A 72089-nucleotide genomic window follows, 5' to 3' on the forward strand; every position below is an offset into this window, starting at 1 on the left:
CCTAGAGAAGAATTGAACTCAGGATGTATGAAGAAATTCAACTGACATGTACACTGTCACCATCCTCTCAGATCCCTGTTGCAATGGATTCTTTTTTTCCTTCCTGTGATCACTTAGGTAAAAACTGCAAAAAAGGAAATAATTGCTGTGTTGTGCTAAAATATCCTTGTATAAGCTAAGTGGCATAGGAAAAAAATGAATTGTTTATACAGGAATAACTTTATTTAAAATCTCTTTATTAAAAGGAATCAGAAATAAATAAGGGAACCTCAGGGCACTAGATCATTCGCTTGAGATTCATCAAACAGCTGACCCTTCTCTGAAGTTTTTAATCATCACCGCAGAAGCAAAACCAAGTGTCGTTCCATCCTGCTGTGGATCCTGGGTAGCAGTGTTGTTCTTTCACATTCTTCAGAACACATACCAGTTACCTGAAGTTTTTAATAACAAATCTCACTTGGAGTGTGAACCGAAGCAGATGTGCGAATATAGAGGTCACGATGTTTCTTTGCTCTGCAGCTTTTTTTTCTCTGGACGTAATTTACCTTTCTACACAGAACAAAAACTAGCATATTGGGAAAGTTCAAGAACAATCCTTTCAGCTCAGCCTTGTGAACAGCTGCCAGAGATCTGAGGAGGTACGTTGTGGTATTGAGGTGGGATGGAGCAGCTGGAGCTGGCAGAGTAGCTGGAGGCGTTGCTGCTGAATTCCTCTATCAGTAAGCACCAGTGCCAGATTTTGTCTCAAGATCTCAGAGCTGGTCTGAAAAGACATTGTTTTGTGCCATGTTTTCATAAATACAGATGACTCTGTAGGAAACTAAGTGATGGAGAGTAAGGTCTTCAGTTAGAAATTTACTGGTAAAACAAGTTTAATGGGAAACAGCACATTTGCTAGGACTGAAATATTTTGATTGGAAGTTTTCCAACTTGGTGAGTTCTTTCCAAATTGAGGTCCCCTGGCTCCTGGAGCATTTCTGGTCTGTCATCTTGGGAGCTGAAGCCTCTCATGTCTGCCCAGAGACACCAAGGCTAGAGGGCTTGAAACTCTAGCCTATGCTGTTAGGCTAGCACTTCCAAAATCCTGGGAGTTGATCTCCACTTTGATTTCCATGCCTGGAAGTGCTAGGAGGCTTGGCCAGAGGCAGGCCTGTTGAGGAGCTGTGACTTTGGGCAGGCTTCCCTGGGCAGATCTCAGTGACAGGGCTGCGCTGAGTCCTGGGTGCTCTCACTGCTGCTGTGCCGAGCTGCTGCTGTCAGAGACAGTGCCACTGATCAGCTTGGACTCGGGAACTTTGGGATCTGTGTTTTGGAAGTGTTTTGGTATTTCTGAAGTGGCCTTTCTGGGAATTTCCAGTTTGTGGGCATTTTCAGAGGAGTTTCTTTCCTGCCTGATTTGGAGCAATGCCACCAGTTCAGATAAAACCACATTTCCTGCAAACTGGAGGCTTGGCTCGCCAGGCAGCTCTACTACTTGTGCCCCATCTGCTCTGGTGTTGAGATGAATCAGATTCTGCTGCCCTAACAGCAGTGATTCTGCAATCCTATGGCCTGTGAGGCTATAACTTGGCCATCACCAAGGCTAATCGTATTTCACTGCTATTTCCTTCCATGAAAAGATTTCAGCTCTTGAGAAAAGTTGAGAGCAGGATGTGAAGCTTCAACTATGGCCAGATTTCGGGAAAGAATAAGGTGACCTTTGTGTTCACTGAACATTTATACCCGTAAATGTCTTTGTCTTTAGGGCCCTTGCTGGTAGTCGATGTTCGTGTTTTAACTTCAAAACATGTAATACCACTTTCCATGGCCTCTGACTAAAGAATAGCCTTCAGCAGACAATTCAATTCTATTCTTTGGGGGAAGAAGGGGACTTAAAGCAAATTTTGTGCAGAAGTGACATTTTATGTATGTGTGCAGTAGATCCTGAAATATAAAACCAAACAGGATACAACCTTGATTTATAGCTCCTGTAAATAACACTCAGTGACAGGTTTGTGTATTATGTATATTTTCATTGCATAAGCACTTATATAACTGTGATGATAGAAATTTGCATAAAAATTGAAGAGACCATACTGCAATGAGTGTAGCATAATAGCATTTCCAGCAAATGGAAGTAGCAGATGAACCTACCATGTTAAGTATATGAAGGCCACAGTGAATTTTAACAAATGTTTATGGGAAGCTCTTCTGTTGTCAGTGACAGCATCACAGACATCTGATGGGGAAAAAAAATATATACATTTGAAAGTTTTTCTGCTTGCCTTGTAGCTAGTGAAAATGGAGGTGCTGCAGCTTCATTTGTTAGAGGAAAAAAATATGGAGGCTGTAAATTAAATGGGAGTATGCCTAGATGCAGAGATAGGAGGAAAACCTCTTGGAAGATGCTGTGTACTTGAACTTCCTGTTGTCTGTGGCACCTTTTAGGTCAGACTGTATTGCATCTTCTGCACAGTATGCACAGGGGCCTATCAGTGAGAGATTCTCTACTTCTTGCTCTAAACTGTAGGCTCACATGTGTCTCAGCTGAGAGATTTTGTTGAATTCTAAATGTTGCTGGGCTGAGTAAGAAATGTCTGATTACTGTAGTATTACTGGAGATCATGACAAGAGTGTGTTCATGCATGAAATTTATTGCATACAGGTTCATTAAGGCACTGATCCGTGGTTCCTTTCCTCCAGAATCTTTGCAAACTCTTGTATTTTGAAATGAATACTTAATTAACATAGCATTTTTTTTCCTGTTCTGCTCTATGCTTATTTTCTTGTTCCCAGTGAATGTATGAAAGAAAGTCAGCATTGCTGATGGAATTCTGCATAATGGATGATCTCCATAGCAAAAGCTACAAGTAGTTAAACCCAACTTGAAATACCTGTGATCACTTTTTACACCCTTTCATATTTAAAATCTATTGAATTACAGGGTAAAAATTCTTGACTGTGATGCTAATTTGTCCAGGAAGGATCTCCCAAGGAAAAGAATGCACATGAACTTCTCACTTCAATCTGTCAGCCCAGACTGAGCAGAACAATGGGGACATGAAATGAGGAGCAGCTTAGAGCATGGCTGGGCACTGAGACTTGCCCTGTTATAACCTCATCAGGTCTACTTGGGATTTCAGTTAATACGGTAAGATTGCTTTCCCTGTTGATGTGCTCTAAATGTTACTTTCTATCACAGTGTGGTGTTATCTAGAGGAGAACTTGGATGTGAATTTGTAACTGCATAGGTTTCTTAAGTCACATGACTCAAATCGGAGCTCAGTTTGCCTTAAGCTGTCTCCTGAATGCCTCCTCAAGCTCCTCTTGAGCTCTCTTGAGTGCTCTTTCGGATTCATTTTGAAATGAATTGATGGGAATGTCTGAGAGACAAACCCGATCTTTCATTGGAAGAGCCCGACGTGGCTGGTGTTCTAGCATTGCTCTGCCTCCGCAGCTCTGGTTTCCTGAGACTGTCTTCATGGTGAGCCTTCAAGTTTTGCAGTTTCTCAACTCAAGAATTTCAGCCGGTCCATCTATTTTCAGATACTTCCATTGAGTGCCTAACACCACTTTTTCAGTGTTTGAAAGCAGATAAAAACAATATTACCTGCAATAATTTACAAGAACGCTGCAAGGAAAGTGCATAGTGTGAAGGAAATATATCTGAAGAAGAGAGGTAATGACCATAAGATTTTCACAGATCATGGAGCAAATACGGAAAATAATGTTCATGAGCATCGAAGAGCAGTTGATTTCTATGTTCAGAATTGGGGAGGCTGACATTTTGTTTACAGGTCGCAGAATTCTTGAATACAGTGAGAAGTTCTCAAACCTTGCTGCAAATACTCTGCCTCTTAAAGACAGACAATAATCCTCGGTGTAAACTGGTAATGAAAGCATTAATTCCACTTTGATTTGTTTAACTGAAAATAGAAAATACATCACGGGAGTCTTATTAAAATAATCAAGAGAAGCATATATTTTTGTTGACAGAAGGCATGTGGTTTTTATTCCTCTGGAGCCTCATGTTGCTCATACTGCTGCTTTGTCTTATTGCCATCACTGATTTGCTCTGTGTGGGTGGAAATGTCAGACTCTGTGTTCGTTCCATAAGAGCGAATTCACTTGTCGTGTTCACTTGGGTTTACATTCGTGCTGTCTGTAGAGAATGTTCTCTTCTAGGATCTTGCTAGCAACTTTAAGCGCGCGTAGTTTTCCATAAAGCACCCTGCTTTTACTTACTGCTGGAAGTTGTGTCTCCCTGTGAAGCTGGCATTTGGCAAAGAGGTATTTTCAAATTGAAATCGAGCGTATGACCTGAAGTAATTACAGGGATGGTTCAGCCTCACAGAGAAAAAAAAAAAAGGCAGTTGAGGATATCATGCAAGGGACAGCTTTGAGGGATATGGTGTCTCCCTGCACACCTCCCTCTGCTACTTTGCCAGCATTCTCACTTGGTGCCACCAAAAGACACTGCCTGAAATCTGCTCCTATTCTGAAAAGTTGTAAGGTAGAAACTGCATCTGCTCACTTATCACAGGTTCTCCTGCTGGGATTCTCCTAGTGATAACCTGGCTCTAACTGCCAGTGCTAGAGTGCTGGCAGATTGATCTGCATTCTCGGGGTTATACAGAGTATCCCCAGCAGAACTGAGTTCTGTTTAGCTATCAGATTTGCAGCTACATGGAAAGTATTTAGCAGTGGAAGAAATGCAATGGAGGTATGGGATTCACCTCATTGCTGCTTAGCTATGTTATGCAGAAGAGTACTCAGGTATAACCAACTGAAGGTAATGCATTAAATTCTGCAAGCATATCACTGCATACATGGGAGTAGACAAGCTAAACAAGCAGGTGCCTTACTGGCAACTTCATTTTTCATGGTGCAACCACAATTCCCATGGGTTTGCACAAGTGATTCTGGAGATATGAAGTGACTGTTTTTGCAAAAGTTGTTGCTTAAGACATTTTTAAGTAAGAGGATCTATCTACTTGTTGCTAGGACAGTATTTGGACAGTAGAACATTCATTACTGATGTTGACATGCATAAAAATAGTTTGGCTTTCAGGTCATGGTTCACATTTTCACACTATGAAAGGCATCGTTTTGCTTTTCAACAAAGCACTCTCATGCCCCTTTGTAATTGCCAGATAAAGATAGAAAACCACCGTGCCATTTCTGTGCAGTTACAATGCAATTGTTTCCTTTGCATTTTTTTAGTAGTATTTCCCAATCCCTCAATTGAAAACAGCTCTTTTGCTGAGAGAGGAGCCAGAGTAGTTCAAATGTATGCATTCAGTAGAAGGTAACTGCAGAGTCTGTGACTCTTTGGATAGTCAAATCACTTCACGTGGTGTAATCTGTAATGTAATGAATGTTAGGGAAAAAGCTGCTGTCTTTTTTTTTTGTTTTTTTTTTTTTGTTTTTTTTTTTTTTGTTTGTTTTTTGTTTGTTTGTTTGTTTATCTGTCATATGGGAAAAGGCTGAGAGTGTTGGGAGGATCAGCTCTTCTAGCTGAAGTGGGCACTCCGCAGATGTTTCCACTAGCCTGAGAGATGGGATGCATGAATGATATGGGGTGCTCTGATAGGAGCCTATTCCAGTGCACCTGCAAAGCTCTTTAAGGGTTGGTGTAGAATCTGGAGTGCTGATAATGTCTAGGACAAGACTGGGCTCCTGTCATCATCTGCTTTTTGTGCTTTTAGATTTTCTTACAGCCTCCACATGTTGAAGGCCCTAAAGATCATCCTGAGCCAAATGGCAACATGACATTCATCTCTGCACAGAGCCGTGAGCAAAGGGCTTTTCAGGGTTTATAACATGTTGGTTCTGACAAGGTGCTGGCACAGGTTGCCCAGGGAGGTGTTGAAGTCACTGCCCTGTAGGCGTTCAAGAACCGTGCGTGTGTGGCACAGTGGGCAGTATTGTTGGGGATGGGTTGGGGCTGGATGAGATGATTTTGGTGGACTTTTCCAATGATTTATTGTTTTCTATGCTGTATTTTCACAGATCCCATCCCTGATGAGTAATGATTGGGTGATTTCTGGTATCAGTGCAATCATAAGTTATTGATTAAATTGGTACAATCTAATAATCCTTATTAGTGAGTGGGTTTGAATTGCCTCTTCAGACTCACAGAGCATAATCCATGGAGAATTATGATTGGATCCATAGATGGACTGTTGGACTGGATGACCTCTTCCCGCCTTACTGATTCTATGACTGTACGACAGACTCTACGATCCCACATTTTCCTGCCTCTTTGGGATGCGCACTGCCGCCTTTATATGTACGTATCTTTTCTTGGCGGGTCTGCAGGAGGTGTAATCTCTAATCTCAGTGAAAACCTTGCTGGGTCTCGGGTTGACCCCAAAGGCCACCTCGCAGCCCCCGGCTCCCTCTGGTGCCTGCAGGGGGCGCCGAGGCGCGCGGCCGTGCGCGGCGGGAACGCCAGGGGGTGCCCGAGGCCGCGCGGGGGCGCGCTCGCGGCGGGCGGCGGCGGCGGCGAGAGGAGGGAGGTGGGAGCAGCCGCCCGCGCCCGCCCTCAGTCGCGCTTGCGGAGCCGCAGCCGCGCGCAGCGCTGTCCCTTCAGCACCGCCGGCACGCGGCGGCCGCCCGCTCCCCTTCGCATTCATTTCGTTGCGGCGAGTGAAAATTAAGAGGAGCCTTCCCGCCCCCGCGCCGAGCCGCCGCCAGTGACCGCGTGGTTTGCAGTAAGTAGGGGCTGGGGGAGGCGGGAGGGGCGACCCCTGGGGCTGCGGGAAATCGGGGAGCGTGTGGGAGCACGGAATGCACATGGGTGCGGGTGCGCAGCGGGAGGGGGGCATCGGTCAGAGGGATGGGGCAGCATTTGGGGCGGTCGGTGCTGCTTGAGGGATGGTGTTGGCAATGGCGGGGCATTGGGAGCGGCCGTGTTGCACAGAGATGTGTTTGCGGGGCGGCTGCGTGAGGCGCTGCGAAATCCATGGGTGAGGTCAGCCTCGGTGGGGCATGTCGTGTGCCTGCAAAGCCAGGAAAGCAATATGCCAAGGCAGAGCGAGCTGGGCAAGGCAGAAATCCTCTTCCCGCTGCCCCTCTGACGTTGATCGTCTCAATGGATTTAGGTCTGGAAAGAAAGGTCCAAGCATGGTGAAGCTGGGGAGTAATTTGAACGACAAGAACAGCAAACCACCATCCAGCGAAGATGGGTTTCAGACAGTTCCTTTGATCACACCTTTGGAAGTAAATCACCTGCAGTTCCCGGCTCCGGAAAAGGTAAAGCAGAACCCAACAGCACTCCTGCGTGGCCATACACACAGACACTGGGTTTACTGCCCCATGGGTTCCACTGCCCTGTGTCCATCAGTGGTCTCTGATGAGAAAGGCTGTGGCATAGTGTCTATACAGTAAATAAGAGGGTGTCTTTCATGCCGTGTTTATCTGCTTTAAAGTGGCAAATGAACACACAGCTGTCCCCTACTCCTTCCCTCCTCAGAAAATATCCAAATATTCCTTCATATGTATAAGTGGATAATGCTTAGTGTGTTTCTATTATGAACACTGGAGAAATCGAGGAGCAGTTTACAGTGCGTAACTGTTATCAGTAAGATTAATTGCCTGCACTGGCAGTAATGTGATGACTCTTTCAAAATAAGAAGCTATTTTAATTATCTCACTCAAGCTTTGTTTTCTTCTCTGTAGCTGTGCAAAGCTCTTTTGGGCATCTGTGATGCTGCTTTTTACCCATGAATTCCCCCATCCATAGGGTGGTGATGGAGCTATCCCACGTTTGGTATCCCCAACTGGTCCCACCTGCCAGGGAACAGCTTTCTCCCCTGCCCACTCCACATTCTCAGCGCTGAATGCAGCACTAAAATGTCCAGAAAGGTCCCCCAGTGATTGGCTGAGGTTTGGAGGCTGGGGTTTCTTAGGTGCAATGCATATGCTGGGAAGTCTTTTGTCAATATTGATGCAGCGCTGGTGCATATCAATACAACCTGGTGAGGACGTGATGAGATCATAAAAATCTGTATGCCCCAACAGTGCTTATAAAAACAAAGCCTGTCTGCAGTGTAGCTCCCAGATACCACAGAGATGGAGCCAACTCACTCGAAAGTACATGACAGAATGATTAGATCTCACAGGATAATGGAATAATAGTAAAATTAACACTGATTACTATTGAATATACATCATCTTTTTACTGTAGTGCACAATGAAATTTCTCTAAATACATGATGATGGTGTGATAAAACTGTCTCGATAGACAAACTTAGTTTATTTTATGATGGAACTGAGTCAAATGCCTTGACATCCTGGGAACCAGAGGCAAACCAGAGAAAGGAGTTAACTTCATTCCCCATGGGCCTCATGGCAACTGGGAGAAATTTTACTGCATTCAGGAGAGTTGTGCTCCCATGAATTGTTGTGAATGAGAGGATAAACTGGCCTTTGTCTATGACTCTCATCATAACAATTAGGCAAAATAACTTAGGCAAAGCAATATGGTTTATGACAAATGTCTGGGAAGGTCAGAGGAAAGTATTGGTGTGTAACAGTAACTCATCTGATGCTGGTGCAAGTGGCTTATTGATATCACACACACTGTTGCATGATGTGAAATATAATGACTAGTGTATCAGGCGAGACATGGACAACCTAACAAAAATCCTTTCAAGCTAATAAAGTGGTAATGACTGTTCTCACGACCATCACATTCCAATTGCCTGTTGGTGCTCAAATATTGGAGCATATTGGTCCGGTGTGATTCTGTGCTGATTTTCCTGTTCCAACATGCCTACATCGATAATTCACATGTTGTTAGGTTACATTACCTTCATTAGCATACATTAGTGTCAGTGCATCTACTGACATCTGTATTTTTCTTTGCTGGGAGAGTGGGATGTATCTCCAGGAGAGCTAAGCATGATTCAGAAATCATTAGAGTCAATGGTATTGATTCCTGCAGGCTGTGGTTCAGCTCTTGTGTGCAGTAGACCCAGAGTTGACAGTAACTGAAGATCTGTTACCAAAAGGAGAGATTATTTGTGATAAAAGCAAAATAATTCACTGCCTGTTTCCTTTGCACTTTGTAGAACAGATTCTGTGAGAGTGAGTTCACCCTGGGGCAAAGGGTTCACATAAAGACTTGATAATAAGGAGTGGGGCCTTAGGTGAAAAGCTTGGCTGAAGGTTAAGTGGTGGGGGAAACTTAAGCTTTGTACTTGGAAAAGCAAAGCTGCTACTGAATTCAGTAAGACTGTGAGCCCGGGGTAGAGCAAACATGGATTTCAAGTCCTTCAGAATGAATTTTTGTTTGGACTTGCCCTGCAGTCAGTAGGCAGATTTAATTATTAAAAAAAAAAAAAAGAATAGAAAAAAAAAAAAAAGAAAAAGCCAACACAATACAGAAATCAATTTGACGTTTTTCTGTGCGTTTGCCAAACCTGCCAGCAGTTGATTTTAACTTGTGAGACAGGCAGCACAAACCAGGGTGCTTCCTGTGCCTCTTGCATGGAATGTTGCAGAAATCACTGGAGGTAAAAGCGGTTTGGTGCTGGGATCTGTGTGTATGAACTCAGACGGGTTTTACTGTCGTTTTCCTAAATGCAAATCCACTGCTGCTCGCTTTTATCCACCAGGAGGCAATGCTCCTGGCCTCCAAGCTTCTTTCAAGGAACATCTCCTGTGCCACTGCAACAAAGGGCTGTACCCCCTGACATTTTCCTGTAGCTGAAATCTAGAGGGGGAAAAATACCCAAGCACCTGCTTCGCATTCCCTTTTCTGGGCTTATCTTGGCCGTTAGAGGATATCTTCATTTATGATGCTGCAAGCTCTCAACCCAGATCTAGCCTGTTTTGTTTTGCAATTTAGGGTGCATCAAAACCAGAACAAGGGGGTTTGGCAGTAGCTTGGGTCTGTGTGTTTGCTCTAGCTCCATTCTAGTGAAGTGAGGAAGGCTCTGATCCAAGATATATTGGGTCTGTGCTGGGCAGCCCACTGCTATTACTGTGTGCAGTAACGCCTTCGCTTTGTGTGTGTATGATGCACGGCAAAGATTTTCAAGCACTTTTAATACGTAGACCACTGCTTTTTTCCCAGCTCAGTCTTAGACACATGCAAGCATGTCAAAGAAAAACAAACCTGTGGTTTGTCAGCATACTAATCTGTGTATCTCCTGAAAAGCAACCCACAAAGCCCATGGCATCTACAGACTGAAAATCATTCTTCTGGGCTTTAGATATCTGAATTTTTCCTTGCTTTAAGAATATTTTTGTAAGTGGAGTTGGTCTCTGTAGTTGTTTCACTGTAGCTTGACCTCTTTCCAAATGATTTTTTTGTATCTGTTTCCACTTTCAGAGAAAGGATACAGAGAAAGGCCATCAAAATGAGACTTGCTCATGTGATGTAATTCCTGAAACCCATCTCTTTTCAGACAGTTCTTGATTAGAATAAATCACGTGGTATAGGGGAGAAATACTTAAAGCTATGCATTAACTTGCTGGCTGTCCTTTCGGGCACGCTTCCTTAAGTAGTTTGTGTTCTGATGTGCTGTGAGCTTGTCAGCTCCCCCTGATTCCCACCTTGATGCTGTTGGTGTTGATGCACCAAGCAAGGATGTCTCCTGCAAAGGCTCACATTCTTCCTTCTGCAGCATCAACATTCTGTCTGCAGCTGTATGGCTGAAAAGGGAAAAATATCCCCAGGATGGTAATTTTTCCCCCTAGGGTGCTAAGCCTCGTATGCATTTATATTTATTAACTATCACCAAGCTTTTCCCTTGCTCCTCCCTACTCTTGCTGGTGAGCATTTGCAGAAGGCAGGGACAGACACTCTTGAATCATTTTTGCTGGAATAATAGCTGTCACTGGTGTCAAGCCTTTGACCTAGCTTTTTGTGTTTCCGAATGTAATTTCTTTTGTATTCAAAAAAGCAAAACAAAGAAGTCTTTTTCTTTTAGGAGCAGAGGGCAGAAGGGTTGCTGTTCACTTGTTTTCCTAGGCGTAGGCAAAATGCTTTGGCTGTAATTGTGACATGTCCCTACAATGATAATCCTAACTGATCTGCGGCTTTTCACAGCCCACACTGCTTCACTGAAATCTTAAATGAGACCAACAACCGGGGACTTCTTGGTCACAGCGGCTTCAGTGGTAATCCTGCAGGAAATGCCTCTGTTCTGGCAGTAAAAATCCTAATTTTACATAATACCGAAGTTCATGAAAGCTATTGTCAGGGCTGAAAAAAACATCCAGCGTGTCTTTTGTGGGGAAGGCTGCAGAAGGCTTATCATGTGGTCCATTGTTCTTCATTCTGAATGCATCTGGAGGCTTGAGAAATCATTTTTCTGGTGACAAATTCCTGCCATCAGCACAAGAAAGAAACAAAATTGATGGAACTGCTCTCTTCAAATGTGCTTCCCACCCTATGGTCCATCGCTTATCCTCTGTGGCTGCAGCCCATGCTGTGCTTTTATATGGTGTAATCAAGAATTCCTGAAAATCAGGAGGGTCCCTTGAGCTCGTAGCCTGTCCCTATCGGCTTAGCAGAAAATAATGTTTTGTCCTGGCCAGCTGAGCAGGCATAATTAATAGTAGGCTTAATAGTAGGCTCCTGTGCCCTAGGGAATACATGCAGCTCTGTCCTGAAGCCCTGATGTCTGCTTGCCTTCTGCAGAGCCCTGAGAGCAGCTAGGGCAACGTGGGGCTGGTTTGAGGTGCTGCTGCTCATTGTATGGGCAGAGCTCAGCACTCCCTGCCGCTGGCTGGGGGCTCTGGGTGGTGGGTTCCTGCTCGCCCTGCTGGAGAGCTTTGGAGTTCAGTGGGAGGGAGCAAACGGTAAAAGAAGTGATGGGGCAGGGTTAGTGATGGGGGCATTTGAAAGAAGGAAGAGTAAAAGGAAGGAGGAGGGAACAAAGGGAAAGAAAGCGTGAAAAAATTTTTTATATCTTTTATTGCAAATCTGAAGGAATGGGCGGGCTGTCCTGCCTCATTTTTCCCTTCCTGCATCTGGGGAATGATGCCTAATCTCCACAAATACCAAGCCTGAGCCTTCCTCCCCGCTGACATTTGTCCCCCTTCTGCACTGTGCAAATCCATTTGTCCTCTAAATGTGTGTTTGGATGTAAACACCGCCTCTGCTCATTAAGCTATAATAAATATTTGCAGCAACGCTCAGCGCTGGCAGTGCTGTGTTTCTGGGGTAACCTTTCTGATTTCATCTGCTCAGCTCGGGCAGCCCTTATTGTCGCTTCGTGCTCTTCTTCTCTGGACGTGCTGCTGTTGGCTGCCCTCCCCTAACACACCAACCACCTCTGGTTTCTGTGTCCACTCCGGGCAACACTGTGCTGCAATCGCAGTGTGCTCGAAGCCTGCGCAGGCACTGGCAGCATGCAGCTACCTTGCTTGCATACAGATAACGTATTGCTGCTGCAGCTCTGGAGGATGGAGACTGTGGATTTGTGTAGCCCATGCAGAAATGTCTCTCCTTAACAGCATTGCTGTCGGTCAGTGTCTGAGTTAGGCAAGTTAAGGCCAGCTCATGCCTGTTTACGTGAGCTCCTTTGCTTCTTTTAAACCCCGTTATGTCTGCACTGCATTTCTCAGAGCTGTGTTCTGCAGAGGCAGCAGAAACGGGCACAGGAAAAATGTGTTGGGGTATGGGTGTTTGGTTAAGCCTGTTGCAATCCATTCTTTATTCTAAAGATGCAATGCCTTTGCTGGAGGTGTAAGTTATTTCAGCAAGGCTGTCGGTTGAACCCAACTGACCAGTTGCTTACTGGTGTACGAAGTAAGACTGGGAAGGATTCTTGACTGGTGTAAATCTGTGGTGTTTAAATGAAATCAATGGAGCTCTGCTAATTTATCCTGGACAATTTTATTGTCACTACTGCTGAGCGATTGGTTCTTTTGTCTGCTTTGCTGCACCCTTCCTCATCTGAACCTATAGAAATCAATTTTTGTCGCCCCTTCACAGCCTCCCATGGGTTCCTGCTGGTTGTAGTAACCTTGGGATTTGTAGGAAGACTTAACTGAATAATTTCCAATCACCTCTTTGTTTATGAGCTGTGCTTTTCCCTTCTCAGCTGCTTTCAGCTCCCAGTGCAGCCTCTGCATTCTGTGCTGCCATTCATTGGTGATGCCAGGGCTGATTACATTTGCTGTCTTTGTCCTTTTCTGATGTTCCTTATGCCTGGAATATCCTCCTGGCACTGATTCAAGAGAACGCTTTTTTCCTACCATCCTCTGTGAAGATCATTTTTAGTACAACACTCATTAGATGAGTTGATATAGAGAAATGCAAAAAGCAGCCTTTTCCCATGGAATGTGCCTTTCTTTATTGACTATGGAGGCTGTGGATTTAATCATTGGACATCCTTTTCCTTTTTTCCTTTATCTCCTTTTTTTCCTTTTGGTGAATGGTATTTCAGGCATTTTGTGCATTCAGATAGAATGTAGGGGTGTCATGGGGACTAGAATTGCATCCATCCAACTCACCCATTTTATTATTAATCTCTGGGAAGTCTGCCTGCTAAGATATATCATCCAGTAGCTTTGGAATCACTGCTGCCTCTCCCACGGGGTGGGACATAGCTGCAATTATTTGGGAAAGTTTTTAAAGACTAATTGTCTGTAAATCTGGGAATCTGCAATAGTTGATTGCCATGCAGTCTCAGATCACTGATCCATCCAGACCGGCGTGCCCTATTTCTAGCACCAGCTCGTGCAAGTGTCAGAAGGACATACAGGAGATGCACTGGTAGATACGGAACTGCTCTGCTCCATGGATGTTCCATCCTAAGCCTGTAAAAAGAGAGATTGTTTTAAGCCCCAAAACATGTTTTTTTTTTTTCATTTCTTTTCTTACGCTCTTTTACTACAAAGTATTTTAACTTCAGCTGCTGTTGGCATTGTGCACAGCTCGTTTGCCCTTTGAGGCTGGCTGTGTGTGAGATTAGACTTGTAGGTCACTGGAGATTTTTGCGTGGGAGCAGGTGGTGAATTTTAGCCATCCTTTGGCACGTAGCACATACACATAGAAACAGACACAGTGACAGCAGATTTAGTGCCAAGACTGGGGGGTCACCATTCTGCTATCATCAGTAACCTGGACAGCACGCTGCAGCTGGGATTCCGTCAAAGGTCTTTCTCAGATACTGATGCTCAGTTGGGTAATGACAGCAAAGAAAACCACCATGTCAGTGGCATGAGATTTTATTTTCTGTTCTCTCTTTGCATGGAATTGAATGCAGGCATGTCTTTGCAAGCTGAGAGTCTTACTGTCATTTAAAAGTGATCATGACTGAACCAAAAGGAAACTGATGGGTGCGTTACAACCATTTTGTGGGACTACAAAGGGCAGCTTTGAACCTGGCTGAAACCTTTCTCCTTGGTAGGAGAAGTGCATTTTGTTTATCTCCTCTGTCAATCTGAAAGCCACTCTGAGTGAGAGACTCTTCATTATTAATAATCCTGGGAAGTAGTATTTTAAATTTTTATGGTCTGCACTTTGCAGCACCTGAACCACAATATATTACATGCACCGTGGCAGTGAAGTGGGAATTACAGCAAGGCTGCATGTCCTTTTCCAAATGAATAATTTAAAGTTTTCACAATGCCAGTTATGTTAAATATTATTACTCATTTCTTCAGGGAAAACCATTGAGCTCAAACACAAGTATAAAGTGGCAATAAATGATGTTACATTTAGTCAGTGCGAGACAAGACTCAGAATTCAGATCAGTTCATTTTCTGAAACACTTACTTCATCCCACTGCAGGAAAATCTTTTTTAAGTTTCCATGCTCAATGTGGCATTTTTCCATTTGTCACATTTCACGTCTGGGCTGCTCCTTCTCCCTGAAAGCAAATGCTTTTAATATAGTCCATTTGGTTAGAAGCTGTCCTTCTTTTCCTTTCAGCATCCCAAACGTCTAGATTTCCCAGACTCTCCTACTGTTTGCTGTCTCAAGGTTGTCCACGTTGGGTTTCCTGCTGGTGTATGCAGCTTCTGATCTGTTGTTTCTCGCCTCAGCACACCTATAATTTTCCAAAGCAGCACCACAGGGAAAGTCCCTGGTCCTGAATTCATCGCAAACAAGGAAAGGTTTCCTGTTAACTCCACTGGTGTCAGTAGTGTTAAGCCTAGAATAGTAAGCATATTTACATTTGGTACGTTTTTATACATATATATAAATATGTGTTTTAGCAAACAGCATCACTGGAAAAATCTTGCTTGTGTGGGCCAGTGTGATCGATGTGGCTTGTCTTGCTATGTTTGGGTTTTTGTAATTTACGTAGTTTATACTGTGTAGGCTGCTACTGGGCACTTGAGGGATTGGAAAAAAGAGGCAGAAGAAGAGGCAGAAGATGCAAGAAAGCAAATAGAAAGTAAAAACCTTTCAAGACATAGTGAAATTGCACCTGCTATCCTAGAATGACCAAGGACAGCAGTTCTGCAGAGGACTGCCATTTTCCATATAGCATCTGGCTTCCTCCCCATCCTAGCCGTATCACTTGCCTGCACTTAATCCCAAGAATGTTACATTTATACAGAGCTATTATTGCCCAGTTAATGAAAACCTGAGCTCTGTCAGCAGCAGCCACGGGTTGCTGGTGTGACTCAGCGCATCACTAAGCTTTTCCCCTGGCTGCCCCTGCAGATACTGGGCCCATGCTGCTGTGGGAAGTTCTTGGAGTGGCCCTGCAGAAGAATGCCCCAGGAGCCCCGTGCCTCATAGTTAAAGTTGGCTGTGGGAAGGTGATCGGAGCAGATTTAAGCTCTGATCTGGCCAAAGCACTTAAATGCACACTTAACATTAAATATCTGACTAATCCTGCTGATGTTAATAAGACTACGTGCAAGCTTAAAAGCTTCACTGAATTAGAATTTAATGAGTTCAAATGCTAGATAAACTTAGCTTTGGAGGAAGCTGCCAGGACTAGGCATGTGGATTCTTGTAATTAGATGTGTCTTTTTGCTGCTCTGTGGATGCCCTTTTCTCTTGTGTTCTTGTAATCTCCTCTGTCAACTTCTCTAGGAAGCAACTTTCAAAGAACAGTTTGATCTTGAGTGTAAAATGAAGAAAGTCCCAGGTAATTTGTTTGTGTCCTCCTTATTTTATCTGCCATGGCGCGGTGTATCTGCAGTTAAAAGTGGAAGTTCTCTGGGAAGCAGTGTGAAAACTTTGAGAATGAGATATAACAGCAGCCTAATTTGCAGGGAGATGTTCTGAGATGATGTTTATCCAGACTCCATCCACAATGCAGGCTTTAAAGGCATACAGCTGTGCTGGGATGAGCTGGCAGGATGGCTGCTCTACTTCGTGCATGAACTCAATACATAACAAGGCATAAGAATATGTTGGATCAGGGTTTAGATGAAGAAACAGGAAGGCTGATAGGCATCCAAGACTGTTCTAAGGCAATCACAAAGTCTTAGTCCATAAGGCTGATTGGTGGGACAGTTCTTGCTTTTTAATATTTTATTTGTAGATGTGCAAGTTGTTCTGTGTGATGAATGAAAAGAAGAGTAACAGTTCTCTGCCACAGAAAGCTCACACCGTTATGGATGGTGACCCAGAACAGCCCAATGTTTAATCACGAGGAGTATGAGTTAAGATTTAGAGAGTGTGCAGGAGGAGGTGAGAATTCAGGAAGCCAAGTGCAGAGGATGGGCTGAATGGTGTTGCTGTGCTAGGGGTGGCAAAGGCACTCAAGGTCTATTTTGGGAGTATCCAAGAGACTTCTTGTCCAATTAAACACTGATTTGATTGTTCGCGTTTGTTGTCTGTTCTCATGAGGCTGGAGCACAACCAAGCCCTGCTGCCAGCTCTGGTACTTACCCTCTTACTGCAGCACATTTTCACTGTAATAGCATTGCAGAGAAGGGAATGAAGTGCTGGGCATTTCTCCCACTTCAGTTTGCTTTGAATTGTAACCTACACAGGACCCCAGTTTTATATCCCCCTTTCTCCAGTTTCTGTCAAGATCAACTCTACCAAAGTCAGCAAAAAAATGAACAAGAAGAGAGAATCAGGATCGTTGTTTGCTGTGGTTTGTAATAAACACTCATCCCTCTCCCAAGAAACATGTCGTGGAGTGAGATGAATGTGCCTTGTTTGCAGTGAAACAGTAGGATCCTGGTCTCTGATGGAACTGCTCTGGGGCAGCCGGTGATAAACGAGCTCTGATCATTGCCATGGCTGTGGAGTCAGTGGGGGTTTTATTACCGTACATCCAACAGCAATTTGGTTACAATTTCTGGAAGACTTTGCTGCCAGGGATTTTTTTTTTTCTCTATGATAAAATGGGAAGAAAAGATGAAATAGAAGTGATGGCAGGGAAATTGGGGGGGGGAAGGCAGAAACCCTGTCCCACCCTAACAACCTGAGTCAGAAAAGTAGAAAGTGAAAACAGAACAAACAATCAAAATAGCAGCAATCATGCAAAAAATATAGGAAATATTTCTTTATGAGACTCATTATTCTTTCCATGTGTATGTTACCACCTGACTGTGCTCACTCCTATTCCCAGGTGCTGCCGAGGCAGCCCTGCCTGGGGTGCTCTCACTAGAGCCAGAGGCACAAGCATTTGATGAACACAACTCAATTTCCAGAAGCCTTTGTGTGGGCTTCCTGATGGCAGCTTGTTGGATGGAGGGGGTGAGCATTGCTGCAGCAGAGGGATCTGTACTCTGCCTTATTTATTTAGACTGTAGGCGACTGAACAAGACGTAGCTCTTTTCTTCTAAATGTGCGCCCAGAGCCCTCAGCAAAATTGCATTTTTATCCTTACTGCCACAATATTGAGCGTTACCCCCACGCTGCAGGTCTTCAGTTTTCTGTTTTTCCTTTCTCATTTTATTTCTGTGCTCTCCTTTAAGAGGAGACCTCACTGACTGCCCTTTCTTCTGCTGAGTAATTCCACCAGGTGTCTGACAAAGATATTTCTGCAGAGCAGCTATTTAGCTTTTGCAGTGCCAAAAGGCATTTAGCTAAGGCATTTCTTCGGTCCTCTACTAAAGCCGTTTGATACCTCTGCAAATGTCCCTGCAGAACACTGACCGATGATGTCTGTGGTTCTATACACACGAATCTCACTGCTGGCACAATCAGCAAATTGGGTTTCAAGCAGCTTCTGATCTCCCTGGGAGCTGATCTGATTTACTTATTCCCAAACCTGATAGATGTTGCTACTGGACTTGGACTTGATGCCTAATTGCAGGGTTGAGTGGGTTTATTTTCAATCTCATGCATGTATGTAAATGCATGTATGTAGAAAGCATATTTCATATTTATCTGCTTAAGATATATTCGTTGAATGTGATGACAAAGAGTGGAAGAAAAATTCAATTATATATATTAAAACATGTCAGGCTTTTAATTTCTTTTTTCTTTTTTTTCTGGTGTCACGGATCTTCTCTAAAACCTAATGTTAGAGCTTGTAGGAATATCCTGTTTAAAGATCTTATTAGCAACAGCATTATTTATCAAGCAGGAAGCATGGATTGGTGACAATTTGGTATTGTGGTTGATAGGTTTAAAAGCAGAGTGAGCAGAGTTTCTGAGCCCTGGTTGGCAGGTGTTGATGGCTGACTCTATAATTTACTGTACTGGGTTACAAAAGGCCTTTCCTTGACTGGAAGCTAGGGCCCAGCTGTATGCAGTCCTGAGTACACCTGCCTTCTTTTGAGCAAGGGAATGGGGTTGGTGCTTATTGCTAATACAGAGCTAACTGGGCAAGCTTGTCCTGACTGGAGAGGGAACATTGTTTGGTTTGATCCAAAGTGTGTCAGGCTGCATTTCAGAGCACAGCAGGGGTCAATTCAGTAGTAGAGTCATTGTGGAGTTAGGGTTCATCCCAAATATGCTGAATCAAACTTGTCTCCATATGTTACATCCTAGCATGTACATTGTGTCATTACAAGTCCTGAGATGCAAAATGCTAACACAGATATATTTGTGTGGGTTTTTTTATTCTCTGTTCAAGACTTAATGTTGCAAATACTGCTGCAGTAAATGTTATGGAGAGGGATTTACTGAAGGATGTAAATATTCATTAGTCTTTAATGATTTGCATTTGAATCCAGAAAATTGGCTTATGACTCCATGCTGATTTTCTCTCACTCTGATTTCCATGTGGCATTAAGTGCTAGAAAATTAAATACCTGGGGTTTTCTGTGGTCCAAACCACACTTTACTGTCTTCACTTGCATAAAAGTTCTTCATTAGCTGGTAACTCAAGCTCATAGATTGCCTTATAATCTTTCCCTACAAACCTTCAAGATTTTGTTTCTAAGGCAGAGCTTTAGGATCTGCCTTACTTCTCCTCTGTGACCTCCTCTAGTGTTTTGTTCTCACCTTGGCAAGGCTGATACCTGCGTAGATCTGCAATTAAGAATGGGAGGCCAGAACGTGAAAGTGCTTGCCTTGTCATGTGGAGCTTTAATGTACTTAATCTCTCTGCGCCTTGCAAGTCACACCAAACTGTTTTGTGCCTTGTGGACCTGGCTGATGGAATGCTGTGCATCCACCATTGTTTGTGGTTGCTCAGAGCCACAACCCCACTTCTGCAGGGATGAGTTTAAACCCTTGGCTGGTGCTGAGGATGGACATTTTGCCTCCTCCAGCATTCCCTAGCTAGATTAAGACAGTGCATCTGTGCTGGCATCCTCTCACAATGTTGTTTTCTTGCACAGATTCATGGTTGAGTAGTCTTTTAGGCATGTATAATAGGATGGATATGCTCACTAATACATCAGGACTATTGATTTCAGTGCACAGCTCTCTGGGAGCAGTTGGCATTAGGTGTTATATTTTCTGTGTTTGTGGTTGTCATGGTGACAGTGGTGGGATGCGTTTTTCCCAAAATATTTCGGATCATTCTAGGTTACAAATAAATTCAATGCAGATTGAAAATGCAATTTTGGTAATTTGTCTGTACCCTTTTAAAACCACTTGCAGATGGCTCCACTGGCGCAAGCCACCTTGGTTTTATGAGATTAGCAGGAACTGGATTAGTAAGCAAATGGCACTGAGATCTTCTGGGGAAAACCCAAGGTGATAGAATGAGATTAATATTGATAATATGGAGCCTGAATAAATGAGAGGCCAAAGAGCCTAACTTTAAGTTGGGGTTAGTGGAACTTGTTAGGCCGGGGCTTTTAATACGCAAGTTTCTTATCTTTGAGCTGTTTGTTGTTTTACATCTTCTGTCCATTGAATACTGTATAAAAATTATATGCCTGACCCTAAACAACAGTGGGCTTAAGCATTTTGCTCTTAGCTATGTTAAGATGGTCTGATGTCTCTGTTATCTGCTTTTCTGTTTATCTGTATTTTAGTTCCTGAGGGAGTTACGAGCTTGTATTAATTGACGGTTATGAGATCCTGCTGGAGGTTCAAGGGGAAGTTGGAGTAGAAAAGCAATGGCTTAGATAATAACAACAACAACAAAAAAGCATATGCTGTGTGCAGGAACCTTAAAAGTGTTGATGTTTTCCAGGTAATTGTGAAAACAAGAACAGAGTACCAGCCTGACCAGAAGAACAAAGGAAAACTCAGAGTGCCCAAAATTGCTGAATTCACAGTCAGTTTCACTGATGGTGTAACAGAAAGACTAAAGGTAAGAAATGATTATCCTGCTGCCTTCTGATGTGAATGCCATTCATTTTAAAAATGCTAAATCAAACTGACAGTAAAGACACAACAAATTTAATGCTCCTGTCATCACTTGTGTCAAATAGAGGTTTATCTGAGTGAATACGAAGCTGTTTTTTTTTAGGACGGGCTTGAAAATACCTTTATAACTAGATATTATAGGAAATGGTTTTCTTCTCCCAGGAAGAGTGATGAAAATGTTCTCCAGCACAAACTGAAAGTGGAAAAAATAAAAAAGAAAAAAAAAAAGACTTAAATCTTTTTTTTTCCTCCTCAAACATTCGTGTTTAAGAAAAAAAAGGGAAAAAATGGATTGAAACGGTTTGTCATCTTTCAGAAATTCTTTTGTTTTGTAGTAAAGTAACCCTGTTAATATTTAAAATATTTTATTATTATGCATTTATTTCATTATAGATGAAAACTCAAACTGGATAAAAGAAGAGATATTAGAAAGTATCCAAGCATAACTTGTTCAGTAAGCAGTTCTGGTTTACAGGAATTAGAATTTTCTGAGGAAAAGCGTTTCCTTGAGAAATTTTCAACAGGCTCTACTGAAACGTGGAAAGAAACTCATGAATTATTGAGTGCCTTCAGTTCCTGTTGACTGCAGCAAATTAGAATGGCTCAGTTCCTCCTAAAATTAGACTCCAAGCATGTAGCAGCTAGTATTTGCTGCCTTTTCATTGAAAAGATATGATGCTTTTACTAAAGCACAGAGCATAAAAGGTGGGAAAAAAAATAATGCAAGATATGATTTCACAGTTCTAAAGCCAGAGGAAATATCCATGATTTAAGTAGAAAATGTAGAGGCTTGGCAGTGCCTAATTAATAGTTCTTCTCCTTGAAAAACTGAGATGGGGCTTATACATTTTTAGAATGGAACATGATTCTCAACAATTAACAGGAATTCTCCCAAGCAACTGAATAATTGCCTGAAGTAGCTTCCATTTGGCCTAGTTGTTCTTAATCTTGCTAGCAGTAGAGAAGTTTATTGTAATTATTTTCTAGTAATTTAGAAGACAGTATTACTTTCAAAATTATAATGTGATCTAGGAAGACTTGTTATCATTCTTCATTTCTAAAAAGAGGGATCAGGCTTATTGAACTGACTGAAAGGAAAAAATTTCAGCTACTCTTTCTGAAGCGCCACAGAATGGTACTGCTGCTGTTCTCTGCAGAAATTCAATAATTTATTTAACGAGGAGAATTCTGTAGCTTTCATCCATGATATTTAAAACTATGATCTATTTCTAAGGAGTCTGTGAATAATTGTGTATAGCTTCCTTTTTCTAATTTATTTTTTTTTTCCAGTGGAGATTCCATATTTTGATCTAAATTACAAAGGATTTACATGCTATTGATTTCAACTAAATTCTTCACTGATCTTGCTGCATGCATAGCCAAGTTGATTGTTACCACTAGTAAAGTACACAGCAAATTAGCTATGCTGAAATCCCCAGTCTTGGATACCACAACAGACATTTTCCATCATGAACAACACACAAATCAGAACCAGACACAATGTGCCTGAGAAACAACAGTAAAATGTAGAGTCTCTGGGAAGGGTTGGGTTCTGACCCTCAATAAATGGCATTATTGTTGATACTGGAAGTGGTGGTGCATCACTGGGTATTTAGAACTTAATCCTGCAGCCCTGAACAACATTGGTGTGAGTGTTAGACCAGGGTTTGGTGCCATCAAAAGCTCTGTTAGTTAAGAAAGCAATGAAGCCTACACACTATGCACTCTGAAGCTCCCAAAGTTAGAAGTGTAGCTCATCTACTACAAAGGATGTATTTCCTTTCATCAGCTCCTTCCATAAGTTATTTTTCCCTTTCTTCAAGTCCTCAGCTTGCTGTTGCATTCAAATTCTTTTGGATTACATTTTCCATTCCTATTTTCTGTGCTGTTTGGCCTTTGCTTTTGCCCATGTGTGCACAAGGACTGATGCAGCAGCAAGCACAGAGAAGTAGGAGGCTCTGGGAGCATGCACAGCACTGGCACCAACATGAAGGTTTAAGCTGCCCTTTGCTGCATAGTGGGGATGGCGGTGGGAGCCGTGGCTCTTCCTATGCAGCCTGGCAACATGACAGTTTCATTTTTAAGCTATTTCCTTTCCCTAAAGTCCATATGATTTCCATTCTCTGCTGTTCAATGTCAACTTATTAATCAGTCAGCCTCTCGTCTAATGCTGGATAAGACTATAAGCCTCTCCCTGCCTGCTTTTCATAACGCTTCCATGTATCATATTAAGTTTGTAGTATTATTTTCTGACAAAAATGAGCTGAGATAATAGGTAATATTTCATTACCTTTTGTACTTTTTTTTTTTTTTATTGCACCACATTTTTATAGCAGTTTATATTTTTAGTGAAGTTATTAAAAATACTGCCCTCTGGTTATAAGCAAGCCTATTATTTGGTACTGATGAAATCATATTACATTTGTTTCTTGTAAGAGGAAATCATAGTAAATACTTTTATTATCTCAGTTTGGCTGCAATTTTAAAATATAAATGAGATCACCGTATTTTCTGTTGCTGGCTGGTTGCTTTATGTAGCTTTCCAATAGACGTGTTGGAAATATTCACACTTTCTTCCTAGTTCACTGATTAAAGTATCACCCTGTACTTGAGCCAGTCTATTAGCTGAGCGCACTCCAAATCCATGAGATCTGTATCCAATAACACGTGTCGGACTGCATGTTCTTCCACCCAACGTACAACTAGTATGAGTGCAGCATAATGCTTAAATTCAAGGATTTTCATAAGGAACCATTTTGATACTGCTGTTCTACTGCATGTGAGGAGCAGTATGTGTCTCCACCTCATACCTGTGCACTGGGGGAACAGGCAGGATGGTACGACTGTAAAGAAGTAGCCAAGAGGTCATCTTCTGCCTGCCATTACTCTACTTTTAGTAGACTGCAAAGAGAGAGGTTTTATTTTGCACTCAAAAGGCAAAATTATCATCAGTTCAAACAGAAACTTGACAAAGTGAGTCCCTATCATTAATGAGTGTTTGTGGAAAAATGCCATGTTTATGACTGTGTTCCCCACTCACTTGTATCTCTTTGGAGCATTTTTTAACGTTCTTCTTTCAATCTGGGAAGTACTTTCTGCTCTTCTGATCACTAGATATGGGAACATTCTTAGAGAAGGACACTTCCCAAGTTCTTGGTTTTTTCTTTATTCTTTTTTTTTTTTAATCCTGAGTCATAGCTGCATTACAAAGAAGAGGAGAGTCTCTGGGGAAAGTGTGGGACCTTATGGACGTGGCAGTCAAATCTGTAGATGCCCTTTATTCTGCCTTTTGGCTATCTTTTATTGAAGAGTCTAATAAATTATGAGGAAGCTTTCTAGCATGAGCAAGCCAAAGCCAGAATCTAAGCTTATGCATGAATATTTTTCATTCATCCAGAACAGGACAGATCCGAGCTCTTTAATTATTGTAAAGAAAAGACTGTCCCCAGGCAACAGTTCTTATTTCACGCTACCTCTTCCAGGAATTTTAGATAGCTTCTGCAACTTGTCACATCTCCTAATAGATGAGATTATGATTCTCTATAGCTCAGCACACAGTGTCCTGGAAGTTTGACCAATTAGGCTTATTCTTCAGCTGGATGAGTCACCCCATACATACTTTATAACAAACGTTTAAATAATTGTGCGTAGATGGGTTACAAGAAAGTGATGTTAAAAGAGCATTATGTTGAGCCATCTACATATAAAATAAATTTCTTTTATTGTTTTACTCCTCCTCAGAGAAGCAATGGCAACACTTTTTTATAAGCAGACTGGCAGTGATTTGTAGACCTCGCCTCCTCCAGGCCTTTGGAGCGCATCCCTCTAAGGAAGTTTTTGAACTGTAATGATCTTACTGTGCAGTAGTGATGTATACCAAGGTCTCTCAGTCTGAAGGGAATAGTGCCTGGTGTTTTGCCTTCCATGTTGCACTTTTTCAAGGTATTGCACGTTACCATGCTTTGCCATCGGTAGTGACACCAAAGTGGGTAAAGAAAGGGTCTGCAAATGTGATGACTCATGTTTCTTTGCAGAACAGTACATCTAAGTCTGCGCATTTGAGGCAGATCTTACTGTTTCTTTATGCCAATTATATTGCATGTTATAGATGTAGAGAATGAATACCTCATGCAAGTTACATGAATTGAGCTTCTGCACTAGTTTATATCAATGTCAAAATGAGATTGAAATCTCCTTTGTTTTTTGAGCAGATTATCCACTAAATCCAAAATCCTATTACTTCTGGGGGTCAAGTTTTCCAATCACTCTGTTTCTCTTCCAAGCAGTCCAGATTTTACAGAAACCAGATGGATTTAGGGGGTAAAGAGTGGGTTTCTACCCACTTTCTTAGCTGTCACTGAACTTGTGCTTGGGTTCAAGACATCAGCACCTGCTTGTGAGGAAACAGGCTGGAAAAGAGTTGCTGATGGATTTTTTTACTTGATCTAATCAGAAATCAGGAATGTTGGTAGACATGTGCTTATCCCTGGCCCCAAATTTATCTATCTCCTAATAGCACCAGGGGCTGGGCTCAAGTGGCCTTTCACTATAGGCTTAGAATTTACAACACAGAGAACTGGGCTGATGCACATAACTGTCAGCTGCTTGTTTGTGCAAGTTGCACTTCTTATTACCCAAGCTTATGTGCAACCAGTTGGGCCTCTGTTATCACCAAATGCCACAGAGCTGTTAATTACTGCTCTTTCAGAGAGACAGTGCTTCAGTGACCACCATCTAGGTGATAGTTACCTACTGTAATTGTCTGACTTCTCAAATCTTCCACAGCTCTTTCCTTTTCTTGGAACATTTTCTTAAGAAAGCTGAACTCATCAGTCTCATCAGTCTCTCAGAGTTGGAATAATTAAACCATGTACTTGTCTCTAACAGATTAAGTTGGGAGTGGGTGTATGGGGGAGAAATTGAGATATTTAAGAAGCGATTTATCTACTTGGAAAAATCAGCTGAAAGCACTGATCACTACTTCACTGAAGAACACTGGGAACTTCACTCTTTTTGCTACAAGTTGGGAAGATTCATTTTTGCAGTCGCTGGCTGGGTAATCTGTTTCTGTTGAGTATGCAGTGTCAATATATTTCTTATCTCCAGATCAATCCTTTCCCCTCTCTCCACCCTGAAACATATCTAACACATGCAATATCCAGTGGATGTAATGATTCAACAGTTTTCATCAAGTCCTTAAAATATAATGGAACCCATTCAAATGTTTCTGTTATTGAAATACTCATGCTGAAACAATTATTTTCCTCTGACCTAATGTGAACGATGTAGAACAGAATGTGTTTGTCTCTAACCGCACCCTACAAAGCTGACTGTGATGCAATATTTGTTCATTATCAAAAAGAAGCCAGTATCTGAAACACCTAATTAAGAAAGATTTTTCTGGGCAAGGGCCAGGGCTTGATTTCATGTTGGTAACAGCTTTGCTGAAATGGAAGGTGCTTTCCCTGCTTGCACGACTAGAATGTAACCTATTGATTCCCATTGCGTTCAGCTCGACCTTGTAGTGGGAGGTTCCTCATGTGACAAGCACTGAAATTCAGGGGGAAAGGCAGACTCGGGGCTTGGATGCTTGTGGAGGAAGATGTAGAGTTTTACTCATGAGCAGGAGCAGGTCTGAATTGCTTTATCTCTATGGGTAAGATCTACTGAGGTGTGAGCAATAGTGTCTTTACAGAGTGGTGCAGAGAATTGCTGTGTGACCTCTACAGACACTCTGCCAAATGACTGCACCTTGAGCATAGCTTTGAGAAATGCATCATTTCCCTGAATGCATATATTTATCTACCTGTCCATCCTGTCCTTGGTTTTAAAGGACACATCATAATTGCAGCTGGATAGATGATAACTCTTCCTTGTTCTGCAGCACCCTCACTAAATGTTGCATTCCTGTTTCTTCACTCTGAATGCAGTTTCCTAAACTCATTTTCCTGCAAATGTCTCCATAGTAAGTTCTGCTTCCATTGGTATGCTGCTGATTTATGCTGATAGTTCTTCCTCTAACCTGCAAAGGCATGAATCCCAGGAAAATGGCATGGGGCATTTCATCATGTCCATTCAACAGCTAAATAAAATTAAAGGTTCCTTCAGCTGTTCAGTTTCCACAGGGCAGGAGCAACTTATGGCTCATCTGAGTGTGAGATGGGCAATTTTCCTTACTGCTTTTTAATGCTAACAAAACACTGTTACCATGGTGACTGCCACATCACATCAGTAATCTGGAAGATGCAGAGTGGTTGCTGAAAGATCCCATTACACTGACTAATCTGAGTGGTGCTCAGGGGAGGGAACATGTTCTAAAACATAGAGATTTTTCTCACTCTGGGTATAATTGCTACTGTGGCTGTTTCCAGGCTGCACAGTACTCCTGTGGGCAGTGTGATCCTGGAGAACAAGGGACAAATTGGAGAAAAACTAGAAAAGTGGTAGACAATGTAATGTGGAGCACATTAGCACTGGCAGTAGCATTTGGGGTTTTGTTGCACTTTCACCAGCACAGAGAGTTGCAGTGGGTTTCTATTGAGCCTCAAAGAGGGGCCTGAGGTGTCTGTATGAGGAGGTTGACTTGGTGGCTTGTTTAACCCAATGGAATTTCCCAGTAATCATCAGGAAATCTGTTTCTCGTGGTTGAAAGTGCTCTTCTGCTCCATCTGAGGTTGCCTTGGCAGTTCTCTATTGCCCGCTTCAGGCATGTTCCTCTTGAAGGGGTGGCAGACAGCCCTTGCTCCACCTAAGTCTTCACCAGACAGTGAGAAGTTGGATATCAGGAAAAACTACTCTGAAAGAGTGGTGAGGTATTGGAACAGGCTGCCCAGGGAGGTGGTGGTGTTGAAGAAGTGTGTTGATGTGGTGCTTAAGGACATGGTTCAGTGGGCAATGTTGGTGTAGGTGGATGGTTGGACTAGATGATCATAGAGGTCTTTTCCAACCTTAATGAGTCAACGATTCTGTAGTATGGCTTATCTGTGGAGTCTGAGCGTTGAGTTGTCTTTGGGATGAGTGTTTTTCACTACAGTGCAGATGTTCTCCATTTCTCCTTGTTCACAGATATACTGCCCAGCCTGGCCTTGATCTGATGTGAGTTAGCACCTAAGTGGATTCATACTCTCACTTGTGATGCCTATTAAGGGAAATGAGAAGTGTTGCTGCTCATCTTTCTGCCTCAGCTGAGCGATTGTTCTTCTCCTCCTCTGGCTGTAATAGGAAGAGAAGAGAACAGGTTATATCTGTCCTAGTTGGTCTCACTTGCATGGAAATATGTTGATGGAGACATTTGTGATCATCAGTGACAATTCAGAGCAGCTGAGTATGGATTTGTGCTAGAAAACAGATATTTCTAATCACATTCCCAGGTACATTCCTTATGAGCCCTGCAAGCAAGATGTGCCATTGCCACGTCTCTGTAAAAGCCTCAAGTTTTGATGAGCATTTCTAGGTAATACCTAGCTTTCTGGTACGGATGAGGTCTGAGGAAAAGCCAGAAAGAGTTTCCATAAGTAAACACAGAAGTACATTTTGATTTAACTAGAATGATCTGAGACTGGCTTGAGTGCTGCCTCGTAAAATGAAGAAAACACATGCACACTTTTGCAAAGTCAAAAAAAAACCAAACCTCAAATATGTTTTATTTTTACCATCTGTGAGTACTGGCAGAGTAATCAGCAGAAGAGAATTTTTCAGGGTGTTTTTTTTTTTTAACTTGATATTTGGAGAGAAGAAAGAAGTTAATTGCTTTGCAGAAAATGTCTAAAAATGGAAGTCACAGAGTATTCACATGACTAAAGGTTTGTGAAGTAGACCTGCTGAATCTGGATTTTCTAAACCATGATATATTGGAAGAAGAAAAGGAGCTATAGAGCAGGAGCCTCACCTGACCCTTTGCTTTGGAATAAAATGCTTGGAAAAGATTTTCATAAGGGATTGCATGGAGATACCCATCCTGCGTAGAAAATGTAATTGCAATTTCTATTTAATTTGAATGATTTCTTACCCTATATCTTTGTCTTCAACAACACAATGCCATGGTACATTGTGGTGTCTTCACTGCCCCACAGTAAAGCCTATTTTTTGAGTAATTTTCTTGTTAGCACTTCAGGTGGAATGAAAGATGCTTAACACTGTTCAGCTATTGTAGCTAAAAGGACCTAATGGAATGGAGAGGGAAGAGATTTTAGCTAGCTGAAGCCACGGCAGTTTGCTGACAGTTGTAGAGTGCATTTGGAGTGTTGTAGCCAAACCACAGAATGCTAAAAAAAAAAAAAGAAAAAAAAAAGAGATGTGAAATGCTTTACTCTTTTTTTTTGTTCTATGTAATGTTTCACTCTCTTCATTTATAAAGCAGCACAGGCTGCTGATTGAATGCTAAACAAACCTGAGCTCTCTCTTGTTAGCACTTGCAGACATATTAAGCCTGTTGGGCCAGCTAATGGAACTGGCTTCATGCCTTTGACGGCATCATAATCAGCAAGATAATTTATTTTTGTTGTTTGTTTTTAAAAGAATAGCTTTTCTAAGTCATTTGCAGCAAAAAGCTTCTTATTTCCAATTTAAAATGAAAAGGCTTTTAATTCACAAGTTACCTAGGGAACACTTTGCTCTCAATTCCTCACTTTTATATATCACCCACATAACAATTTTTAGAAGAGAAGTGGATGCACTGGACCATGAATGCTGCCACATTATTAGCTTTATTTCCTGACCTGTGATGGTAGACACAGAGGCTGGAATGCATGTGAATATGTTAACCTTTTTGAAGGAACAAACTTCCAATCCATTTTATTTTAACCACAAGGGTGCAGTGAACGAATGTGTTTCAATATATGCAAACTTGACCTCCGATTTCACTTTATCTAAGAAGTATTTAGGACTGGGGAATGGCAGGGGGAGTTATCTTGTTCCCTGAAATGTGAAGAGCTTAAATTATTCTGGACATTTTAAAATCCAGCCTTCTGTTGTGATGTGGAAACAGTAGTGCCATATGCAAAATCAAAATGTAAGGAAGTAGTTAGAGAGGAAAAAGGGCATGGAGGAATACCATTTTCTGCCTTAGACTTAGTACTTTAGCCTGAAAGGTTTGCTTCAAAACTTACCCTGTGGAAGAAGATAATTTCATTAAGCAAAGCAAACAGGCATCAGCTTTTCTCAGAGCCAGGCCAGTCTTTGGCCATGGGACAGTGCTTGGCTGGTTTTGTTGTGTGTGTCAGGTCTCACAGAAGGGCTGTAAAGGAGGAAGGAACACAACTGGCCTTTCTCAAGTGTGCAGTGTGCAGCCACGTGCCAATCCCTGGATCTATTCTTAGAGTTCCTAACGCTTTTTCTGTACCAAATCCAGTTTGAGGTAAGCAGGGAGGGGGGGAAGATTATGCGTGCATAAAACTCTTTGGAGGTTGAGTCTTGGTAAAGGGTAGGCCAGGAGACATCTTTCTGATGGCTTGATTTCTCTTGTATTCCTGTCAATGCATTTTAAAAGGCATCCATCATGTTCTGCTCACATTGACCAGAGGAAATGTCACTGCTGAGACTTTGCAAGATGCAGAGAGGAAGGGTTAGCTTTGAAGATGTGTCTCTCTATCATAATTCTACTAATGGAAAAAAACCATTTCAAATTAGTGATATAGAAGGAAGTCTCTTCCAGATTGCTCAGATCAGCTTTTTTGTTTGTTTGTTTGTTTGTTTTTTTTTGTTTGTTTGTTTGTTGTCCTGTGAAATAGTGTGCCATTTTATGAATGGGGCCATGGATTTGGGAAGAAAAGGACCATTACAAGCAGTATTCCTGAGTCATTCCACTTGTTTGTTTTTAGGTTTTTGCTTCTTTGCTCTGCTCTTCTAAAGGTACAGAGTGACAGAAATAAGTAGAGAAGGCTTGTGTAGTTGGAAGAGGAAAAAATTATTCCTTTAGGAGGAGGGGAAAAGACCTTTTAACACCTTTCCTAAAAGGCCATGTATTAATTTGGTGTTCCTAAAAGTAACAGTACATCATCTCAATAAACACAGCCTATCCTGAGCATACGGGACTGTTCTTGGAGTCTATTGTAAGGAGGAGTGCTTTACATTTCAGAATTAAGAGCTGAAAATATGATTGTTCGCATTAATGCAGCACTTGAAGGGATCATCAAGTCTTCTATACACATAATATGGTTTGAATGATAAGAATCTGTGTATCATGTGTAACATGGCACATATTGGAAAGTACTTGTTAGCAGGCAAAAAGCCCTGTTTGGTTCGTCTTCCAGTGAACTTTAATTAGAGTAATGGAGGAAACATTTTTAAAGACACTAAATGGTAGAAAAGGAAATGCAAAACAAATAGATCTTTTTTATCTGCACCTAAGTAGAAATTCACTAATATTCAGCAATCAAAGCATCCTCATTGAAAATGGCATTTCAGAACTTCTGTAAGCAACAGGTGTAAACTGAGCCATGATTTTTCCATTCAGGGGGTTTGACTTGGCATAGAAAGACATCCTGCAGACCACAGCTGGCATCAGGCACAGTTAAAAGATCTGAGGCTGTTAGTGCCTAAACAGCCAGTAGGAATTACATTACATGATGGAGACTGGCTAATATAATTGAGCCAGCTAGTTATTCTGCACGTAATTTAATTATTTGACAAATTGCTTAGAAACACAGTGTTCTTGTTCCATGCTTGTGCTGCACTCATAGTATTAAGAGGCACAGAACTGAGGAATTGCTGGTGGGTATCTAGTGAGCTCAGCAGATAGATAGATTTGTGAGCACGTAAAGGTTTGCTGGTGGGGATGTGGTGGAGTACTGTACGCAGTCATGGGTAGAGCCAAAGGCAACGTAGCAAAGATAGGAAACTGGCTCAGAGATAGCTGGTGTTAAGTGGCTACATTTGTGGCTTAGAATGGTTGGAGAGGTGGCTCTACCGTGCAAGTCCTTTGGAGTTTGATTGCTGGAATGTGTGGGCTGAAAGAAACCTATGAAATGGTTGAGCAGACGGGAGATTTTTTGCACCCCAGGATTATAATATCCTCACGGATGTTGTTCAGCAGTCCTAGGAGAACTGGTGCCAAGTTGTTTTATGGTCACGAATTCAAAGATAAGATAACAAAACCAAACACAAACCTTTAAGCTTCATATAGAAGCCATGTAGCACAAAGAAGTATTTTCCCAGAACTTCGAAGATTTAGGCAGTTGACAAAGCATCTCCTAGAGGCTACTTAAGAATCTGGACACCATCTGGAATGAAACTGGGCTGTAATAATCAAGGACAAATCCTACATCTTCTTGAACAGTACTAGGCAAATATGAAGACTATTTTACCACTTCATTTGTTAGCCTTTCAAAATTTCAGAGGCTGTTCTCAAAAAATCAGCAAAACCAGCAACATATTACAAAAGGCTTGTTATAAATCAGGACAGAAATGCCATTTTTGAAGAAGTGCAGCTAAATGAACTTTTGTATAATAGGGTGCTGCTTCACTACATTGCTTCTTTGGCTGTCTAAACAGTAGAGTAGCTCTTTTTAGGGTGTATTTCAGAGCCCTTGTCTCCCTGGTCAGTCCATATGAGTCATGCAGTAGTTCCCTCTCTGCCTGTTTCTGGGTTTTCTTACAGGATGCAAAGCTTGGAATGGTTCACATTTGGATTTCTTCTTGGCATGCAGGTAGGAGGCAGCCAGGATAGCCGGATCTGGAGCTGGGAGCTGCTCCAGAATCTTTCACTTTAGCTGTAGCTTTCATGTCAAGATTTAATGTTGTCAATCTTACATCTAATTATCAGTTGGAAGAAGTTATGGAATGAAGGGGAATAAATTACTCTCCTAAATTTTTCACTGTCAAGCATAAATTCTTATAATAAGATCATGAGTGTATGATATGAGAGTGCGATGTCCTTACAGCTGAAAAATTTATCCAGTAACAAGATCTTTGGGACTGGCCCAGTGGCAAATTGACTGATGATTTTGCCTTTATGTTATAGATTGTTAACGAGGTTGTCAATGGGTTGATACATTTCCAGGTCGAATGGCATTAGCATAAAACATGGAAAGAACCCTGTTGCCTATCCAAGGATAGCTCTTATGTAGCTCGGCTATGAAAATGATCTTGACAGAATTTCTGCCACCTGTGGCTCCCAGGACTTATGCCTGGTCCACAAAGAGCAGGAGGTTCTTGCTGAGTTTCTCCAAGGCTGGTCTCCCTGTAGCTGTTTACCTCTCAAAGAAACAGCAGCACAGTGGTCTTCAAAAGAAATTTCAGACAGCAGATGACAAGAGTGCTGCCTGAGTATCAGCTGTGCTGGGACTGAGCTTTAGCACTGTAGTGTTGTACCTGGTGAGCTGAGTTGTCAAAGGAATTTATGGAAGCCCAGAATGGACAACTTCTTACTCCTCTGGAGATACCTGGGCCTACAGACAGTGCCAAATTGCTGCTGATTTTAGTGTCCTGTAGGAAACTAGAGCAGATTTAGACATTTGTAGGTCTGAATCTGAAGGACTCATTCAATTTATTAAAAATGAGAGCTCAGAGGGGAAAGAGGGAGCTGCCCCTTTAGTTTTATTAAGCCCTAGTTTAAGCTACATGGAGAATCTCCATATGAATGTCTAATCTTTCTGGAATTTTACTGAGATCTCTGCTGACCGTATTGTACAGAGCAAATTTGTTAGATTAATTATGATTCATTTCATTGAGCAGTTGTTATTTGGGTTAGGAAAAAAAAAACGCAAACGTCCTTTTTCCAATAGTTATTGCTTCACAGTTTTGTAAGACATCATGTTCATGGTGAGATGGCTTAAAATTGAGTGCTTGTGTTCTGTTCTCTCCCTGCCCAATTTTTTATTTTTATTTTTAACTATTTTTATGCCGAGTTCTCACAAGGTGAACAATATATAAAGGTGGAATGACAAGCCCCACCACCAAAGCCATGGCTATAAGTTATATTTCTCCAGCTGGTAATGTAAGTAATACGTTGTTTAAGTGGAAAAAAACCCAACCCTACAAACCCCTCAACTCAACCAGCACAGGTTGGATGCTGAATACTAATAGAGAGCAGTCTGCATCCAATCCCCACTGGGAAAAAAAATATTTGTCAACTCAATTCAAACAGTACATAAATTTGAGGGAGCTGCCATCTGCTGACAGACCCTTCCCCCACCTGCACTGCCTGAAAAATATTCCTTCAGAATATCTGCAGTATGTGGTAGTGTTCCCATCAGCCGTAGCTCGGGATCTGTCTTTCTCTGCTTTCTTCTGTGTTTTCCCCAGGTACTTCCAGAGAATTTAGATTTCACAGGACTGAGGCACCAGAGTACGTCCCTGATCTGTGCTGCAGTAAGGAACAGCCCAGGGCTCTGTTGCTCAGCAGGTCATCAACATTGCATTCAAACCCTCATGTGCAAGTCAGAGCCTGAGGGCTTGAGTTTTGGAGTGACTCACTGCTCCCAGGTGTTGCTGACTACCATGGGGAGCAATGGGTGCACACTGTCTTTGCAAAATGAGAACAGCAGGAAGGATACCTGAATGCATGATACAAAAAAACTTAGTGGCATCTCATGTTGCTTGATGAGAATATTAGTTATTTTTGTCTGTGCTGTTGTGAAAATGCAACGTATGCTTCTATGGGAAAGGGGGGGAGGAGCTGAGCCAACGCGCTCATGTTGGTGGGAGCTTAACATCTTCCAGTGATGTCAGGGGGCTCAGATCAAGCCCTTTTCCATGTTTTTATGGTGGATGGGGAGACTTTTGGTGTGGTAGTGATGCTATCTCTGCTTTGTTCCAGCAGACACACTCCCCTCTTAGGGGAACCTTTGGGGGCTGTATATGACTTTGGGGAACAGGTGGGCAAGTATCCCCCTCCAGCTACCCACTCAAGCAGTCACACATGACAGATTCATGCTTGTAGCACTTCTAGGTTTTATCTGCTCACTAAATTTTATTTCCCCTCTGTGAGTGTTTATATTGCTCAGAGACCGCCAAGGTTCATGTTATTCATTAAAAAAAAAAAAAAAGAAAAGAAAAAGAAAAAAAGGGAGGTTTATTAGGTATTGCAGCTCTATGATTCTTTGATGTTTGAATGCTAATTAAGCTTTGTATTTTCTGGAATAGAGGTGGATCTTAGCTCTGACTTGGCAAAATATCTGGGAATGTATTTTTCCTTCCTTTTCCTCTGGGCTTTAACATCGGACGCGACATTTCATCCCAGAACAATTTTACACTATGCATCATCATGTGTAATATTGTGTCACGCTGTAATTTTGCAAGTGCATGAAATGGCAGGAGGGAGGTGAAAATGGGCTCAATTACACCCAGGAGGGAGAAGAAAGCTCAGCGGAAGGGACCTGCTCCTGGGAGGTAATGAATTGGGTGTCAGCACTTTGCTGGAGCAGAGCGCCAGAGCAGATGGGAATTTATTATTTTAGGGGCTCAGTGGGCAGGCAAGAGGAAAGGAACCAGTCAAATCACATTACTAATGGTCATTTCCGTAGGCTGTGTGTGCACAGGGGATTTAGAAAAAGAAGAGACATTCATTCTAACTCCAGACAGCTCAGTTCTTTGTGGTTTTGAAGGCCAAAAGAAGAACTTGGCCATTTTATCTAGCTTAGAGGGAGAAGTTTTCAAAACAACTTTGTCAACAGCTCTTGGGAAAGGAAGGCATGGAGCTGTTCTGGATGGGAGAGACAACCAACAGCTCAGGGAATGTTCCCCTTTCACAGCATCTCCTTTAGCTGCAGTCAGCCCTGAAGGATCCCCGAAGGACTTGATTTGAAGTAGGCCTTCTTTGTTGCATCTTTGCATGCCCTGACAATTTTCCTCTATTTCTCCCAAGTTGCCAGCACCCTTTTCCACACTCTGTAGATTTTCTTCTGTTTGAGTTTTTCCATGAGCTACTTACTCACCCATGTGGTTCTCCTGCCATCTTTGTCTGATTTCTTACTCTTAGGGATGTGCTGATCTTTAGCTAGCCCTTCTATTTGCTAAACAAAGCTAGAGAACGAGCATCTTATTTCTCAGAACAAGAGATGCTTTCTCAGAGTTATGCTCTGTGTATTCATGGGTGGTATTTAGCATAATTTCAGTGAACTTTGTTACTTCCTTTAACCTGATCCTAAGTTTGTTCCTCCAGGTTAACCAATGCAAGATTTCTTCATTCACTGTACGTTGCAATTATGGAGAACTGAGCATTTCATAGTTACTGAGCCCGTTGCCAAGACTAGCCTCTAAACACTGGCTTTGGTAGACCAGGATGCTTTATCTTGCCTTACTGCCTTCGTATGTGCATTACTACATACAGTGTTATGAGAGGAGTTACTGGATTTACTGTTCTTCTTTTAGATGAGAAAGAATTGGTGGACATTTGTTCTATGGGGAGACATGCTCTTTCACATCGATCTGCAAGATCAGGGTCTTTTTGGAGAGGGTTCTTTTCTGCAGATCTTCTGTTGGAAAGAGTAGAGAGTGTAGGCATGCATAATCCAGGAAGTCTATTCAAACTCACAGTCAGATGTGTTTTGCTGGAGAGGAAGTGGAGGACATATTTTCTTGGTAACTGGTGAAATTCATACAGCTGTTCTTCTCTTTTACCAGCTATCTCTTCAGCACACCAAGACTTTTACACAAGTTCTCTGATGAGACCCAGCAGTAAGTTCTTCTCCCTGTGCCCCTGTGCTCCTGCCTTTTGCTTAATTAACCCATTTTGCAGCAGATTAAGCCCTAAGGGGGATGGCTTAATATGAGCAGTTTTTCTAAAAGTAGAGTCAGGGCTTCAGTGAACTGTTCACCACTAGAAAATCCTATTAGCTCCAATCTTACCCGGTCATCTTACCTTTTCGCACTTTTATTCTAAAATATTCTGATTTAACAATGAATTTACGAATCACTTCTGCTAGACATGGTCTCCATACCTCTCTTTTTCCTGGGATTTGAACAGGATGTGATGGGTCAGATTTGGCATAGTACATACAGACATAACTTCACTCTTCCTTTTTGCCTTAAAAAAGCCACCAAACTTGTAGCTCTGGATCATCTAGAATTCGCCAACGCTGCTTTAGCTTCTCTGAGAAAATGTCCCAATGCCTTATGGGCTTAGAAATGCATCTCACCAGGCATTGCAATCCTCTGCAGGATCGATGAGTGTGGGGTGTCCCTTCTGCACAGCAAAGCAATGACAGTGATCCCTCTGAGTCTGTGCAGGGATTGAGTATCTTACAGGTTTGCAGAATGGCAGCTACTGCAGTGACTAAAGGGGGGAATTGGAGCAAAATTCAGAGTGAGTCAATATTAAGCAATTAGCATGCATGTATTGATATATTATGTTATTGATATACAAGTAATACTATATTGACAAATTCTGAGATGTATCCAGTGTGTTATTTGTTAGCTGCTGTTCTTTACAAGCTTGGTCACTATACTGTGGGAATTAACTCTGATTTTCCGCTCTGTACTATGACCAATCTCCTACATATAGTTAAGGAAGAGCTTCTGCCTGTACATGCTATTGAATTTCCTTAGACACCTGTAGAAGAACATAAAAATGATGTAACTGGAACAGCAGAAGGGTTGGTGAACCAACATAATTAGAATTACTGAATAATTAGGTAGAAATGAAAAAAATGTGGCTCTTCCTTGCTAGGACAGTAAATGACAATTGCTGCCTTTCATACAGGTAAATGCAGCCCTATTATTGGGGAGAGGGCATATTTTGGATATCTGTTCTGTCAGTAAGGATAAGCACATGCCTGGTTTGGTGGGAACATGTCTGCTGGGTAAGCACACAGTCCGTGCCTTTTCCTGCCTTTGCTGTTCCCTTAGTGGTTCAGTTTTGTTGCAATTAGGGAGAGTTTGCAGTCTTGAGCTCTGCTCCTGGTGGGAAAGTTGGAGCCAGAAGCAAGCAGATAGAGTCTGCCAGTAGGAAAAAGCCTCAGAAATCTTCATCCCTCTTGTAAACTCATGCCTAACCTCAACCTTTTGTTGTAGGATCATCCTCAGTGCAAGCTCCGATAGGCTCACAGAGCACAGGAAATTGCAGCACCTTCCTCATGTAGGCAAACATCCTGCCAAATTCTGGTGGTGCCCAGCTCCAACTCCCTGCCCTGGCTATGCAACAGTTCTAAATGATCCTTTACTGCTGTTCCCACCCCCATCATCTCAATAAGTGTCTTTATTTGATTATGAGCCCTAGTTTGTGTGGTAACACTGAAGCTCCAGGGATTATGATTTTTTCATGCCAATCTGGATTGGCATGAGACAGCAGTCTCAACAGGATGAATTACTGTAATACAGGTAGTAGAAGTCCAGAGGCTTTTGCAGGGCATTTGCTGAACTACCAGTTGGGACGAAGAAAGCTTCAGGCAAAGGGACAAGGGAGTGGTGTTGTCCCAAGGTGTTCCAGACATACACCCATATGCATGCACCCTGATGAAGTGATTATCAACTTGAACCTCAGTGCATTTGAACAATGTGTATTTGAGGCTCTTGCTCAGCCTGTAGGAAGGACACAGGTTTTAGCTCAGCTAAAACCAAGGGTCAGGGCTTCAATCCAGGCATCTGAATGGGGAGAGTAAACCTCCTGCCTCCCTGCTCATGGGCATGCTGTGGGTATACATGCTGGCTTTTGTCAGTGGTTGGCTGTTCTCTTTTTATGCCTTTGATAGAGGATTTCTTCCCACCTTCTGCAAGCTACTCAAGGAGTAACTTCACCTTGCAGCAGAAGACACAAAGGAACGTGCTCCTAAAGCTTCATTCTTCCTACCTGCTGACCTACCTCTGCTATCAGAAAAATGATATCTTGCCATGGCTGTGAGGCAGCTTACCTGCACAGATGAGGCTTTGAATGTGGAGCCTCTGGCTGCTTGGGGGTCCTGCTGGGCCAGGAGGTGATGAGATCCTGGGAACGCAAAGGATCCAAGAAGGCCAAAAGCACTGCAAGGGGTTAAACACAGGAATGTGCACTCCTGAAAGTCTTGGGGTAGGGGAGTGGGGGGAATGGAAATGATGTGATAATTCAGGGCTATTGGATCTAGCCTTCATTCAATTACCATGCTTAGTTAAGTACTGCACAGTGAAGTGAAGACTGCAGTCTGTTAGGATGGATGTTACTATAAGTCTTTTAATTATGAGGTTGCTCATATGCCATTTTAACATATGTAGAGTAACATTATCCTTCTTTTGTAGGTCACTATTCTCATAAGTCTGGCTCTTGCATTCCTTGCCTGCATAGTGTTTCTTGTGGTATACAAAGCCTTTACTTATGACCACAGTTGCCCAGATGGATTTGTTTATAAGGTAAGAAACTTCAGCCGGATGAATTGCCTGAGATAATGATAGACTCTAAATGACTACATGGTTACAGTCTGGTCTGCTTTTTTGACCAGACCAAACAGAACATTTGGCAAGAATGTGTTGAAATGGGAAAAGTGTTATGGGAAATGTGGGGTTGCATCTGCTTCCATCAGCTACTGTTACACTGTAATTGTTGGGATTAGCTTTGGTGAACACTACAGACAGATGTTCAGGAACAATCCCTCCTATTTGTGAATAGATTTATTGCAGCTGGAATATCCCATGTTTGCTTCCCACACATTGAAGGGACCAAGGTTTACTAGCATACATTTTAATGCAAGGCAAGCTCCCAGAGTGCTGGCACTCCTTTCTGGAAGAAATCCAAATTTGCCTATTGTGCTCATTTATTGTGCTTTTGAGCATCTATCAAGAACAAAAGCATGCAACCTAGTTGCTGAAAACTTTCTGCCCTGCAGTTTTATGTCAAATACACAGAACTATTTGCTTGCTCTGTTGAGATTAAAAATAGTAATAATAATAATTGCAAAATAGGTCGCTCACTCTTTGCTACAAATGAACTCATAAACACACAGGAGGCTTGACCACACTAAGAATGGTCTGTGAGCTGGAAAGTAGTGTAAGCTTATTTGTACAGTAGCTATTGTGAATCATTCTCTTCGGTTGTATAAAAGTGAATTTAGGACTTCAGACGTGAATTTCAGAATCAGATCCAAACCCGAACTTCTGAAAAGATTAAAGGCTTTGAACTCGGATTTCTGCTAATCACATTGATATGGGAGCTGGGTTGTCTCATCATTTAATAATAATAATACCTGGGGCCTTTTATATCACTGGTCCTACTTGGTGAATGCCATCCTGTCTGGTATTTTTACTGTTTCATTGCTCTTTTACAGCTGTTGCAAAGTGAATTGATTTATCTGTGCAGTTCTTAGCACCCAAGTAGTGTAGAGGAGACACACTGGCAGTGTCTGCACAGCCAAGAAACTCTGACAAGGGCCGGGCAGTTGGGCCATGCTTCCTACCATCCTTCCAAAGTGGTTATCCTGCAGGTCAGGGACAAGGCATAGCAACAGAGCTGCACATCTGCAGCTTACTCTGCCTCTGTCTGTCCTCTGCCTGGCTGAGGATTAATTCTGAACTTCACTCTATGGAGCTATCTCTGCATCAGGACAGAAGCTGCCCCATGTACTCTAGTAGGACTCCTGGCAGGGACGTCGGTCCTTGTATGTGCCAGTAACACACCAAACCCCTCAAATCTTCATTTTACAGCCCCATTTCCAACCCAGCCACGAAATCTGCCTACAGTCAGGGTTGCCAGTAGCAACAGGCTTGAAAGGCTGCTGCTGAGTCTAAACTTTGTGCATTCCCACATGGCTGCTGAAAGGCAGTAGGGGTTGTGCAGCAGATGCTCTCACTGCAGCATATGAGTCAAACTTCATCTACGCAAGCACCTAACAACGAGATTTTTAAAAGGAGAGCCTAAGGCTGATAGGACCCTTCTTTACTTCTCTTGCTTTCTCCTCCTTTCTAGCATAAGCGGTGCATCCCGGCCTCCCTGGATGCCTACTACTCCGCACAGGATTCCAACTCCCGGGGCAGGTTCTACACCGTCATCAGCCACTACAGCATGGCCAAGCAGACCAGTTCCCGGGCTGTATCGCCCTGGCTGTCCTCAGGGTCAGTAAACCATGAAGCCAAGGCTGCCAAAACAGAAGGTCATTAAAATTAACGAGTGGTGATGGGCGAAGTGGGAGGGTGGGGGGGACAACATCGTGTCTATACTGCATTGCTCTAATTGAGAGTGGGTGCTGTGCTAGCAGCACGATGGGAATAAATAAGACCCAAGTGCGGGAGTCATCTTAATGGATATTTCTTTTTGTGCATTGTTCTCGTTGATTTGTAACCGAGTCGAGCTCTTGTACAAAGGCATGTTTGATGTTGACTGTACCTTACGATGTAAAAATATTTTTAAATCATTGCTTAACTATTTGTTAGAAAAAGAAATTAAAAAACAAAAAAAGCAAATTAGATAAACAGCCAGAGAGGATAAAAGCAGCAAAGGGAATCCTACAAAACATTGCCATTGCTGGAAAGCTGTGACTCAGACTTAACGTGCAGTTGAAGAATAGCTGAAACCCTTTTAAGAGACAGGATAGGGAGAACCTGTCAGAAGGATATTGCAGTGTTGTTTAGCTTGCCAAAGGGGGGATAACTGGTATCAAACTAAATCCAGTATCAGTGTGCATTTGCTGAGAGATGCAAATATCCCCTCCTCCCTCAAACATGCACAGGTGTAAAAGAACATGCACACACACCTGAACAGGGGCTTATGCAAATCCAGGAAGATCCAGGCATTCCTAAAGAGCTGTCACTGCTCTGGTGATCTCAACTGGGCTCTGAAGTCCTGGCTGGTGTGTGGATGTGGAGCAGGATAAAAACTGCTGTAGTGAAAGCAGGAGTGTATTTGTGAGCACAGAGCTGGTGGCAGTCAGAAGATCAGGGCTTTACCTACTTCTGGCATGGATTTCCTGAGCGACCTTTAGTAAGTGATGTGGGAGGGGGTTGGCCATAGCATGCTCTCAGAGTAGAAGGGTCCCTTTGGATCTCTGCTTGTATACCCAGACCAGACCCCAAGCTTAGACCAATACCAGCTGGTGTTAAACATCTTCTCCCCACAAATGGCAGTTAAAACGGAGTGGTGGGACTTTAAAAGAAGGGATTCTGTTATTCAGAGCCACCACTTGGCTCATTATTGTGAGGTTATGCTGCTTGGCAGGAGATGCTGAGCAGCAGGAGCAGAGTGCAAGGTTTATGTCGTGCTAAGGCTGCTTTTTTCAGATTTGTGGCTAGACTGGGATGGAAATTAGGAACTGACCCCTTCTTCCCTGCATTGGGCAGTTTTGTCCTCCATTTCGCATACATAGACACTAGAGGGTGTAAATCAGGGCAGAACTCCTCAGTCCTAACAGGCATCATGATAAATAACTGTATAGTGTAGCTAAAAATGTAGTGCCAAATGTCATTGTCTGATTTCCTATCCTCCCTTCTCCTTCCATCTGTAAATTCATTTCTCTCTCAAAATGTACAAACCACTCCCTCCACCAAAAATCCAAACTCCAGCAAACCACTGAACAGTTTATAATTTTGTGGTGTATTTTTTGTCAGTAGGTAGCAGAGACTGAAGTATTTTTTGGTGTAATTCTTGAACTTTTCTGACGGGATTAAAATAAAGCTAGATGTGACTGAGTGTCTCTGTGGCTTGGGCAGGTTTCTTTGGTGACATGTTGGGAGGTGGTGGTGGGGATGGTGATGGGTGCAGGTCTGGAGCTGCAGAATGAGGCTGAACCCATTACTCTATTAGAGTCCTATTTTTCTTTTCCCAAATGTTTTGACATGGAAACTAGGCAAAAATACCTCTCTTTAGCCTGCATCATCATGTGCTATTATGTGCTATTCCTATCAGGATGTCAGCGCTTGCTGCAGTGCAGCAGATGTGGTGGAAAAGAAATGTAGCGGTTACAAAATCAGTTTTCCTCAGGTCCTTATGGAGCAGGGCACATCTCAGACCTATCCTGTGACCTTGAGAAAAGAGCCAGGTGGGTTCTGATAGCCTCAGAATCAGGATGGATCTGGGACGGAATCTAGGCTTGAGACAACATCATTCTTTTCTCCAGCATCCTCTCAAACATGGTGGAAAAACAGCTAAAAATAAGGACTAATGCTTTTGATTGGTGATTCTTGACTTTACAGAGGGAATTCCTTTCCCCTGCTGTTTTAAGGCCAGTGACTGCTAGAAACTTTGGCTGGCAGCAATGTGTCCCTTGCCATCTGCTCCTGGGGCAAGTGAGCTCTCCTGCTACAGCAAGCTTAAGAAGGAGAGCTGCTGCAAGAAGAGCACTGCAGGGAAATACTGCTGACAAGCCAAGAGCTGCTGCTGAACTTTGGAAAAGTTGAGCTCTGAATGTAAACTCTACAGCTTAGTTTCTAATGAAACCACAACTTATTCTTCTCACATTGTTCAGAAAGCAGATTGTGTTTCCTCAAATCCTTCAAGCCTTTGAAATGGAATGATACTCAGGCATTAAATTGGCTCATTCCCAAAGGCTGAAGAATGATTTATAAAAACCTTAAAAAAAAAAAACCACCAAAAAAAAGTGTATTCAGAGTTGTGAAATAGAGCTACTGTAGGAGAGAAACTACTCTGGTGTTAGAGGTCACTACTGAGTACTTGTGAAATGTATTAAATGGCTTCAGCACGCTTTGCAGAATTGAGTCATAGGATAATTTGACCATGGTATTTCTATTGCCACTCTCCCAGTAATACCCTAACCATATATTTACTTTAATAACTCATTTGAATTGAAAGGGTCTAGTTATTATTAAATAAGTGAGTCAGTGGGGATAGCTATTTCTATTTAATAAAGAAAAGATCAAAATCTATATGGAGCAGAGTGGAGGAAAAAAAAAAACAGACCCAGGGAAGACTCACGGGAGAGCAAAAGAAAGCAAAAAACCCAACTCCAGATGAAAGTTCCATTAATGCAAATGTTGTTATTATGGTTCTTGTACAAGCTGCTGTAGAGCTTCCAATAACAACAACATATTTTAAACTCAGTAACAGAGATAGGCTATATTGAAGTTGCAGTGTATCTAACTTCAGTTTTTAAAAGCCTCCTTCAAAGCCGACCACATGTTTTCAGAGGTGATTATGGTAGCATATCTGTGACAGTGCAATCTCATCCTGGCTGTTACCTGTTTGTGAAGTCTGCAGCTCCTGACTGGCTCTGCTGAGTCGTGTTTTTGCAGGTTATGGCCTGCTTGGGATCTCCATCTCAGCTCTTCATGAAGCTGACTAAAGTGAGCCTTCCCTGTGTTTCTCCAACGTGTGTGTGGTGACCAAGTCCTCTCTTGCTTCTTCATCTGTGACTTACTCTGTCTGTGCCATGAGTCCCTTTGGGCAAGCCTCTCTATTATACTAGATAGCTGCAGTGGGCTCAGCTTCTCAAAACATCCTATAGAGTTTTCTCTATAGTTGTTTCCTGATGTTGGCTGTTTCTGGCACATGGGAAACTCCTTTTTTTGATGGATAAATATTGAATTCTCCACCAAAATATGTATTTGAGTCACTGGGACTGGAAGAGTTGATTTCATATCTGAGATAAGAGGTGGGTTCTGGGACTGTTTGTCCTATCTGAAGTTGTAGGAAGGGATGAATGAAAAGTATCAGCACGTGAATGAGCTCACCTAAAGTGGCAAGGGCATCCTGAGTAGGCAGCCATCCCATGGTGTTACTGGCAGAACACATGGAAAAATAAGGAATCACTAAAGAGATGGGGATGCCATGATGAGAACTCAGCTGCTTTCAGCCGACGCTCAGGAGTGGGAGGAAGAAATTGTGACTGATAGAGCCTGAGAAAAATTGAGAGCAAGAGAAAAAGAGGCTGCTACCAGCATGGAAGTAAGTATGGCTTTTCTATTCTGACCTAATGACCGCAAAGCACTATATCCTGCTTGACTAATACAGATCACCTTGTTTTGGAAAAGCTGCCCATTGTTGCTATGAATATCTGCTGACTGCAGCACACTCGAGGGGAATCACTGCACCTCTCGAGTGCCAGTCGTCTTGGACTGCCTGGAAAAGCAGTGTCAGAAAGAGAAGGGCTGATGCAGGACCCTGCTGGCTGGTGATGACCCCTTCTGAAAACACAAATGTCAGCCGAAGGGCACGGAGGGAACCTCGTGCTCTGGATCTGCATTGACAGACAGCCTGAAGTGCTGGCAGTGCCTCGCTGTGAGATCAGAAAAGGAGCAGTCTTTGTCCCTTCACGTGTTTTTCCCCCCCCCCTTTATCCTCCTCCATGTTTGCCAGCTGTTTCTGGTTTGTAATAATACCTCAAGTGATAAGTGTAAGGGTCATGTACTGAACTGTCTACAATCACTTTTTATACGATTAGTCAGGGTCTTTTTAAAGCACCCTAATTATTACAGTCAAACCGGATTAAGCTATTGCTCTAATAGATTTCCTGTTCCTGTAAAATAGGCCAAGAGGATGACTTACAGACGAGGACGGGGGAATGGAAGCTCTTTCCTGCTGTAGCTTTTGCCTCATATGCTTTTTTTTTTTAAATGTTGTGCAGTACTGGGGGATTGCTGGGATCCCACTGGGAGCACACGGTGACTGTCAGGGGCATCTCAGGTCCCCTTCTGAGCAGGGCTGGTGTTGGGGGCAAAAAAAGTAAAAATCCTTTTGATTAAGAACATTACCTGGGGGGGGGTGGCTGAAATGTCATTCAATGAATTCTAGGTTGCTCCATCATGGATAATAATCTAGGGTAAGCTGAAGTACAAGAAGACAACAAATGCAGAGGCATTATGCTTGAACCACTTGTCAGGGCTGAGCAGGATCAGTCCTGAAGAGGCTTTTGTCCCACAGTAGGCAATCTATGGCTGCTAAAAGCAGAGAAAGAGGAAGTGGAAAAGCCTCTTAGCAGCAGGTTACACAGTTCATTGGCACGGTTGCTGCCCTTCTCTGCTCTGATGTGGAGGCACTGGCCATGCCTGAAGCAGAAACTAGACGCTGTGCCTGCACATCCCCTCCATGCTGCTGCCTGCACCCCATGAGCACAGGGACAGGTGGGAAGGAGAACCTGCACAGACTCTTGCTGATAGCACAGAGTGTGAGCAGCAATAAAAATGCTGAAAACGGAGCCAGTGATACAATATCTACACTTGTGAGCAGTGGTGTTTTAGATGAATCAAGTGCCAAAGTATCCCCATGGATATTGGGGCTGATGATGGCATTATTTACCCCTCCACTGCCCTTCTCTATTAATGTGACTTTTTGTAGGCCAGTGTTTGCCCATGGCCAAGGAGCATCCAACTTCTCAGACCTGGTGATTAAGAAGAGCAGTGCTCGTGCTACATGGGGAGTGAAATCACGAGCCTCCCTCTCCCTCAGAGCCTGTAGGTCCTGAGCTTTCATTCTGAGTGTGCTTCAGCCTCATTGAAAACCTGCTTGGGCTGCTCCAGGACATACTCCCTGATCATCTCTACTTGCACAGCACCACGTGCAGCTATGCACAGCATGGTACAAACCCATGGGATGTATTGCCTGCTGTAGCAAAAGGTGCAATGCTCAGCAACGATGCCAGCAGTTTCCAGGTGCTGGTTGAAAGCTCTACAAGTCTATGCTTGTACTGGTGCTGGGGTCTTCACCAATACTTTGCTATGCTGGATAAGTGTACAGTTAATGGCCTTCAGAAAACCCAAAAACCCAAACTCCTGAGTTCTCAGTCACTAAAACCTTTTCAGTGAGTTGCTTTGCAGGCCTATGGGTGAACCCTGATCAGCTGGCCAACAGTCAGAACAGGTAGTCAGCTCTCCCAGCCATTCAAATGAACACAGGTTTCTCCTGAGCAGTCACTTGCTTTCAGCCCTTCCAGTTGTGGCTACATTTCAGTGGTGGGTAAATTGATTTCTGTGTATATTTTGCATGCCGGGTTATTACAATTACTCTTCAGTATCCTTTGGGATGAAAGCCTATTATAGAGATGAAAGCTCATTAACAATAAATATAAGGGGTCAAAACTCCCTATAAAAATGTATTAGAAACAGATTCCAGTTTGGAAATGTAAATATAGCATTTGGCAGTGGTCAGGACTGGCTAGTCTGGTGAGCAAGACAGCTTAATCCATTGGGAAGATGTGGCTATTTTAATAGCAGCAAACAGAATTACTCTGTGAATTATGGACTTTTGGCTCACTAGGAAAAAAAATCCCCTCATCATAAAGAAGAAATTGTTGGAATTGTCTTGGGGATGTGGAATAGAATGAAAAAAAAAAAAAAAGAAAGGTGAGGAGAATTATGAAATAACAGAGATAGGAGTGAAAATATATAAACAGGGAAAAAGACCTTTTAGTTTTTTTTCAGCTTTTTTCCACAAGTTTTCTGCTAGAAAAACATTTGATCCACCCACATACCCAATACTTTTCCATACAAATAGCTTATACTTTTCCATATGAGTACACACAGATTTTCAGAGATCTGCTTTGGAGACCTCACAGTGGTAGAGGAGCCATGGCTGTTTCTGTGCTCCCATAATAAAAGAACTCAAGCAAACACACACAGCAATGGTGCACTGTGTATTTAAGCAGAACCAGTGTTTCAAATGCCAGCTGATGATTTTGATCTGTTGGCATAATCATCAAGACCTTAAGATGAGTAATTAACATGATGAAGTCTTCGGGTCCTACAAATGATAGCAATCTGTGCGTGCTCCACAGCAGGGCTGTCACTCAGCTCACAGCATGCACCATTATCTGCTTACTTCTGTATCTTGACCTTGCTTTAAAAAGCTGACTATGTAGGTTTTGTTTTACAAAAGTGAGATGTGTCACTTTAACCCCCTCCAACTAAATATACAAAGAAAGGCAGAAAACCTATTCTGCTTCTCGTTCGGTGCAGTGGTTTTGCTGCTTTTCTCCTGTGAGGTGCTGCAGTGACTGTGTATAAACAAGGGACACCTGGCCTCCTCTGCAGCCCTTTTATTTCCAGTAATATTTTGGCATGTGTCAGATGGAAAAGCTGTTGCTTTTTGCACAGATCCACATTAATAACCTGCCAGATAGAATGAGCACAAGAAAGGGCAGGAGAGTAGGAAGGGAGAGGGAAATAAAACACCCAGGTCCTTGCATCAGCTGACATTTAGTAGGTATCACTGGTTGTTTCTGCAGTAAGTTATTACAAGGCCCATTAAAAATGCAACAGGACGGGGGGTCTGAGTGCAGCATCAGAGGCTGATGGGAGATGAAGGCTGAGCTGCTGTGTTTGGAGGGAGCACAGAGGAGCATACCTGGGCTGGCATCCCTGCAGATGTGTGAGTATGGCATGCACACATCTGCCTGCATACATCTGCCTCTCTGTCTAGCTGCAGACACACAGGCATTCCCCACAAAATCCCACATACAAGGAAGAAGATGAAACTCTGCTAAAATATAAGTATGTCTTCAAGCAAATATCTCCTAGCGGTACTATTAGTACCTCTTTAAGGGACATACATGCAGCCATAATACACCTGCCAGAACTAATTCTGATTCAAGGGAGATTTACTGCTATTGAAATGCCATCATTTTTTACAAAATGGGCCTTACACTGCTTTTTCTGGGCCCCATCTATGCATTGTCAATGCACAGAGGGAGACCTGGAGGCCCAAAGCAAGATCAGTATTTTGCAGCTCTACTAAATACCATAAGGAGAAAATAATCTCTGCAAGGCACCGTGAGCCCTGGGCACCTGAGTTCAGGTGTTCTGTCCATGAGCAAGCAATGGACTGAGATGGACTCAGAAAACAAAGAGTATCCAGGACTGATCTTGCTGATCACCCCACTAGCAGTGACTAGTATTCCACCCAGTTGAAACTCACAGACCAGTTATCTGCAAGAGTTTATTCTCATTTATTAAAACAAATAAATGGATGACACTGGATGAGACACAGATGCCCACCAATTGCTTCAGGATTGCAGCCTGATGATGTTTTAAGCATTGAGAATTGAAATAATTCAGCCCAAAGACCACCTTGATTCAGGTGTGAAGGAAGTTAGAAAACAGCTGGGTTTTAAATGCAAAAGAACAACACATGGGAAATATTCATTCCAGCTGGTCAGAAAGAGGGAGACGCTGAATGGAGCAATGCAGGATGATGAGGATGGTCCTCACAGTAGCACTTTGTGTCAGGTAAGCTGTGCTGGGCTTTGGCTGAAGGGGGGGCTCATGCTGATGAACCACATGCAGAGGACTGAAGCATTGGAAGGCGTTGTGGGCTCTGTGTTATGGCACTGGGTGCCTGTGGGAAGCAACAAGTCAGTAAGGAGTCACAGGTTTTTAGGAGGCACCATGTAACCTAGAGAGAAATGGCACAGCTCTCCGTTAGGTAAGATCACATAAGGTAGAATAGGTAGTATATTTCCCCTAGACTGGCCTCTTCTGAATAGTACATGTGTCCATTGGGATATTTTCCACAAGTTCATCTATCTTCAGCCCACTACATCCCTGCACCAGTGTGGGCTTTGACTGGGCAATGTGGGCACGCAGGGCAGAGCCAGGACATGGGGACAGCTCAGGGCCCTGGCAGTGTGGTTGGGGTGTCCTGGGGCTGGGAGCTGCAGGGTGGGTGCAGCCAACCCCACTGCACAGCCAGGCCACACATACTGCCCCGAAAGGCAGCAGCAGGGCAGGAGCTGTGCCTGAGCTGTGCTCAGAGAAAAGTCCTTCAAACAACATCAGAAGCTCCCGGCAGCTTTTCATCTCCCAGCTGGAAGTCAGGAGCACTTGGCAGCTCCTCTGTACTTTTAGTGCCTATTGACTTCCCGCTTGTTCCTCAGGTTATTTAAGCCTTTCTGTCCAAGTCTCAGTGAGAGAAGTCTTTATGAGCGATGTGCCGCACGCAGGATCTGCAGAGCTATGCTGCGAGTTTTTGTGTTGCAAGGGCTGGGAAGTGCCACTAATCCCACAGCATCCTGGACCCATATGGAAGGAAACATGGAGCTGCACACAAGTTCCAGCATCATCCAGCATCCACTGAGCAGCGTGGCCTGGCCAAGCATCATCTGGTTCATTCAAGAGATTTTTCCCTCCTTCCCTTTAAAGTCTCTGAAAGAAAGACACCAAGTTCAACCTGAAATCTCAACGCTGGCTCCCATTGTGATTACACCATGCAAGCAGAACTCACAGCAATGTAATAGCAAGTGGCCTGTTCCGAGAATGTGAGTTACAAACTCATATGAGAGCACTGAAATCTGCCTCTATGCACCACAGATAATGTAAGTGCTCCTGAGGGAGCCCTTTAAATTTCTCACCAGACAGAGAAATGCAGCAGAGTGGGGGAAGTTTGGGGGATAAGAAGAGAAGGAGAATGCCTAGAGTGCAGATAAGGGGGTGTAGAGCTGCACATTTCCATGGTTTGTACATTGGTAAGTGCAGTGCTAGCAATTCCATAGAGCAAGGACACAGCCCAGGTGCTCAGTCCAGCTGGATCCTTGGGCTGGGGTCACGGTTGGGACCAGCTGTGAGTGCAGGCTGCTCCCAGTTCATGGCCTATGCCTGCAGAATGTGCTCTCTCTGCAGAGACGTGTAGGAAACTGCTGAGCTCTGAGCCAGGCAGCAGAGCTGGAAGCCGCAGCTGGGCAGGGAGGCAGGGACCACACTGTGACCTGTACCATCTGCAAATGAGGAAGGGGCACCTGAGCTGTGCTGGTGAACTGTCTGCCTTTGGCCATGTGGTTTGCATCATCTAATTAGAGAGAAAGCTAGTTGGTGTGGTTGGGCTGTAAAATAAAATAGATTTCCATTTTATTTCTTTGGACTGTCTGAAAAACATAAGATTCTGAGTAGGAAGAAGACCATTGTCACTGACGTGATGTGCTGCCTGTTTTCCCTCCAGTTTTTTCTCTCTCTGTACACTACATCTTCCTGAGCTTCAGCAGAAATCACTTTCACGCTGTCCCCTCCTCAGAGTTACTTTACTTCAGATATTTAGTGAGGGCTGGAGCCCCTGCGCTCTCTGCTTTCAGCACAAAGCTGAAGTATGTCTCACTTTTGGAGAAGAGGAGGCTTAGGGAAGACCTTATTGCTCTCTACAGTGCCCTGAAAGGAGGCTGTAGTGAGGTGTGGATCGGACTCTGCTCCCAGTAGCAGTGATAGGGAATGGCCTCAAGTTGCACCAGTGGAGGTTCACGTTGGATATTAGGAAGAATTTCTTTTTCAAAAGAGTGGTAAGGTGCTGGAACGGGCTGCCCAGGGAGGTGGTGCAGTCACCACCCCTGGAGGCATTCATGAACTGGGGAGATGTGGCACAGAGGGACGTGGGCAGTGGGCAGTATTGATGTAGATGGGTGGTTGAACTTTATGATCTTAGAGGTCTTTTCCAACCTTAATGATTCCATGATGCTATGACTTATTTGTCAGCCCATGATCAAGTCTACTTGACTGGGAATGCCACCATTGGCCTCAAAAAAAAAGGTAGATTACATCACCAAAAAAAAAAATCACATTTAAAAAATAAAATATTGGCTATAATCTCACCTTGACTGTGAAGGGTGGCTGGAAGCAGTCACTGAAGTTTAAGGGAGTTTCATCACTGCTGTGAGATGACTGGAAAAGTGTGCTAATGGCTCACTGCTTGCACCTCTGAGATAACAGCAGACGTATAGACATTATTGGTTTAATTATCAATGTAATGACTCTGTACTATAAAAAGGACCTGATGCTATATAACACAGAATGAGTACAAGCACCTGCTGACAAATGGCTCAGTGGAGAAATAAGAGTGTGTAACTGCCAGATCCCCTGGAGTATGGAGTGTGCCGTGGCTATCAAATGTATTCCAGAGTAACCTCACCTCCAAATTGCCATAATGGGAATTGGGTGGGTGCTGACTGCTGAGGTGTGCAGGAAGGAGGGACATGCTGATGACCTGGGATTTCTGGTGCCTATCCTTACACCATCCATCAGCCAGCTTCAGGCTGCTCCCTGATCTGAATTCAGGCTGACAATTCCCAGGGAATTTCCTTTCTGACACTGAAAGGCAAAGCACCATTGGCAGCAGCTTGATGGGGTGGGATCCCCTGAGCCCCTGGGCTGGTGAGCATTTCCTCTGCTCAGGCATGATCATGTGGGGTTTTACTGGAGAGACAACTGGTGAACCAGTGAAAAGATTTTCTTTAAGAAACCCTGCTATGTTCACAGGCAATTATCACAGCCGTTCCTAAATTGTAATGAGACAGCTTTTTGTCTCATCCTTTCACTGCCTTCAAACCTGTCCAGCTGAACTCACAGTTATCTATGTATCCTAAAGATGCTGAGACCCCACAGCATATTAATGGAGGGTCCGTATGCCTTCTTTTTAATAACTCACATCTCTGATTTTCTACCTGTTTGTATTCCTGCAGTCACTTGCAGGTTTTAGAAATTATGATGTAAACCAGGCAGTTGCTTTGCAGGGCTGCAATAAGATCTATTTTTCCATTTCTCTCCTCAATGGTCTGTTTATGCCAGCTATAACTCTCTTTAATGGTCTTGTCCATTTTCAGCAATTTTCCTACTCAGGAGCTAAGCATACTGAAAAGAAATGATTTAATTTAGGGAGGCGTTGAAATAAAGAGCAACTATTTCAGCTATTCATTGAAGTATTTTATTTTTCACTCTCGGCACCTACATTTTGTCAAAAAATCAACACAAGGCACTAAAGTAAACACTTTTATCTCACCTTAATTGCATTAATGCTCAATATTACATCTCAGACTCTCCAGAGGTATGGCGTAGTTAAAGGAGCGCTGACAGAGCCTGACACGCAGCGTTTTCCTCTGCGCTTGGTCTGCTTGCTATGGCCATGGGGAGTTTCAAACTGACTTTAGAACCATAGAATGGTCTGGGTTGGAAGGGACCCTTAATATTATCTAGTTCCAATCCCTGGAAACATTCCCATTGCCAGAAAGAATCAAGACCTCTGTGGTCCTAGCTCTGGCTTTCGGTGACTAAGGCAGGGTAATGTACTCTTTAGAGTATACAGTATACTTATTTATTAACCCAACTTGCAGCCAGAGCCTGCCATTCTTATACAAGTACATCCATCATTTAATAAAGTCCTTCTCAAAAGGGAGTGTGCAGTGGGAAGCCCTGACCCCCAAAGCACTTGGCTGATATTTATAATCCAAGCAAAAGATGCACCATCACTGCACTTCTGTTTACAAATCAGACTTTCATACACCTGTATGGGCTGCTAAATGTGAAAAGGCTGTAGTAAATTGTACCAGCCAGCAAAATACAAACTGCTGAGCATGGAGTTTCAAGATATTGAAGCACATCTAATTGCTGGGCTAGGAGCAAAGGGAATGACTATAAATGTGCAGCGTGGCAACATGCTTGAGAGATGAGAACCTCCAGCGATGCTGGTCCTGACATTCCCTTCGTTCCAGTTTGACACTACCATGACATAGTAATGAGGATATGGTTGCCATCAGCTACTGACTTTTGCAGGGTGCACGTGGGCAGGGATCCTTTCAAATGCTGTCCTCCAATTTATTGCTGCAGCCATTAGTACAGCTCAATAGATCCAGATTCTGGACATCCCAGACCTGCATGAATAAGTGGCATCATTTTTAGACCTATCTGTTTTTACAATTCTTAGCAATTTACATCTACAGCTGTAGTTTTATATACATATATTTCTCTTTCTAATGAAGCACATGCAATGAGTGGCAAAGCCCACTGTGAAGCACGATCATGCTGTATGTTTATGCTAGCGTTGCCAGACCTTTAGGAACCATTTTAAGAAAAGCAATTAACAAGAAACTTCATTATTCTTCTCTTATTCCCCTACCATTTTGTTGGGCTCATGGTGGAGCACAAATCTCATAGCAGCAGAGCATTCAGCGCTCAGTCCAGATGCTGTTGTCACACTGTGCTTCATACCTCCCTCTGGCTCCCTTTGTACATCCTCCTGTAATACAACCAATATACCCTGCAGCATGGCTGCATATTCAGGATTACATCTTTCTACCTTTTATCTTTGCTTTTGCATATTGGCACAGACACGACTACACTTGTAGTTCTTCCTTTTAAACCAGCCTTGACAAGACTCTCATTTTCTACATTCTTTTCCAACATGGTCTTTTCAAAGACAACCATCACCACCTTGGGTTTTGTTTTTTTCCATCTTTAATTATGAATTTCTTGACATTCTCTAATTCTGTCTCAGTTACAACGTAGTCTTCATTTTGTTGTGGTCCTAGAGAATCAGTCAGTCTACTGCTAATCTCTCACATAGTTTACTATCATTATATGCCCCTATTCTGCAACATCTGCACGTCCTTTCTTCTGACCTTCTCATCAGCATAAAACATGTCTTTGTACAACTTCACAACTGTGTCTTTGCACATTGCTGATGTCCTCATAATCCTTCTGTTTTCCCTGTCCAGTTTATAATTGCATTTGAATGTTATATGTTTCTTCCCTTGTTTATGCTTTAAATGTGAAGATGGACTTAAGAGTTTAACTGGCACCCCAACACCCTTCGTCTGTAATACTTAATTTTATTGGACTTACTGATCCTTATGGGTCCCTTCCAACTTGGGATACTCTATGATTCTACGATTTTTTTTCCTTTTGAGGAGGTTCTAAGTGATGATACAAATGCATTCTCTCAGTGTCTCCTAATATCCCATTAACTGCCCATGACTTCCACCACATTGGTGAAGATCTTATTAACACCTCAGAATATCCCTATTTGCTTCATGTCAAGACTCTTCCTAAATATTTTAGAAATCAAAAGGAAAATGTCTGCTGTTTTATCCATAAAAATCACATCAGCCCCATAATTCCAGATTCACTATTATAAGAAATGCAAAACAGGCCTTATTTTTGAAATGAAATACTCTTTCTTTGCACGTAGCAGCACTGAATCTTGTGTTTAACTTTGCACAAATACTGCTAATAGGAACACTGCTGAAGAGGTTATTTCCCACAAGGAAAGTTAAGAAAAAATCCTACCCATTTCTATTCCTGGCATAATTTAACTCCTGTTCAGCCCATCACTATGTTCATAGCACCAGGAGTGATGTGTTATGTGGCAAGGAGACAACATGCAGAGGGAAGAGCTTCATTGGAGCAGGTTGGTCTGACCCAGCTGCCTTGGGGAAGGCAGTAAGAAGTGATGTGGGCATGTCATTTCCACATCTGTGGGCAGCAAGAACCAATTTGCACCACTTTAAGAAGCTGATCTGTTGGATGTCTCTCTGGAAACCGAGTTAGCCTAATAATTGTGATTGGTAATGACTGCTGCTTGCCGGGGATGGTATGAATAAGATCCGCTCATCGAGGGCACACTTCAGCACTTCCACACAGCTGAAAATGCTTCTTGCTTAGGGATGCATAAAACTGGCCCTGCTCCTTCTTTGTAACATCCCCAGCCTGGACCCAAGAAGAGGACAATGTGAAAACAGGCAAAATGAACTGTAGCCCAAATGTAAGCCAGGGATGGCTTACTGAAGAATAAGACATACAAAGAAATGATAGCTCTATTTGATGCCTATTTCTTATCCCCTTTTCTCTCTGATTTGTAGGCTTTTTTTCTTCTTCTTCTTTTTTTTTTTTTTTTTTTTTTTTTTTCCCTCCATGGCCTAAATACAGCAGCTTTTAAAAGACATCCTCTTTCAGACTCAGCTAAACCACACAGTGCAGTCTGACCCTGGTGCCTAAGCTGAACGTGCACTAATCCAGTGCTGAAGCAGATTCCAAATCCAGATGAGGAGCTGGGACTGCTGCAGCTGCCAGCTGGGCTGGGGGAGCTGAGGATAGGGCACAGAGCCCTGAGCCCCTTTTATAAAAGGGAGTGGCAAGAAAGATGCTCAGGATGAAGGATACAGTGACAACTTTTCCTAAGGAGCAGCCCTCAGGTGGAGAAAGTTTATGAATTTCCCTACACAGATGAAATGAGAGCTGAAGCAATGCAACTGTGATGTCATTAATGGAGACCCTTCAATCACTGAGGTTTGTAAAGCCATCAGGAGCACCCAGAAGACACTGCCACTGTGGCAACCATAGGAACATCCCATCAGCTACTTCATGCAGCAAGGCACCCCGCGACAAGAGGCAGGGCCTGCCATCTCTCATGGCCTTATGTCCCTTCCCCTTTGCTGACATGTGTCTGTTGAACATGGCTGGGGTCATGCAGAAGCAACAGATGGCAAAATGTCTCTCCACCTGCAGGACACTCCCCAGCTCATGAAAGAGCAAAATCTCCTAATGCCTGGTTCCACTCATCTGAATTGTGTTTTTCTTGCAAGATGTGTTGCAGTTTGGCTGTGCCAGCTGTGCAGTGATGGATGCTGGACCTGCAGCCTGGGGGTGCAGCCTTCAGCTGAGGGATCTTTGCTATTTGAAAATGCAGAAAAATGCCACATATGAAGCAGAAAAATGCCATTAACTGTGCTACAAGGTTCAGGGGATGGGACTGAAAACGCCTCTACTCAACTGGTGTTTCTTCTAGGCAGGGATGAATGATACTGTGTAAAGAGGAAAACGCAGATCTCCCAGAAATGTTTGTTGCCATGCCTTTTCACATATTACCTTTGCATTCCACTGTCCATTACAAAAAAAAATCATTCAAAATCTCCTCTTGCTTGTCACAATTGCTCAGGGTTAGAAAGAAGCAGGAAGATCTCTGACCGCCTCAGCTCAGTTGTATCGGCTGCTCAGCCCTTCAGAGCCAAACACCAGAACAGCCCTTACAAAGAGAGGAAACATCAAAATTCTGCACGGTGCTTGGACTGCAAAATGAAAAATGTAAACCATTCCCCTGTAACTTTCAGGATGGTTAATGACAAGAGTGTGGATTTATTGAAACGCCACTTTGATCATTTACTTCACACGCTGTCTCATCCTGCAAAGGGCTGAGTGCCTCCTGCTATGAGCAGAGGACCTTATGCTCCCTGTGCAGAGCTGAGGACACTGCACATCACACAGAGAGAGGTCCCCAGAACTAATTTGATCCTGACGAACAGTTCTTGTAGAGAAATAGCCCTACAGAGCTTTGCGTGCAATAAGGTAATTAACAGATCATAGGACCACTTGGGACATTAAAGGCTCAGAGACGCCAATAGACCAGAGGGCCGTAAATTCTGCCACTGCTAATCTAGCTGTGGTACATTAAAATAAGAAGGGAGAGAACAGAAATAACTGGGTTTCTCACATACCAGCTCTGAGTTACCATTTTTTGCCACCATCCAAAAGCTTATTAACCTATGGGTAATTTTTCCATGAGTGATTTTTCTTTTTTTTTCTAATCACATCTAAGACTGTAGGGATGCTGTGGTGCCCTGTGCAGCTGAGCTGATGTCTTCCACTGTGCGGGCAAAGCAGCAGCCCAGCAGCAATAGGCAGCAAGGGCACTCGTGTGTCCTAAGCTGGCTTTCTGATAGCACACATCAGAAGATCACCAGTTTCCCACTAAGGCTGGAATTTAACTCTCTTCCCAGAAATGGCACCTGCTGCACTCCAGTCACCTTCATCAGCTTGTCCTGTGCCTCCTGCCCATTGCTTTGGGGCCTCCTCCTGTCACCATGTCCCCCTTCCTTCTTCCCAGTGGGGCTGCTGGAAATGTGAGATCACCCAGAGTACTTGCTCCAAAAAGCAGCATTTATGTCACCAGGATGCCATGATCTGCCAGCAGCTGTTCAGACGATATTTTGCAGTGACATACTACAGAAATGTCAGGTCAAAAGAAGCTCTAGGATGAATTTTTTAAAGGGGTTAAAATACTTTTTCAAAGGAAACCTCCAGCAGCTATATACCCAAGTCACAATGTGCCAATCCTCATCAAACCGAAGATTTCAGTTTTCCTTAATTCTCATTTAACCCTTCTACAGGGACTAATTTCCCTGCATATTTTCCAGCACAAGCCCTTGCTCAGTGCCTCCTGTTAAACCAGGTTGGCCATAAGGTCACAGGAGGTTACTGGCAACCTAAGAAGGAAATATGTGGAGCTGGCTTCTTTGTTATGTTAGAACAACACTGAAAAGATACAGATTTATTGTTTCTAAGTACTTCATGTGTGTGTAATATGATAAAACAGCAAGGACAGAGAAAAGGCATTTTGGCTCTTCCCCATCAGTCAGATTGGGCAACTGACATCTAAAGAGATGTGGCAGCTTTGAAAGTCAAGGCAGGAAGGAATAAGAAAAGATCTCCTGGGTGCTTGCTCCAGGATTTCAGGCTATCATCTTGACTGCACTCCTGAGTAGGGGAGGTTCTCACAGAGAAATTCTTGCTTCTTGGGAGGTCCCCATGTTTCTAAGGAAACTGAGGGGAGACGCTCTCAAAACTGCAGCTCACTGCAGGGATGTCATCAACCAGGTCTATGTTGCAGGCACAATTAGGCTCCGATGGCCAAAGCCTGGGCAGAGCTCTCGCAGACGGCTGACACTGATCTTCCTACATGGGTGAGGAGAAAAAAGTCCCTATCTCTTATTCACTCAGGCAGATGGATTGCTTTTTTTGTCACAAAAACATTTTCCAGCTCTCCCTCAGACGCTTCCTTCTCGCAGCCCCAGAAGCAGTGCCTCTGCCCGAGCGGCCATCAGATGCTCACTCTTAAGTCTGGAGGCGTGAGGAATAGCTGCAAGGGCAAATGTATCACAGAGGAAATTGTTTTCCTTTCCTGACATCTCTATTTTCTCATATGAGGCTCAGATAACCCACTGCCTTCTCTGAGGACATCTGTTTGTATGAAATACTACAGCACACACCTGTCTCCTGGCATGCGTGGGTGCGCAGGTGTCATGTGGCATTAGATTTGCTCAGCCATCAGAGATGCACTTTGTCATCCCCCTAGGGACAAGCTGTAACTTTCTTTGTGTTAGAACACAGTGGAGACTTGGGGCCAGATTTTGTTTCTATTTTTTATCTTGCTGATGCTGATCAAAACAGTTTTTACTGTTGTCAGTGGAGTGGTAACATGTCAGCATCTGATGCTATGTAACTTCCAAAAATGGGGCATGGAAGAAGGGCCAATTGGCAGGAGAACTTAGAAACAAAAAAAAAACGAAGTAGAAATGCTGGTTCTTTCATTATTATTGGCTTTCCAGTGCTCAATGCTATCGTGCATCGTGCCTGCATGCTACAAGATGGAACAAGCAGTGCATTTTTAATCTGACAAATAATCTTTTGTCCCAATTTCCTTCTGCAGAATGAAAATCATTAAGTCTTTTAGGATCATTCCTAGCTGAACATCTCTCTCTATTGCTTTTCTAAACCTCCTACCACTCTACTGTCCGGATGCCAACATAAATAATCTTTTCTCCAGAGCATCTTCATAAGACTTCAAACATTATGGAAATAAAGAAAATAAACCCAGTTATTGTCTGAATAATCGCTTGTTTATTGATGGAGACAAGTATGCTCATTTTTCTTGCTCTCTGGTGATTAGATTATGATAAACTGTGACATTTAGTGATAAACTTGGTATGGTTGGTTACATACAGCTTAAAAAAGAGGCTATCCAATTATTCTTTCATGTGCTGTTGGAATGCATTAACCACTTGTGAAGGGTTCTTCAGTGATTATGAAGAAAACTGAGTATCTTCTCTAAGCTGCTGTGACAATGCAAAGGTCACCCATGGTCCCTGGCCTACAGATAGCATGTTTTTTCTATCCCATTGTTTACCCACATTACAAAAACCTTAAGCCCAATATAGAGTGGTGATGTTCTTCCTGTCTGCAAGCCATTATGTCTTCTTTGCTGCCTTAAAAGCTGAGCTCCAAGTTGCAAAATCTCCCTGTCACAATGCTCAAGAAATGCTCAAGAGATGCTGGACCTGCCCTGGCAGTGCCGTTCTGACTATGTCAGCCTATGAGACACCACAGAAGATCTCTCAGATCTTCTCTCATGACAAAGACTTCCTGCACATCTTTATTGAGATCACTGCATTACACATACATCCTGTTGAGCTGAGACCAGCAAACTGTGCTGTTGGCTGATGCTCACATCTATTTCTTAGCAGCTGTGAAAGGATGATTCCAAAGCCACAGAATTGGAAGGGAGAAGTCATGGGACATGACCTTCTATTTTGCAAGGAGAACATAATCTTCACAGCACAGGTCCTCTAGGAAAAACAACATCCTGTGGCAGTGCAAGCCATGTGACACTTCTCTGTTAGTACGTCCTTATGTCCTGATTGCTGTTGCTCACTGAACGAAATCAAAGGTATCATCAGGAGTAGACTGCCATAAAACTGTGAATTTTAGAACAGTATTTTGGCAGAAGCAATAAGGCACCTGGGCCAGCCAACGGGCTGAACCATCCAAACAAGTTGATAGGGATTTGTTTCAACAGTGAAAAAAACAGCAATCCCCTGAGGAAGCAAGGTATGTGCTAAATGCAAAAATGGCACATAATTAAATTCTTGGCTATGAACTGAAAATGTTTAGAGGAACGTTTTCCTTTGTCCTTCTGTGTTCCTTCCCTGGGGCAAAGAGGCTGTGTGAGAGTTTGATTTGGCTGGTACTCTGAGAGAGTGGGATCTGCTCTGGAAAGAAGATTCTGCTCTTGGGAGAAAGCTGCTTATTCCACGGCTGCCTTTTGAGTTCTATGTTCACTCAAGGAGAGAAACCCCTGGGTGAACATAGAAACCCAGCGCAAGGCCAGCCTAGGTGGCCCAGATGTACTTAGGAGACCCAGCAGGGCAGGGAATGGTGAAGGATTTGAGTTTACCCTCCTCTTAAGTTCAGTGACTCCTCCTGGCATCCTGGCTTAGAAATCAGCATCAATAGCAGGTGCACTTGAGGGGTGAGGATTTGGGTCTCAAAGCTTAGCAGTTCACCTGCATCACTGAACAGCAAGGCGTCTGATGGAGCAGAATACATTTCAGACTGTAATAAGGCACTTTGTTATCCAGGATGAATGTCTCTCTCCCTCCTGCACTCCCTACAGTCAGCAGGGACAAAGGCAGCTTTTCTCTCCCTGCTTCCTTGGTACAGCCCTGAACAAACCATCCGTGTACCTTCCACCTCCCCATAGAATGTGCTACCATAGATATGTATTTTAACACACAGTGTAAGAATTCCATTACTATCTTTAGTTCTGCACATGTGATGTACACTTTGCAGCTCTAGCCCAGAACACAGCAGCACATTAGAGCGTGTGCTTTCCAGCTCTCAGCCTGCATTTCTAACATCCATCTTGAGTCTGCTGGGCAAGGGCCGCACAGACAGGAGCAGAAGAGAGGCTGCTTGGCTCCCTCTGAATGCAGCATCGAGAAGCACTGAGCATCCTCACCTCATTGCTGCTGCTGCAAATACTCAGCTGGCATGGTGTTGTGGTGCAAAGGATGGGGCTGGGGCTCTCACAACATTTGTGGTCATCTTGCAGGGGAGTGGAAAGGGGAAAGGAAAATAATAGATCTGGTTTGTTAGGGCTGCCTCCAGAACAACTCCTCTTGATAATAACAATAATAATAAACATTTCCAGATGTCTATCAGAAAAACAGAAAGCAGGCTGTAGAATACAAGTAATTTTTTATCACTGGAATATTAACTCATTTTTAAGAAAGGTGTATAAGGGTTTTGCTTTTCATTTCCAAACCTTTTGGAAGGCTGGGTTGTTTGTTTGTTTGTTTTTGTCTGTACGGCTCATATTTTTCATCAGCAACTTCTGAATTCACCCTTTCCACCTCCCAGTTTGACATCTAATTTTTGTTCCTTTGTTTCTTCTGGTCTTCATTACAGCTCTGTTTTTCTTGTGTATATGTTATTTCAGTTTTCGACTTTGCTTTCTTTTCTTTCCTATTGGGCTTTTTTACTTTGCTTTCATTCCTCCCACCTGCTTGTCTCCTTGCTCCAAAAACCCACCTACCCATGCAAGCTTGCTTAGGATTACGCTTCTGATTAAGCACTTCCCTCAAGAATAACAGATTAAAATACTCATTTCCGGAAGAAGAATCATTGCGTGAACCAACCACGAGCTGGACCTGCTTCAGTTGCATTCCCGGGAATGCTGCTTTTCTCTCTTATAAGGCAGCTGGGGCATAAATAATCAATATCCCCATAGCTTAGGCTGAGTGGTGCAGCCAAACCATATCTAGCAGCTCCGTGAGGCACAGTGTGGGCAGCTCAGAGGTTAAAGCACACCAAGGTGCTGGGAACAACTTTGCATCACAGAGATCTTTTTTTTGGCTGCCAGAGTATGGGAACTAGCTGATATATGTCACACTGTGCTATGGTTCCAGGCCAGCTATACACTAAGCTGCTGGAAACAATGATTGATCCCAGTGGGTTTGTTAATTATAAGATGAATGGGCAACCAGAAACATATTAGCAAGAAGAAAAGGAACCAGTGTGCACACACCATATGTTCCTGAAAATTATTCTAAACATTCCTCAGCCATTTGGAGCAATGCATCTTTGACTTTTTTAATGGATGTTTTCCAGTGTAACCCCCAGTTAAGCATACTAACAGGCCTAACTTTGAAGTCAAGAGGAGTTTCACTGACATTATCTGGGTTTGTCTTGGATGTTGTATGGTAACTGTTGAGTCACGGCCTGAACCACTGATTGAGCACCTGGGGAAAGGACCCGGTCAGCCCTGGGAGCACAGGTGAAGGCAATTCAGCTGTGCGACTGAAAGGGCTGCAGCCTGGCTGCACCTCTCTTAGACCTCATTTAACTGCCACTAGGGAAGGATCTTTGGTTGCAGATCCCTCCCTTCTGGAGTTTTTTCTGCAAGCCTCGATGTTTGGAAACAGGTGAGCACCTTTCTTTTGTAATGCCATTCCATCTGCACTAGTCCATTTGCTGTTTGCTCTTCTATTGCCTTTTTACTGTGTTAATCTTTCCAATTACAACACGTGTGCACCAAGAACAATGGAGCTCCACTGACCTAGGAACCACACAACTCCTTAGCACCTAAGCACCAAATACGACCAGATCATAGCACTGTGTTCTCCACTCGGTGCGTACGTGCCCCTAGAGCTGCCTGTGGCTGTGTGGATGCAGGATCCAAAGATTGCAATTCTGCAACTAACTGATCTTTTTTGTTTTTTTTTTTGTTTTTTGTTTTTTTTCCTCATTGAAGCTTAGGCGTTGAAAGCATCTCCTTGCAATTAATGTTTTATTTTGGCAGTGGCCCATAGCATGCCTTCTGGCAGTATACAAAAATGGTGGTGGATGAGCAAGAGACATTTGTTTAGGAATGCCTTTGTGCCTACAGTTTGGGAAGAAGTTAAGAGAGTAAAGTGAAAACACCTCTACAACAGCTCAGCTGCTCTCAGCAGTGCTCTTCAGAGCTAAAAACTCAAACCCCAGCACATGGAAGCCCAGGCAAGAGGCTTACTGCATGTACTTAGCTCTTCAGAGCATGGCAGTAAGCACTGGGGAAACACAGAAGCTCAATAATTGAGACATTGACACTCGTATTTTCCATCTGTTCAGAGCTGTCACATAGATACTATTTCAGATCCTACCCATGGTTAAAGCAGGAGGATGTATGTGCACAGACTTGCAGAGAAGCAGATTTTCAGAGGAATGTGTTCAGATCAGACATACATGTGAACAGCGAGGGTGCAGCTCTGCTTGTACATTAATGCTGCAGCTTTTGACACCTTGCCAGGGTGACGTACAGAGGCAGACATGGCAAAGCTGGTATCCAGGTCTTAGCTCACCATTGCTTATTTTCTAGGTTTCTCAGCATTGCCAAGGACTGTGCAAGGCAAGAGTGTGAGACACCCCCAGTTTGCTGACTGAAGCATCCCTTGTACTGCACTGGGCTCAGATCAGAGTTTTTAGATTTAAAACTTCAGAAAAAAATTTGAGAAATCCTCCTGGCAGGAGAGGAGGGTATCTGCACAGCTGTACTCATGCATGATAAGCTCCTGGCCCCCAGCTGCTCTGCAGACCTTCCTGCAGCTCTGATTCCTGCAAGTTTTATTAGCAGCATGATGTGTGATTGGAACAGGTTAGCAGGCTGCTGGTTAGACCTTCTGTTTGCAAGGTGTCTGCAAAATTTCTAACAAGCTTCAGATTATTTTGGAAGCTGTGGTATGCTGAGCTTTGTTAGCTGTCTTGGGAAAAGGAGCTCTTGCTGCGCTGTGAGGAATAGCTGTTTATGTATCCTTAGATCACATTGTGCATTTAATCTGGGATTGCACAGAGTTGGAATCTGCCATTTGATGCTGTTTTCTCATTGCTTAGAATGAGAACAGGAGAAAAAAAAAAAAAAAAGTTTAGTGAAAGAGGAAGAAAGCACCTCCTCATCCTTGGTTCTACATAGGTTGGAGAGTTGCTGGATGCTTTGCTCCCCTCAATCCCACCACTCAGCATAGCTGACAGCAGACCCTCCCTGCCATGTGCTCCCTAACAAGGCTCTCAATTTTGTCTCATAAGCACAGTTATTGATTTAATTTGATGCAGAAGCTTTGAGCCTTCCAGCTCCACCCTGGCCCCTGCAATCACTGGGGAATGGCAATCCTGCTTGCAGCATGGCCAGGTGAGGGTCATAAAGAGGAAAAAGCAATTCTGATTTGTGTAAGTGATAACAGATAACCAGGTATCATTTAACTGCTCTTCTTCCACATCTTGGACTATATCTCTTATCCACATATGTTAGAATTTATTCCATTTATTTTATTATTCAAATTCATTTTGAACTTAGCACCAGGAGTACGTTGGCACCATGGAGGACTTTTAACATTTTTATTTGTCATGTCATCAACCTGCCTTGAAAATGAGCTTCACCTAAGAAGGAGGAAGACTGATTCTTTGCCTTCTTTTTTGTTTTTATTTGATAGAGGGAGAAAAAAAGGAGGAGGGAGAGAAGGGGCACTTCATCAGTTCCTGTGGCTTTAGGATTCGTTGGAAAATCAGTTACTAAGAGGTGGTCCTCAGCTGATGCTATAGTGTTCAATTAAACTTACTGAAAAGAATATTAAGATACAATTTAATCACAGTTTGTGAGTACCTACATGGGGAGAACATTTGATATAAGAGGGCTATTTAACTGGAAAGACTTTGAATTGCTGAAAGATGAATTCAACAAAGATTCAGTTAGAAATTGGATGAATTTATCTATTTACTTTTAATGGTGAGGGCACTGTAGATTCGAGGACTGTCCTGGCCACTGGCTACAAGGAAATTAAAAAGGAAGAGCCAAGCTGTTTCAGGCAGGGTTTAAAATCCTAAACTACTTTTTACCCTGAGCTGTAAAATAACTAAATAAATAAAAGTGTGAAAATTCCTTTTTGAGGCAGCACAAGCCACCTCACACTACAAAACTGCTGGGAGCCATAAATCTCTCAGAGGAGAACTTATTTTTTTTTCTGATTTTCATGTTAGCTGCATTTGACTGTCTTCCCATTACGAGTTTTGGCATCTAGGTGTAGTGGTGATGTAAACATCAATATTTTAATGTCAAAGAAGAATACAAAATGAAACTGAATTCCAGCAAGTGTAAAGGAAACACAACAGTAGCTTTCCTACTGAATCCTCTGCAGATTCCAGTTAATGGATTATTCATAGACCTTCAGCTCATAACAAGGTGCCCTTTATTCAAAGAGTCGTGGAACAGCTTAGGTTGGAAGTGACCTTAAAGTCCATCCAGTTCTAAGCCCTGCAGGTTTGCCCTCCATCAGCTCAGGCTTCCCAGGACCCCATCCCACCTGCCCTGGGCATCTCCAGGGATGGAGTACCCGCAGTCTCCCTGTGCAGACTGTTCCAGTGCCTCACCACTCTATGAGTAAAAAATTTCTCCTAATATCTAACCTCAATCTTCCTCCTTTTACTTTAAGCTCATGCCTCCTTGTCCTATCACTATCAAACTGTATGAAAAGTCAGTCCTCCTCCCTCTTGTAAGCTCCCTTCAAGTATTGGAAGACTGAGGTCTCCTTGGAGCCTTCTCCAAGATAAACAAACTCAACTCCCTCCATCTTTCTTCATAGGAGAGGTGTTCCAGCCCTGTGAGCATCTTCGTGGCTCTTCTCTGGACCTGCTCCAACGGCTCTGCATCCTTCCAGTAGTAAGGGCCCCAGGTTTGAACATGTTTCTCCACATGGGGCCTCATGAGGGCAGAGTAGAGAGGGGCCCATCCCCTCCTTTGTTCTGCTGCCACCCCTCTGTAGATGCAGCCCAGGATGCTGTTGATGTTCTGGATTGCAAGCGCACACTGCTGGCTCATGTCCAGCTTTTCATTCACTAAGACTCCCAAGTCCTTCTCTGCAGGGCTGCTTTCAACGAGTTCATCTCTCAGTCTGTACTTGTATCTGGGATTGCTTCAACCCATGTGCAACACCTTGTGCTTGCTCTTGTTAAACCTCATTAGATTCTCATGTGCCTATTTCTTGAGCATTGCCAGATCTGTGTCATCTGGAGCCATAGACATGTACACATTCAGCCTCATGAGATGCTTTTGGTCTGCTCTTACGTTGGGAGGGATTTTGCTCCCCTGACCCCTCTTTAGAAGGTCACGGACACGAGACTTGATTAGGCTGACTGGCCATGAAAGCCAAGGCAAAGACCTCATTAAGTACCTCAGCCTTCTTCATGTCTGAGGAGGCCAGCTCTCACTTTTCATTTATCAGAGGGAGTACACTCTCCTTTGCCTGTCTCTTCTGCTCAATGTATCTAAAGAAACCCTTCGTGCTGTTTTTCACATCTCTTCCTAAGTTCAATTTCATCTGTGCCTTGGCTTTCCTGATCTCATCCCTGAATATCAGGACAGCATCCCTGTACTCTTCCCAGGCCACCATTGCTGCTTCCACTGCTTTTCCTTTTTTTCCCCTCAGCCTGATCAGCAGGTCCTTGCTCAGCCGTGCAGGTTTCCTGCCTCATCTGCCTCATCTCTTATTCTGGGAGATGAAGAACTCTTACCCTCCCAGAAAGGCATCCCTAAAGTGCTGCCAGCTTTGTTCTGTTCCTCTGTGCCTAAGAACAGTTTCCCAGGAGATCTCATCCAACAACTCGTTAAAAAGCCTGAAACTTGCTCTCCTGACATTCAGGTTTCTGACTCTACTCTTTGCTCTGCCCGTGTTCCTTGAGATCATGAACCCAACCAAGGCTTGGTCACAGCAGGCCAGGCTATGCCCCCTCTTGACCCCTATAGCGACCTCTTCCGTGTTGTTGAGCACCACATCCAGCAATGCTTCGCTTCTGGTGGGTCCGTCCAGCATGTGAACCAGAAAGTTGTCATTAATGGACTCCAGGAGTCTCCTGGACTGCTTGCACGTTGTCATGTTTTTTTTCTCAGTAGATATCTGGTGATTGAAATCCCTCATTCGTGGAATGTGAAGCATTTCTCTCTTAAACTGTGATTATTTTCTGATTCAGTTACTAAAGTTCATTTTTGACACAGTGCAACAATTTCCTTATCTTTTTCTTAAAAGTCACTGTCTTATACTGTGTAAATGGAAATGGCAACATTTTCCCCATGTATGTTTTTCTATATATGTGATATTTCTTAAAAAATAATCAAAGCTGTATTCCACAGCAGAGCAAAGTGGTGTGTGATGGGAAATGCAGTTGTACCTTGCAGGTGCTTCTAGCTGATATACAATCAGCACTGCTTGGCCGCACACAGCAATGACTTTTAACAAACAGCAGAAGCATCTGCAACTCCAGCAGAGGCCACCTGTTTGAGAAGACATCAGAGAGGAAGGCTATCTGTAGCAGGTGTTACAATGATAATTGATGTCATTCAGCTAGGAATACCAACCTGGTTTGAGTGCACACCTGACCATGTGCTCACCCAAAGTCAGGTGTGTGCAAAACTTCCCTGCTGACTGTAGCTTTTGGTATCAAGGGCAAAAACATCAGTGCTGTAGATTTTCTTTTTTTTTTTTCCCCCTTGTTCAATACAAGGATCTATTTCTGTTTGGCTATGCCTTGCTGTGAAAACACCGTGCAATTTGAAGTCCCTTGCTAGCTGCTGAAATCTGTACTGCTATATAGAAGATAGAATTTGTCTTTCACAGATCAAGAAGTTCCCTAATTACTCTACCCGACACGGTTCCCCACGTTTATATAGATGTTTTATTTCTCTGGCATTTTTTTTGGATGGAAAACAAGGGAACAGATTGATTTCCCAGTTAGCACCATACTAAAATCATCCTAACAGTCTTAGTATCTTTTAAAATGGAGTTTTAAAACCTCTACTGCACTCAGTTCAGCCTATTATTCTTTAAGAATAATCCTGCATTAAGAGGGAAGTGACCCAGTGTTCTCATAGGCTTTTCCCTTCTCTGGGCTTTGTGATCCTTTGCTGCTGATGGCTGCTGACTGGCTTTAGACAAACTGAATTCTGAAGGCTCCGTTTTCATTTGTTAAACGCCTACTAATTCAAGAGGATATTAGATAATTAATATGGTAATATTTGATAGGTTCAGATGTTAGACTCTCCAGAAGAGCAGGATGTAAAACAGACAAAATCACAGTCCGCCATCAACTGTTCCTTTTTAATGCGTTTCAAGCTTTGATGAGAAGCGTGCAAAGAGATTTGGTTGCCTTATTGTTTGCCTCCATGCTGCAATCCTCTGTGACGCTGATGACCTGTTAGTGCTGCTTTGAGGAAAAGGCACAACCGAAGCAACTTCAGCATTGAATGGTCGCCTGTTTAATAATAGGGTTTACCAGAAGCAGCTCACTTTGCAGGAGAACTGTAGCACAAGATAATTGACCTTAATACAGTTATGTGCCTTTGCCTTTGATTTGGGCCATACAACTAAATTTGTGGTCAATTACAGAGCCTGCAAGAGTGAGCATGAAGGCATAATTAAAGGTTACTGAGAGGTGGACACAAAAGGAGTAGCTTTGAAATTTAAGTCCACTAATTCATTCTGGTTCCAGGGACATAAACAAGGTCTCAGCTCTGCAGAGTTCAAAAAGCCATCTGCACAGGTAGCTCCAGATTTCCATTGCCGGAGGTCTCCAGGGCAGCAGAGACACAGCATGCCCACTTCATTAAATGGATGAAAGAAACTCTTTTAGTACGACAAAGTTTTCTTAGCATTAGGAAGTATATCTTCAAACAAAGAAAACTCATTTCTGTCTTTCCATTCGTGGAGCCTGTAGCCAAGACATCGAACCCCAGCCAAGCTCTACATGAGGGCTTGTAGCCCTTTTGAACCTCCTCCACTGCAGAAAAATGCCCTGATGGTAGTACATCAATGTACAGCCCTCTGGGTAAGAAAGATACACCATTAAAATTTTAAATTAATGAAGTGAGATTTAGGAGGTCAGAGCTATATTTGATTTCATGCTATCCTATTCTATCCAACACTATTTCAGCACAACCTTAATTATGCTTCCTTTCCTTTACTCAAATTCCTTACCCATAGAGAGGGAATAATAATATTTTTACATTTCCAGGAGTGCTACAAATCCCGTTTGGTAATGTACATTTGGATGTCTTTATATGGAAGTTACTACAGGAATCACAAGGGGTTGTAAGAAATCTTTCAAAAAGGGTTGATTTCAGTATTTTGTGATTACAGATAACCAAGTGAAGCATAGCTCTGAAAGAATGTATAGCAAGTTCCATGTGCAACACTGGTTGTCTCTCAAAGGGCTCCAATCCATGAGGATAAATTGAGGCATGATGAGAATTCATGAGCTCACAGTACGAACAAGTATCACATTGAGGAGAGATATATACCTGCTCTGTGATGATTGCTTGTTGCAATGAGAATGCACAGAAAGCAATATACAACCTAAATGATTAAAGGCAAGAAGCAGAAGTCCACCATAAAAGCAGCAGCCCAGAATGCGTGTCAAGAGTGAATTATGAAAACAGCCTTGTACATCCACGGCAATTTCACAGGGCCATTCTGATAACGATGAACACGACAGCATGCAATAGGAATAACAATGCCTGGAATTATTTCAAACGATATATTTTTTAAGGACCGTCACTTTAGGTCTCTCTTTGCATCTGTGCATGGTAGCTGAATTAATGATAAATATGACTCAAGCAACAAAAGAGTCAGCATTACACTCTATTATTAGTCCTCCTACCTCCCTGGAAATAGCGTGAAGATATTCCTTACAAATGAACAGCAGATGATCTTGTACCCAGTGAACCATAGTTTGCACGGAGAAACCAAGAGGCTGAGGAAGAAGAAAAAGCCTCGCGAGTCACTTGGTGCCTTCCTGCAAGGTGGTAGGGATCTACGTTGTTAAATATTTCACTGTAAAGCAGTTTCCCTGTTGAGATCTCTGAGTTCGTTGCATACATTAATGCCAGGATTCATACACCTTGCATGGGTAATTTCCAGATCTGGGTTTTGCTGCTGCCATTAGGGAGAGGAACAGTGGAAGCACTAGGCCCCTTGTGGGACCAGGCACCACTGCTTGGGCAGGGAAAGGCAACAGCATTGGACCCCCAAAAGGGCATGGGGGTGATTATTTTTTGGGCACAACTGTGAGTGGGAGGGGAACAGTGGGGTCTGCCCACAGAACTTCTCTAGGGTGTGAGTGGTGCAGAAACAGCCCTCCCATCTCCCCAGTGCAGAAACACAGTGGTGTGCGTTGAGGCAGGCAGGTACTTGGTGCCTCCAGCTATTCTCCGGCAGTACTGTACTCCTTCTTCTCTCTCTGGCTTCATCACAGAAGTCAGTGCATGGCAAGTGCTGCCACCTTGACAGCTTTGTCCCACTGGATTCTTTCCTAAAGACATTCAGAGCTCGAGTCTTCCCAAATACTTCTGCTCATCTTGGCTTTGGCAAGAGGCAAAGTCTCCCCCTGCCACTGCAGCTGCCTTCTCACTCTTCCAAGTTTATGATAAGATCACATAGCTGTTTAAAAAAAATGACTCCCTAATCAGACAACTGTGCAAGCCCCATGGCAGCTTGTGTTTAGGGAAGCAACGTAGGCATCAAATGACAACTGTAGAAAATTATTTGCCTTTTGCTCCTCTACCTCTGTGTTTCAATTGGATTTGGACCCCTCACTCCAGAGCAAAACATTCTTTTGCAGCTCTGCTCAGATATTCAATTTTGCCCAATCTTGTGGAGAACAGCCTGCAGTCAGTGAGTGTCTGAGGGCATTACTTCACTTTCACCAGTCTGCTTTAAACAAATATTAGAGAGCAGTGCTCCCTTGGGTGCCGTTACAGCAAACAGCAATTTTCAAGCAAGCTCCAGAATAGATTGCTCCTGAGATGTTCTGTGTTTGTAGGATGTGTATTATGCATTTATGAGGGGAGCAGCAATGGGAAAGCTTGCTGACCTGATAGAGGAACAACAGTGCACCAAGCTGATAAGCCCCACAGCTTTCTTAGCGTGTGCAGGTTTATGCCTGTTTCACACAACCTCATTTTTCATTTATTTTCTGAGTGCAGACTTAGGGCTCAAACAGACCCTATGCACAAAGCAGGTGACACAGTAGTGGGACAGAAGATGTTTGCTGCCTATGTGGATGAGTGATGTATCCTTTCCCAGATCTCCTGTCTCCATGGGAGAGATCCAGCCTGCAGGCAGCAGCTCAATTCAGCCAAGAAGCGTTTCCACAGATGAAAGGGTTGCTATCAGGAAAAGTCATCCATGATAGGAGTGAGCCAAAGTAAGAAAGGTTTCAGCTGGAGTCTTCCAGTCTGCATTCCATAGAGTTTTGAAGCCTTTGGCTCCCCTTGCTGCAGAGTGCTGTGCCACAGTTCTCCTCCACGCTTGCATTTTTGCTCATCTCCATGCATGGCATCTGTTGTGGAAAATAGGATTTCCATCAAACTGCCTCCCTCTCAGCTCTCCCCTCTCACCCCCCCAGGCCATTTGCCTCCCTAAATCCTGCTGGGCTGCCCAGTGTCTGCCTGTCCTGTCCACTCTTGGAACAGCCACACCAGAAGGGAATTACTTCTCATCCAAAACTGCTGGAAGACCTGCAAGGAAAGCAGTGTGATTACAGATCTTCTCCTCCCACCACTAAGCAATGGGCTAGAATTTATTAAGCTTCAATACCTGTCGCTCATCCCATGTCAAGGGTCTGCCCAGCAGAGCTGAAAGTCTCTATTAACAAATGTCTGTGTGAGGAGGCCCTCATGCAAGTTAAACACGTTCCTTTTTATGCTAAGCTGTGCAAAGAAACCTGATGTGTGCCTGTCTGTGTGGCTTTCTGGCCACGACAGGGAGAGAACTCCCAGCATTCCTGATTTCTCTCTCCACCATAAGAGCCCACAGATGGCCAGAAGTTCCTCTGCTCATTAGCTAATGACCCTTGGTAGCGCTGGTCTGGGCTGCAGAGCTGGGTGCCCTGCACACTCCGTGCTGTGAGGGCCAGCAGCTCCCTGCTGTGGGGACATGCTGTCAGACAGCACTGGTTTTGCTGAGCAGCTCAGCTTGCAGCACACTGCGATGATTCCCTGTGGGTACAGTGAGGGAAGCACAAATTTGGTAGGGGCTGCATACTGCCTGATACTGGATCAGACCAGCCAGTGAAAATAGAGTTGCTGTCTCAGACGTGCTTCATTGGTATTCTGGTGGCAGCCAGGCTAGAGACTGCACAAAATTATTTTCAAACAAGAATTACAATTGGAAAGGCAAAAAGAGAGAGAGAGAGGGAGAATTCTGGGGGCATTTGTCAGCCGAAAGCCTCAAGGTTGTATTCAAGCTGCCTAGCTGATGACAGAATAAAGACAGGAAAACCTGAAACAAAT

At 43.2% G+C, this 72089-nt stretch overlaps 1 protein-coding gene across 1 annotated transcript; it reads left to right on the top strand.

Annotated features, from left to right (window-relative positions):
- Positions 1-7107: 7107 nt before the first annotated feature.
- Positions 7108-40637, top strand: NSG2 (neuronal vesicle trafficking associated 2; the record flags this gene model as incomplete). Its single annotated transcript, XM_079542631.1, has 4 exons — positions 7108-7236; positions 20463-20582; positions 38786-38896; positions 40446-40637. The coding sequence occupies 4 exons, from the start codon at positions 7108-7110 to the stop codon at positions 40635-40637; spliced, it is 552 nt and encodes a 183-aa protein (XP_079398757.1).
- Positions 40638-72089: the final 31452 nt, after the last annotated feature.

Source organism: Tetrao urogallus (genome assembly GCF_951394365.1).
Source record: "Tetrao urogallus genome assembly, chromosome: 14".
In the NCBI taxonomy this organism is placed as follows: domain Eukaryota; kingdom Metazoa; phylum Chordata; class Aves; order Galliformes; family Phasianidae; genus Tetrao; species Tetrao urogallus.